This window comes from Megascapheus bottae, chromosome X (genome assembly GCF_031878675.1).
Source record: "Megascapheus bottae isolate mThoBot1 chromosome X, mThoBot2.hap1, whole genome shotgun sequence".
NCBI lineage: Eukaryota > Metazoa > Chordata > Mammalia > Rodentia > Geomyidae > Megascapheus > Megascapheus bottae.
Window position 1 is genome coordinate 34,238,238 of NC_143547.1, and position 72,089 is coordinate 34,310,326.

Sequence of the window (72,089 nt, forward strand, 5' to 3'; positions counted from 1 at the left end):
TCTCCAGTTAGCGACCAGAAAACTCGAAGTGGCTCTATGGCTCAAAGTGGTAGAGTAAAAAAGCTCAGGGACTGTGCCTAAGCCCCACAACTAGCTCAAGGCTAGCACTGTACCGCTTGAACCACAGCCCTACTTTTAGTTTTGGTAGCTAATTGGAGGTAAGAGTTTCAAGGACTTTCCTGACCCTGCTGGCTTTGAACCATGATTCTCAGATATCAGTCTCCTGAGCAGCTTAAGATCTGTTGTTGGTGTTGCTCCTAGGGCTTGAATTCTGGGGCCTGGTTTCTATCCCAGAGGTGTTTTCTGTATCTGCTCAAGGCTGGTGATCTACCACCTGAGCCATGGCTCCACTTCCTACTGTTTTGCGGTTAACTGGAGATAAGATTCTCACAGATTTTCCTACTTGGGCTGGCTTTGACCCATGATCTCTAGATTACAGCCTACTAAGAAGCTGGGGTTACAGAGGTGAGCCACTGGTGACTGGCTAAGAATATTTACCTTTTTATAACATTGATTTTTACATCATATTTCAAATGACATGTTTAACAAACCAATATTCAAGAAGGGAATCTCTATATATAATCACGGGCGCTTAGTTTTTAAAACAAAATCAAAATTAGGCTAAGGGTTTGTATATCATAGATACATATTAATTTATGAAATAAAACATTATGTCTATAGAGTCATAGATATTTATGTCTATATTGAAGAGAAGTGGAGAGAGTGGGCATCCCTGTCTAGTTCCTGATTTTACGGTGAATGGTTCCAGTCTTTCACCATTTAGTATAATACTGGCTGTAGGTTTTTCATATATGGCTTTAATTATTTTAAGGAACGTACCTCTTATTCCTATTTTTTCTAGTGCTTTCAACATGAATGGATGTTGTATTTTGTCAAATGCCTTCTCCGCGTCCAGGGAAATTATCACATGATTCATATCCTTAGCTCTATTGATGTGATGTTTTACATTGGTTGATTTGCGAATGTTAAACCAGCCTTGCATCTATGGGATGAAGCCTACGTGATCATAGTGTATAATTTTTTAAATTTGTTTCTGGATTCTATTGGCTAATATTTTATTGAGGAGTTTTGCGTCTGTGTTCATTAGAGAGATAGGTCTGTAGTTTTCTTTTTTTGTTGGGTCTTTCCCTGGTTCGGGGATGAGAGTAATATTAGCTTCATAAAATGAGTTTGGTATTGCTCCTTCTGCTTCTATTTCTTGGAAGAGTTTCAAGAGTATAGGTGTTACTTCATCTTTAAACGTTTTGTAGAATTCTGCAGTGAAACCATCTGGACCTGGGCTCTTTTGGGTTGGCATTTCCCTGATTGCTTCCACAATTTCATTGTAAGAGATTGGTTTTTTCAGTTTGTTTACCTCTTCATTGTTCAGTGTGGGTAGCCTATATTTATTTAAGAAATCATCCATCTCTACTAGATTTTCTTCTTTCTTTGAATATAGGCCCTGGTAGTACTTATTCATTATGGACTGAATTTCTTGGATATCAGTTGTGATTGTTCCTGTGGGGTCTCTGATCTTGTTTATTTGAGTCTCCTCTCTCCTTTTTTTGATTAATCTTGCCAGAGGTCTATTTTGTTGACTCTTTCAAAGAAACAACTTTTTGATTTATTAATTTTATTTATAGTAGGTTTATTTCAATCTGTGATATTTCCGATTTTATTTTTGTTATTTCTGTCCTTCTAGTTGTTTTACAATTAACTTTTTCTTGCTCTCTAGGTGTTTCAGGTTTTTTTTAGGTTATTTACATGCTCTTCTTCTGTCTTTTTAATATGTGCTCCTAGTGCAATAAATTTGCCCCTTAGAACTGCCTTTGCTGTGTCCCATAAGTTCCTTTGTGATGTCTCTTAATTGTCATTATTTTTGAATTTCTTTTCTGATCTGATCTGTAACCCAGGATTTATTCAGAAGTGTGTTGTTCAGCTTCCAAGTGTTTGAATGTTTTTTTGTTTTTTGTTTTTTGTTTTACTTTTACTGCATTGTTCAGAACTAGTCTGAGTCCACTGTGGTCAGATAGAGTGCATGGGATTATATCAGTCCTCTTGTATCTGCTTAAGTTTTCTGTATGAACTATTATATGATCTGTTTTGGAGTGTGTTCCATGTACTGCTGAGAAAAATGCAAAAAGTTTTGCCGTTGGGTGAAGACTCTATGTATATCTGTTAAGCTCAGCTGGGCTATCGTGTCATTTAAGTCAATGTTGTCTTTGCTTAACTTTTGTTGAGTTGACCTGTAATTTGTTGAGAGTGGTGTATTGAGGTCTCCCACTATGATTGTGTTTGTATTCTGTAATTCTAAGAGAGTTTGTTTGACATATTTGGGTGCTCCCGTGTTGGGGGAGTAAATCTTTATAACTGTAATATTGTGGGTATGGATTGTACCCTTTACTAATATGTAGTGGCCGTCTATATCTTTATGTAATAATTTTACTGAGAACTTAATTTTGTCGGAGATTAAGATTGCTACTCCTGCTTTTTTGCACGGTGCATTGGAGTGGAAAATTCGTTTCCATCGTTTCACTTGGAATTTGTTTGTCTTTGGCAATGAGGTAGGTCTCTTGGAGGCAACATATGGATGGGTCATGTTTCTTAATCCAGTCCACTGCTCTGTGTCTTTTGATTGGATTGTTCAGCCTGTTCACATTTAGGGAAATTATGGAGAAGTGGTCAATGTCCATTGTCATTATTTATTTTTACTTCTAAGTTTCTTTCTCTCTCTTTTTTCCCCTTTTGTGTTTAGTGAATTATAGGTAATTGCTTCTTGATGGGGGTTCTTGATGTTCTGCAATTTGTTATCCATTAATTAATATTTTTGTAATGCTGGTTTATTATGCATGTATTCATATAGCTTCTCTTTGGAGTGAAATATTCTTGTTTCTCCCTCAAATGTAAATGCTAGTTTTGCTGGATATATCAGTCTGGGTTGGCAGTTGTTGGTCTTCAGGACATGAATGATGTTTTTCCAAGCTTTTCTTGTGTTTAGGGTTTGTGTGGAGAGTCTGCTGTTAATCTAATTTTTTCCCTCTTGTAGTATAGCTCTTCCTTTGTTTTTGCAGCATTTAAGATCAATTCCTTGGTATTTGGGTCTAGTGTCTTTAATATGATGTGTCTAGACGAGTTCCTTCTAGGATCTTGCCTGTTTGGAGTCCTGAAACCTTCAATAATTTGAGTATTTTCCCCTTTGAGTTTGAGGAAGTTCTCTGCTATGATTTTGGTAAATAAGGGTTGCATTCCTTTGTTCTGGAACTCGGCCCTTCATAGATCCCTATTATACGAAGATTAGATTTCTTAGCTGTGTCTGCCAGGCCCTGGAGTTCTCTTTGGTGAATTCTGACTGAGTTCTCTAGACTGATGACTCTCTGTTCCAGCTCTTGCGTTCTATCTTCCATTCCTTATGTCCTATTCTCTATCTCAGCCAATCTGTTGCTTAATGCATCCATTTTTGCTTGAATTGTGGACACTGAGCTGATCATGTCTGCTGAGGGGGGTGGGGTATTCATCATTGCTTTCATTTCTCTTTTGAATTTGAGGAGCTCTTTGGTAATTTCCTGCCTATGTTTCTGGAATTGTTTATGTAATTCTGCTTAATTTCTCTAGTCATGTCCACAATCATCTCCTTGAATAGAGTCATGTTTTGTGTCTCTTCAGGTGTCATTTCTTGGGATGGTGATATCTCTCTAGTCCCCTCACTCTTGTTTCCTTTTGGGCTTTGTGTGGGACTTTATTTATATATGTCGGAGTACAGTGTTGTGCTTTTCAAGGCATCAAGGGCTGTTGTTGTAGGTTCCCTCTGTGGTTGGTAGGTGGCGGTCTTTACTTGGCTTGGGACTCGTGGTTCTGGGAATCTGTGTATGCTTGTGGTTCTCAGCCAGATTGGTTCAGCCGCTGACTAGGTCTCAGTTTGTAGCTTTTATAGGTGTTCGGCCTGTTCCCAGATGCTGTGTGCAACTGCACAGCTAGCTCTCAGCCCAACCAGTGGCCCCGCAGTTGTCAGTAGGATAGACATGTGCACTTCAGTCTCAGCTATTCCGGCAAATGGCTATTTTCCTGCCCTGTTCCCAGGGGTGGGGCCAACCCAAAGGCCTGGGGTTTGGGATTTTCTGGTAGCTCTCTGAGTGATTTCTGCCCTGTCCCCAGGGGCGGGACCCAGCCGAGGATGTGGGCTCAGAGGGCGGAGCCACACCCTTCTGGCTCTCAGGGGTCGACCTCGGCCCCTGCTGGTCTGCCCTTCAGTTCCCTCTTGTGTGTCAGCCACTTTGGCAGACAGTCTGTCTGTGACGCTGTGGGGTGGGGGGGTTGGTGCTGTCCCAGCAGGCGGGTGCCTTATTTAGGTTTGGATTGTAGAGATGAAAAATAAGTACCCTTCAATAAGCAGAATAAAAAATACCTCCGATTCGAAAAATCTCCAAGGACCCAGAGGCTGCACAAACAGGAACTTCTGAACCCTAGTCAGCCATTGTTCGCACAGGTGTCCATAAGCTCCAGGAACTAACCTATTTTGTGTCAAAATTAGAATTGCACATATAGCATTTGTTTCCCAAGCCATAAAACTACCCTCAGACAGTTGAATGGGACTCAACCAGCGTGAGAACTTCCCGTCAGTTTCCACCAGCCTGGGAAGCTCCCTAATCTCTATCTTATCTCACTCCACCACTGATGTGTGTAAACTTGTGATCTTTGCCTTTAAAAAGACTGTGTAAACCCTGACCAACGGCTCCTCCCCCCACCTCACTGCCTCACTAGGTTGGGGTGCACGTGGACGGGTTCCCTGCCTGGCTTGTAACCTGCAATAAACCTTGCTTTTACATTTCGGACGCCTCTATCTCGGTGGCTTTCTTTGGAGACCCCCGTCTCAGGGCACAACATTATCAGTTAGACGCTGGCTCCCAGACTCCCGTGCACCCCCACCCGCTATTGGAAGGCAGGGTCTCAGCGCCCTCACTCTCCACTTTCAGTGGCTTGGGGGAGGTGCTGGGTCTTAGCTCCCGCGTGCCTGTCAGTCTCCAGTCAATGGCCTGGGGAAGGGGGCTGTTGGGGGAAGGGACAGGATTCTGAATTCCTTCCCCCCCCCCCCCCCCCCCCCCCCGGCCCTTGCCAGTTTTTCTCAGATGGGGTGGAGGGGTCTGAGTTAAGTTCTGTAGCTCGCCACCACCTCTGCTTTCCCGATGGGTTTTGGGGAACCCACTGGGCTACTTACTGACAGGGTTAGAAGTGAGTTGCTCCGCGGTGTTGGAGGGTCGTTTGCCTCCCCTCTGGTCTCCGACAACTTCTGTGCTGTTCGAGCCCGGTCTGTGCGGATTCTTGCGTCTGGGTTCTGCTGCTTATTGGCATAGCTGGAATTTGGGGCTTCCGGCTCAGCGCCCTCCGCTGTGGCTTTCCCGGAGGCATGGGAGAGGGGTCCTCGCATTTTGAATTCTTTGAGAACGTTGGATATAAGCTTTATCTGGATTTCTTTTTCGGTTTGTGTATTTCTCCATTGGTTCTTGAATTTATAGTAGTGGATTTCTTTTTTTTTAATTTCAAACAACTCTTTATTCTATTACTTTTCTACTAAAATGGATTTTAAGGAACCATATAGAAAAAAAACATAACAAAACACTTAACCATGTTTCTCCAGTGTTACATACTAAAGCAAGTATTAAAATACTAAAATTTAGGAGGGGGTGGGGGAAGGGAAATGAGGACAAAAACGTGAGAAGGGATATCAACGTGTGAGAAGTAATGCACCTTCTATCTGACGAATATAACTGTAACTCCTGAATACATTAAAAAATACTAAAATTTATTACTAGCATTTAATACTCAAGTATAAAATACTTAAGATTTATCTCTTAAATCAGCAGTCCCCAACATCATGGAACCCCTTCCCACAAGGAATATACAAGTATCATGCATATAGTTTATAGGTTCTGGGTTCCCCAAAGTTATATTCATGGACTTTACTACCTCGTATATATACCAAAAATGCCACCTTCTTACAGTCTTTCTTTATAAAACTATAAATGTTACCAAAAACTACCTAGAGTGGTAAGGAACAAAACCATGCAAGTTTAAAACATGTTTAGATGCTATTTCCTACTTTTAAGACCAAAAATTGAGCTGGGTACTGGTGGTTCAGGATTGCAACCTAATCAAAAAGCTGATATCTGAGGATTACAGTTCAAAAGAATCTTGAATAAAAAAAAATCTAGAAAACTCCATCTTCAGCTAAGCAGTGAAAAATTCTGGACTGTAGGCATAGATCACTCTTGAGCAAGAAAGCAGAGTGAGAACAGGTAGTCCGAGTCCTGAGTTCAACCTCTGGTACCAATAAAAAGAAAAGGGTGGGGAAGGATAAAAAATACAGGCGAGAGTTGAAACTCACATGGTAAAGGACCTGCCCAGCAAATGCAAGGCCCTAAGTTCAAACTACAGTACAATAACAGATAACCTCTCATCTCAATAAAACCAAATATACAATGAAATAATTTTTGTGTGAATATGAATAAAATGTAAATATTTAAAACTAAAATATTTCACTGCCAAAACTAAATATTTCAAGAATACAACAAATTCTAAACACACCACAGTCATTTAATACTCTGGGAATGAGTAACTAGCCTGTCTATGACTTAGGTTCTATATCCATGAAAGTTTCTTCACATTCTTCTCCCTCCAACAGCTTCTCTTCACTTTCCAATGTTTGTTGAAGTTCATGGATAGTACTAAGAAGAACATGAAACTGTTTGCGTCTCAATTCCAGCTTATCTTCAACGCTTTCTTTAATATGTGAAAGATGTTCTTTTTCCCAGAGCCTGTAGTTCCTTTAATGTCTGAAGCCTATCTGGATGAAGCTGGATGTTTTCACCAAAGCATCATATTCTTGGCGATTCTTCCGTATCTTTTTGCTTGAAAAATCTCCTTTGTGCACTCAGCAATTTTTTGTGTGCTTCAGCAATGTTACCTTCTATTTCTTTGTAAATCTTTTCATAATTTTCCATTTCTCTGAGATTCATATCATACACCAGCAAAGTTTTGCCCATTGAAAATTCACATTGAGACAAGGTGCTCAGCATACGTTGGTACTGGCCATATCCTTCTTCATGGGATCCAGAGTTGCACCATTTAACAAAACTTTTCACTAACAGATTAATTCTCCCATCATCACCCGCGCCGTCTCCATCAATTAGGAGATGCTTCCATTTCACTTCATCATCTGTTGAAGTTCCCATGGCGTCTTCAATGGTGTCTTCCCAACAAGTAGTGGATTTCTTAAGATAGTTGGCTGTGTCCCCATTTCCTCGGCGCCATCTTCAGACCTCAAATATTTGCTTTTTAAAATAATATCCTTGCCATCATATGTGCTTTAAATGGGCTCCAGTGTCTCATACTTGTAATCCTAACTACTTAGGAAGCTGAGATATTGGAATTGAGTTTCAAAGCCAGTCCCAACAGAAAAGTATGTGAAGACTATCTCCCTTAACCAGTAATGTCAGAAGTGTCTCTTTTTTTGCTCCAGGCTAGTGGTCTGTCACTGGAGTCACAGCTCTACTTCTGGCTTCTGGCTGATTAACTGGAGTTAAGAATATAATCTTTCCTATTGAAAAAGACTTCAAACCAAATCCTCAGATCTCAGCCACCAGAGTGATTATTGACATGAGTAACCAGCACCTAGCTGCTGAGAGTTTTTACTGAAAGCATAATAAAGATATATTTAAAACTTGGAGCTCAGTTTATCAGCTTTCTTACCATTATTTCTTCTTGTTCCACTCTTCAACTGCCTTAAAGATGATAAAAATAAAACCAGGGCTGGGAGCATGGCCTAATGGTAGAGTGCTTACCTAGCATACACGAAGCCCTGGGTTCAATTCCTTGGTACTGCATACACAGAAATGCTGTGGCTCAAGTGGTAGAGTACTAGGCTTGAGAAAGCCCAGGGACAACACCCAGGCCCTGATTTCAAGCCCACGGAATGGCCAAAAAAAAGATTATAAATACTGTCCCAATGGAGAAGGAGCTACAAATGATTGAATAATAAAATTGGCAGTTGTTTGAACTTACCTTCCACCAAACAAACATAAAGCAATTTATTTTGGATACAATAAACTGATTTGGCTTAATAATGATTTGTCTGGTCCTTGTAAAGTTTAAATCATTCCAATAAACAGAGAAATGAGTGTTTGCCTCTTTAAGAGTCATTTGATTGATCAAGATGCATTGTATTCTGAAACTAATAAGTTAAATTGAAAGCCATTCATACAATTGCTTAAAGAAAATTTAAAAAATTAATAAAAAGAATTACCTCATAGAGACTGGAGCTGGATGTCTGAGGAAAAGAAGCACACAAAGGATCTAGACTTGGTAAATGCTAAGGGCTGTTTTATTGATCCCAGTAGGTTGTTTCAAAGCTTCTTCCTTCTCATTTCTAAAATAGAAATAATACTGACTTAAAAGATTTTTGTAGCTGGGTATGGCAGGCTTATGCTTGTAACTCAAGCTACTCAGGAGGCTGATAGCTGAAAGTCATTGATCAAAGCCAGCCCTGCTAAGAAATTCCATGAGACTTTTTTCTCCAGGTAAGCACCCAAAAAGGTGGAAGTGGAACTATGGTTCAAATGGTAGAGTACCAGCCTTGAGCAAAATATCTCAAGGATAGTCCCAGGCCATCCAGGTCCTAATTCCAAGCCCCAGGATTAACGTGTGTGCGCGCGCGCGTGCGCGCACACACATGCACACCTCACACAGATTTCTATAAAAATTAGGGAAGTTATGTAAAAAGTGCCCACTGGGTATTTCACTGGGCACTGATTAGGAATGAACCATAGGACTCATGGGTAGAGATGGGAGGGAGGAACTGGAGAGTGAGGGAACAGAGGACACTACAAAAGGAAATGTACTTATTACCTGACTCATGTAATTGCAATCCTTCTATATATCACCTCTATAATAACAAAAAACTCAATTAAAAATGTAAGTGCTCACTGAGTCAGATGCCTGTGGGTTACCCCTAATCCTAGCTAATCAAGACGCTGAGATCTGTCTGAGGTTTATGACTTGAATCAAACCTGGGCAGAAAAATCCCTGAGACATTTGACTTCTAGAATTGTATCATTTTCACAGTGAATAGATGTAGCATACAAAAATACACATAATCTGAAAAAGTATAATAGTGAAGATTGAGCTCCAAACTTTTTTTTGGTCAGTCACAGGGCTTGAATTCAGGGCCTGGGTGCTGCCCCTGAGCCTTTTTGTTCAGAGCTAGCCCTTTACCACTTAAGGTCACAGAACCACTTCCAGTTTTCTGATGATTACAGATAATAGTCTACAGGGCCAGGCGCTGGTGGCTCACGCCTATAACCCTAGCTACTAGGAGGCTAAGATCTGAGGATTGGGGTTCCAAACCAGCCTAGGCAGGAAATTCTGTGAGACTATTAAGTTCAGTAAATGAATGTGGCTCAAGTTGTAGAGCTCTAGCATTGAGAAAGCCCAAGGACAATGCCCAGGCCCTGCATTCAAGGCCCAGGTCTGGCAAAAAAAAAAGTTCAGGACATATCCTAGGCTTAGAATTGAAGCCATAGTTCCAGGGGAAAAAGTGTCTCATCATGGACTTTACTTCCTGGGCTGTCTTTGAACCACAGTCCTCAGATTTCAACTTCCTGAGTAGCTTGAGTTCTAAACATTTACTTATTTTTTGCCTATCCTGGGGCTGAAACTCTGGATCTAGGCACTGTTCCTGAGCTCACATGCTCAACACTAGTTCTGCCAGTTGAACCATACCTTCACTTTCCACTTTTTGTGGTTAATTGAGATGAGTCTCATGGAATTTTCTGCCCAGGCTAGCTTCAAACCATGATCCTCAGATCATAATCTCTTGAGTAGCTAGGATTACAGGCGTGAGCCTCAGGCAATTGTCCTGGATGGTATATCATTTCTATTAAAAAATGATTTTTTAGCCAGGTGCCAGTGGCTCATGCCTGTAATACTAGCTACTCAGTAAGCTAAGATCTGAGCATCAGAGTTCAACTGGGGCAAGGAAAGTGTGTGAGACTCCAAATAACCACAAGAAAACCAGAAATGGAGCAGTGTATCATAGTGGTATAGGGCTATCCTTGAGAAAGAAGAGCTCAGGGAGAGTGCTCAGGTAACTAAGTTCAAGCCCCATGACTGCCAAAAAAAAAAAGGAAAGAAGAAAAGAAAAACAAAGTAAAAAAGAAAAAAAATTTAGAAAATGTAAAACCAAGGGCCTGGAGTTTGGCCTAGTGGTAGAGTGTTTGCCTAGCACGCACAAACTCCTGGGGTTCGATTCTTCAGTACCACATACATAGAAAAAAAGCAGGAAGTGGTGCTGTGGCTCAAGTGATAGAGCTCTACCCTTGAGGAAACCCCAACGACAGTGCTCAGGCCCTAAAATCAAGCCACAGGACTTGCAAAAAAAAAAGAAGAAAAAAAAGAAAGAAAATGTAAAATCAGTGTCCTGAGAATGCAAAGATAAACAAATGTTAAATTATCTTTGGTTGAATGAAGATTAACACATAATAACCAATTCAAACAAAAAGCCATAACAGCACAGACTTTGTATGCATTAAAGGCATATTAGGAAGAATTGTAAAATTGGTTTTCTAACTGGTGAAGGGAGATCTAAATTGCATTTGAATTCCTCTGTTACCGACAAGTCACCTAGATAATACACCAAAATAAAAGACATTGAGCATCAAACAATGCTAGCTTATGACAACCTCAAAGACCTACTACAATCAATGAATAATTTTTTTCAGTCCTGAGGCCTCAGCTCTGTCCCTGAGCTCTTCAGTTCACGGCTAGTACTCCTCCACTTTGAGCCACAGTGCACTTCCACAATGAATAGCTGTTATTGAAATACAAAATGTGTTTCTATTATAATCATCACTCCCTTTTGATTAGAAGAAACAGTCACAAGGAAATTTTATTCTTGCTCTTGCTCATGAGATAGGACTTGTATCATTAAATTTAGCCTGATTGTTGGCAGAGCAGCTACAAGAACTTAAGTTTGATTTGGGGGCAGTTTCTTTTTTTTTATGGGTCATGGGGCTTGAACTCAGCCTGGATGTTATCCCTGAGCTCTTCAGCTCAAGGCTATGGTTCTACCCTTGAGCCAAGCTCCACTTCCTGTTTTCTAGAAGTTAACTGGAGATAAGAGTCTCAGGTACTTTTGTGCCTGGCTGGCTTTGAACCTTGATCCTCAGATCTCAGCCTCCCTGAGTAGATAGGATTACAGGCGTAAGCCACCACACCCAGCTTTGAGCAGTTTTTATAAGTAATCTCATTTGGAAGATTTAGATCTTTGAAGTTAGAAAATAAAATCAGGACTGGGAGCATAGCCCAGTGATAGAATGTTCACCCAACATGCCTAAGCCCTGGATATTTTTTTGTCAGTCATGGGGCTTGAACTCTGGGCCTGGGAGCTATCACTGAGCTCTTCAGCTCAAGGATACCTTGGCACCCTACCTAGCACCTCTTCTGATTTTCTGGTTGTTAATTGGAGATAAGAGTCTCCTGGTCTTTAGTGCCCAGGCTGGTTTTGAACCACTATCCTCAGATCTCAGCCTCCTGAGTAGCTAGGATTACAGGTGTGAGCCACTGAGCCCGGCTGAAACCCTGGATTTGATTTCTCCATACCACATACTCAGAAATGGCTGGAAGAAGTGCCGTGACTCAGTGGCAGAGCACTAGCCTTGAGCAAGAAGTGTTCAAGGCCCTGAGTTCAAGCCCGAGGTCTGGCAAAAAAAATATCAATAAATCACTACCAGGTTTTACTTGCAGTAGCTATACATTTTGTGGAATTCTTCTCAGAGTCCCCTAAGTATCCTTAGTTTCCTGAGACTACTGGGAAATACCTTCCTTACATACTTAAATGGCTGGCTATCCTGTAAGCCAGGAGGTATATTAGTATTCTCAAAATTTCATAAACAATGATTCCATAAAGACAATCTTCGGTCTCTTAAAATATCTTGTCATATGTGACTAAATGAGCATTATTCTCAAACATGATATTCCCATTGAAATCTTACTATTTCCATGTATCTCCTATTAACACAAGTAGGACAGATGCCTCCTGACTTATTTTTGTTTCGGGAGCGGGGCGGGGGCTTTAATGCAGTACCACTTGAGTCATAGCTCCACTTCTGGCTTTTTAGTGGTTAATTGGAGATACTCATAGACTTTCTTGCCAAAACTGGGTTGTAACCATGTTCCTCAAATTTCAGCTTCCTGAGTTGTTAGATTCCAGGCCTGAGCCACTGCCACTGAGCTTCGAAATGACTTTTAATATGTGAATAGTTACATTACCGTGAAAAGAAGCATAGAAGCATATTTAGGAGAATCAAGAGAAGCATGGCTGAATTCTAGCCACATTATCCATCCTTTAGTACATGTGATAGCTGGAGAGTCAAGGGGAAAATGCCTCCAGGAGCTATCCTGCACCTGCACACACAGGACCAGGCAAAACGGCTGAAGAAGAGGATGAGATCCTGAATATAAGAGCCACTACCAGTGCACATGTGCATATAACACACACACACACACACGCACGCACGCACGCACGCACGCACGCACACACAGACTTATAGCTCAAAACAATAAACCCCTAGCCAACATCATACCAAAGCTGAAGGAACTTTATCTAAGAGGAAGTAATTAGGCAAGAAAGAGAAAAGGTATACAAACAGGAAGTGAGGAATTCAAAAGGTAACTTCTTTCAGAGGATATAATTCTATAGATAGAAAAACTTATACCAAGACATACCAAAAGATATCAGAACTGATAAATGATTAACAAAGTAGTAGGTTACAAAATCAATATGCAAAAACTACCTATTGTATACAGCAATGATGGATTTGCTGAGAAGGAGATTATCAAAGCAATATGGTTCACAAAATCCATTCAAAAATTCCCAGGGGTAAACTTAACAACTAGGAAACTGAAAGAATGAGGCAATGAATATTAGAAAATTCTGGTTGCACTGGCTAATCTTTTTTTTTTTTTGCCAGTTCTGGCGCTTGAATTCAGGGCCTTGCACTTTCTGAAGGCTAGCGCTCTACCACTTGAACCACAGCACCATATGAAGCTTTTTCTGTGTATGTGGTAAAGAGGAATGGATCCCAGGGATTCCTGTATGCTAGGCAAGCACTCTACCACGCTCCCGGCCCAAGGTTAGTTAGAATCAAATTTCATTTTTCTTTTCTTTTTTTTTTTTGGTCTGTCAGGGGACTTGAACTCTGGGCCTGGGTACTGTTCCTGAGCTCTTCAGCTCAAGGCTAGTGCTCTACCACTTTGAACCACAGTGCCACTTGTGCTGCCTAATCTTGATTGTAAACTTGGTTTAAGAGATGCCTCGATTAATAAAGCACACATCTGAATCTATGAAGGCACAGAGCAACAAAAAAGCAATTCTAAGATTCATGTGGAACCACAAAAACCATGAGTAAAAATCATGAGCAAAAATAAAATAAACAGGGCTGAGAGTTTGGCAGAGTGATAGAGTGCTTGCCTAGCATGCAAAGACCTGGAATCGAATCCTCAGTACCACATATATAGAAAAAACTGGAAGTGGTGCTGTGACACAAATGGTAGAGCTCTAGCCATGATGAAAGCCCAAGGACAGTGCCCAGACCCTGAGTTCAAGTCCCAGGACTGGAAAAAAATTTTAAAAAATAAAACAAACAAAAAAACCCAGAGGCATTATAATGTCTGATTTCAAGATATATTACAGAACCACAGTAACCTAAACAGCAAGTATTAACATAAAATCAGAACCATAGACTAGATGAAGAGATTTCAGAAATAAAACTGTGTTTCCGGGGCCGGGAGTTTGGCTTAGAGGTAGAGTGCTTACCTACCTTGTATGAAGACCCGGGTTCGATTCCTCAGTACCACATACATAGAAAAAGCCAGAAGTGGTGCTGAGGCTCAAGTGGTAGAGCTCTAGCCTTGAGAAAAATCCAAGGACAGTGCTCAGGCCCTGAGCTTAAGCCCAGGACTGGCAAAAAAAAAAACCCAAAAAACCAAAAAAACAAAAAAAAACCTGTGTTTCTACAGATTATTTATTCCCAACAAAGTCACCTAAAACATCTATGAGAGAAAAGACAGCCTCTTCAATAGGATCCACTCAAAATATTTCATATTAAGATATAGAAGATTAAATCTTGATCCCTATGTCTCACTCAAAGTCACAAAATTCAAGCCAAAATCTATCAAAGTTCAAAAAATGAGATCATTAGAATAAAACACTTTAAGAGAATACTTTAAGGCCTTAATATAGGCAATGCATTTCAGGATAGAACTCAAATAGCATAGAAAATCAAAACAAAATGACATTATAATCAACTAACAAGTTTTTAAGCAACAAAGAAAATAATCAATAGGAATAACAATACATTAAGAACAACAGCCAAATAAAACTGTAACCCCTCTATATATTACAATAAAAATGCAGAAAAAAATACCTAGGAAGATCTTAGAAGAATGGAGGTTCTAAGCCATCCTTGGCTCTGTAAAACAGACTGTAAGTGCGTGAGACTTACCACCCCCCCAAAAAAAACAACTCCCACAAAACCACCAGAAAGCTAGAAGAGGAGGTAAAGAGGTAGAATGCTAACTTTGAGCCAAAAAAAAAAAAACAAAACCCAAAAACCAAAAAACATTTAGGGGGCCGAGTGGTAGAGTGCTTGCCTAGCATGCACGAAGCCATGGTTTTGATTCCTCAGTACCACATACACAGGAAAAAAACCCTCTGGAACTGGTGCTGTAGCTGAAAGGGGTAGAGCTCTAGCATTGAGTAAGTCCAAGGACAGTGCCCAGGCCTTGAGTTCAAGCTCTAGGACTGGCAAAAAAAAACCCAGGGATACACACACACACACACACACACACACACACACACACACACACGTACTTACAACATAATTATAATCATGTATGTTTTCACACATATGAATATGTGTGCTTACACCTATTCACATACATATTTATTTCATACATGTTATTGATATGAATTCTATTTTATGAAAACTAAAGCTGAAGGTTAGAAAGACACATTATTTATTTGGAAACAAGCCATATATCTTTTGAAATGCTTTGTATTCCATTATATTCCAGATGGCAGTGGTTCATTCATTCATTCATTCATTCAAGTAGCAGTGAGCACCTGTATTTTAGGCATATTATTCCTCGCTTACAGTTGAAAAATGAACTGGGTGCTGGTGGCCAGTCCTGTAATCCAGCTATTCAGGAGGCTGAGATCTGAGGATCACAGTTCAAAGCCAGCCAGGGCACAAAAGTCTGTGCGACTCTTATCTCAAATTCACCACCAGAATATCGAAACAAAAGCCATATAACCAATGATTGTTGTCCTTAATGTACTATGTTATCTCTCATCTCCTTTGCTGTCCCTTGGTTATCTCATATTGTTATAGTATCTCACTTTGTTATCTGATATATTGAATTTATTTGTATTTGGTTATTTGAAATTTGATAGGGAAGGGGGGAAAACCAAGACGGGTGTGGGGTGTGGGGGGGAGGGAAATGGGTACCAAGACATGTGAAAGGGTATCAATGTACGTGAATTAATGCACTTTCTATCTGGCAAATATCATGTAACCCCTTTACTAATTACAATAAAAAAAATTAAAAAAATTCACCACCAGAAAACCAGAAGTGGTGCTGTGGCTCAAGTGGTAGAGCAGTAGCCTTGAGCTGAAGAGCTTAGGGACAACCCCCAAGCCCAGGGTTCAAGTCCCACAACAGACCAAAAAAAAAAAAGGTTGAAAAATGAACAAGGTTATCAGTGTTTACAAGGAGCATATAATTAAGCCAGTAGGACAGACAAGGGTGGACAAATTTTATTTTTCACACAGGGGTTTATATGGTCCTTCAGAGGAGACAGGAGGGGGTAGGGTAGAGGAGTAAATCCTGGAACTGCTTAGATAAGGGCCAGGTGGAAGGATGCCTGCACCAGATAAAGAAAACCGTCTGTGTAAGCACGGCAATTGCTGCTATGTTTGTTTTCCCACAAGTTTCTATCAGACTGTGCTTCCTGGGGTGTGTGGGGCCCATGCAGGCACATTCTTGAGCTAGGAATTCAGGGAGAGGAGAGTATGCTCCCGACAGTTTCCTGCTCCCAGTCCCCTCTCTGGTCTTCAACCCTCTACACTCTATAACTTCTCCCCCTGCCTGACAGCAATTCGCTCTTCTCTATCCCACGGGAGATCAGCCTGTTCACTTTGGACATTATATCTTGCTTTCTTCTACATGACTTGTATCTGTGTGGTTTTCTGGGATGGTACAGATATCTGCCAGGTTATTTTTGTAATTGGGCCTGTTAATAAACAGTGATGCCGGCAAAAAAAAAAAGAGTCAATTTTCTGTGATACAAAGAAGCTACAAACTAATATCACTCACAAATAAAACACAATCATTACAGAGACATGAGAAAATTTAATTAATGTGTCTATTCCAGGGTCAGATAATAATATTTATTCCAGGGATGCAAGGCTGATTCAATACTTGAGAATTGACACTCTAGTTTGTCACATTAATAGGCTAAATAAGAAAAATTGCATTCTCACATAACTGTTACGGAAAAAAAAATTGACAAAATCAAGCAGTTATTCAAGTATGCCTTTCAGAACAAAAAAGAATAAAGAATTTCCACATTAAAGCCAGGCACAGTGGCTCATACCTGTAATCTTAGCTATTTAGGAGGCTGAGATCTGAGGATCGTGGTTGAAAGCCAGCCCGGGCACTAAAGACCATGAGACTCTTATCTCCAGTTATCCACTGGAAAACCAGAAATGGCACTGTGGATCAAGGGTAGCCTTGAGCTGAAGTGATCATGGACAACACCCAAGCCCTGGGGTAAGGAGGAAGCCTTGAACTCAGGGATAGCACCCAGGCCCAAAGTTCAAGCACCATGACAGAAAAAAAATTCCACATTTAATACAGAATATGTATAATAACCCTATAGCTAAATTAACATGCCCTTAAATGTAAATACTGGAGAAGTGGCTCAAGTAGTAGAGCATTTGTCCAGCAAACACAAGCCCCTGAGTTCACATCCCAGTTCTACCATCAAAAAAATAGATAATTTAAAAAAGAGAGAATGGGGAAGCAGTGACACTGTTCAAAAGGAAATGCACTTATTACCTGTCTTATGTAACTGCAACCCCTCTGCAAATTAACTTTACAATAAAATTTTAAAAATTAAAAATGAGTGAATTAAAATACATTTAATTCTTCACCTAAAATATATAGTGATTGATTCAATACAATCAATACTCAAATATATGTTGCCTACCAGAAATGTGTTTAGGGTGGGGAGTTTGGCCTAATGGTAGAGTGCTTGCCTACCATGCATGAAGACCCATGTTCAATTCCTTGATACCACATACATAGAAAAAAGCCGGAAGTGGTGCTGTGGCTCAAGTGGTAGAGCACTGTCCAAGAATGGTACTTAGGCCCTGAATTCAAGCCCCATGACTGGCAAAAAAAAGAAAGAAAAGAAATGTGTTTACTATTTTTATTGTTTTGAATATTTTTATTATATGCATGTAAGGAGCTGCCATTCACTGAAGCAGTTTATCTTGGTCACTGTCACCCCTTCAACATTCTCATTCACCCCTCCCAACTTGCCTCCTTCCCTTATTTATTTTAATTTAGGTTATATATTGATTTTTTTATTTAACAAAGCAGTTTATATGTACAATGCATCTTGATGTGTATTATCACTTCCACTCTGACTCACCACTTCCCTTATATTTTTCAGTTCTGTATTACATCAATGAATTTTTGCCTGCATTTTCTCCCTTCCCTCTTCTGGAATTGTCTTCATACTTTTTGTTTAAGGCAATTCATTATTCATTGATAGAAAGAGAACTGATATTTTTGTTGTTGTTTGTGGGGCCTGAACTCAGGGCTTGGGTATAGTCTCTGAGCTTTTCTGCTTAAGGCTAGGGCTCTATCACTTTGAACCACTTCCAGTTTTTTTTTTTGTGGTAAATCAGAAAAGAGTCTCACTAGGGGCTGGGAGCTTGGCCTAGTAGTAGAGTGCTTGCCTAGCATGCACGAAGACCTGGATTCAATTCTTTGGTACCACATATATAGAAAAAGCCAGAAGTGGTGCTGTGGCTCAAGTGGTAGAGCTCTAGCCTTGAGAAATCCCAAAGACAGGGCTCAGGACTGGCAAAAAAAGAGCTAAGAGACAGCACCCAGGTCCTAAGTTCATAGCCCCAGGACCAATACAAAACAAAAGTCTCACTAACATTTTCCTGGGTAGCTTTGAACCGTAATCCTCAGATCTCAGCCTCCTGAGTAGTTTAGGTATTAGAGGTGTGAACCATCAATTTTCAGTGGGAATTGATTTTTGAAATATTTATTTATTTATTTTTGTGCCCGTCCTGGGGCTTAAACTCAGGGCCTGGGTGCTGTCCTTGAGCATTTTTCATTTTCTTTTGGATGGCCATGGGGCTTGAACTTAGGGTCTGGATGTTGTGCTCTTCAGCTCAAGCCTAGTGCTCTACCACTTGAGCCATAGTACCACTTCCAATTTGCTAGTGAGTAACTGGAGGTAAGAGTCTCAGGCATTTTCTTGTATATGGGCTGGCTTTGCACTCTGATCCTCAGATCTCAGCCTTCTGAGTAGGTAGAATTACAGGTGTCAGCCACTAGGGCCTGTTATTTTTTTTTCTCAAGGCTAGCTCACTACCACTAGAACCACAGCTACATTTCTGGTTCTTTTGGTACTTAGTTGGAGACAAGAGTCTCATAGACTTTATTTTTTGCCCAGGCTGGTTTTGAATTTTAAGTCTCTTGATTGCAAGTGTGAACTACCAGCACCCAGTGATTTAATTTTTAAATGTAATTTTATTGTTGTTATTAATGTGTACAGAGGGATTACCATTTCATAAGTCAGATAATGAGTATGTTTTCCTTTTTGGACAATTTTTTTTACCAGCCCTGGGGCTTAAACTGAGGGCCTGGTACATCCTTTGGGCTTTCTCAAGGCTAATATTCTAGCACTTGAGCCATAGCACCACTTCTGGCCTTTTCTGTATATATGGTACCAAAGAATTGAACTTAGGGCTTCATGCATGCTATGTGAACACTCTACCATGAGGCCATGCTCCTGGCTATTTCGTGTGTGTGTGTGTGTGTGTGTGTGTGTGTGTGTGTGTTTGCATCAAACATGTTCTTCCTAGATATATAGTAATTGTTAAGACATTTAGAGCATTAAGTCTTCTAACATTATATAATCCCATACTCACAGTTCTCATTTTAGTGTGTGTTATTACCCGGGCACACTCCCTTAGTTAGCTGTTTTGCTCAAGGCTGGAACTCTGCCACCCGAACCACACTCCACTTCTGGCTTTTTGCTGGTCAATTGGAGAGAAGAGTCTTAGATCTTGGCTAGATACAGGTTGCTCATACGTGTAATCCTAGCTACTTAGGATTCTGAAATCTGCTCTGCTGAAATTAATATAGATGTTCCCATCTCCTTTTATGTAGCATAATTTGAGGGTCTTCTTCATTCTTTTTTTTTTTTTTTAGTTGGCTGGAACTCTGGGCCTGGGCACTGTCCCTGAGCTCTTCAGGTCAAGGTTGGTGTTCTCCCACTTGAGCCACAGTGCCACTTCTGTTTTCTGGTGGTTAATTCGAGAGAAGAGTCTCACTTTTTTTTTTGTTTTTCTTTTCTTTTCTTTTTTTTTTTGCCGGGGCTGGCTTTGAACCTCAGTCCTCAGATAGCCTCTTGAGTAGCTAGGATTTCAGGTGTGAGCCACCAGCACCTGGCTATTCTTTTCCAACTCTTTTTCTTTTAGTCTATATTTCTGTGTATTTAAAATCATTTTCCGTAAATACTTTTTTGCAGGTCTTGGGACTTGAACTCAGCCTGGCGCTGTCCCTGAGCTTCTTTATAGGTGTGAGAGGAAGAGAGAGAAGACGAGAGGGAAAGAGGTGAATTCAATAATTAAGTGCAAATATTACATGTTGATTAAAAAATCTTAAAAGACATTTTTAAAATGAGATTAGTCTAGTGCTGGTGGCTCATGTCTGCAATTTTAGCTACTCGGAAGCTGAGATCTGAGGGTGGAGGATAGAAGCCAGCCAGGAAAAAATGTCCATGAGACCTTTATGTCCATTTAATCACAGAAAAAGCTAGAAGTGACGCTATGGGTCAAGTAGTAGAGCCCCAGCCTTGAGTAATAAAACTCAGGGACAGCACCCAGGCCCAAATTGGAAGAAGAAGTGGGGGGGAGAGGAAAGGGGAGGGAGGAAAAGGGGGGAAGTGGAGGGGAAAGAGGAAGAGAGGGGGGAGGAGGAAAGAAGGAAAGGTAGATGAATGTGTGCGCTAGAACTCCAGATGACACTTGGGTTCCAACCATGAGGTACTTACAGAACGTTTTGTATGTGAAATATAGTTTTACGCGCCTTAGATGTCTTAATTCATGTAATTATGACCTCAATTCCAGGAACTAGTGGTGAAGAGAAGGAAAATAAACGCTTTTCCCAGCGTTGGGAATGAGCAGCAGTAAAAACAAAACAAAACAAAAACAAAAACACTAGCTTAGAGGCACAGAAATGCTTGGGGACCCTTTAACTCTAGGCGTTCAGGTCCGCCGCAGACCCAGAGAGCACCCGCACCACGTGACACGGATGGGCACCACTCTGCTTTTCCCAGCACAGTCTCTATGGTATTCCTCCCAGCCCACCCTCCCCTTGGGCAGCGGCGGTCACATGACAGGGTCTGGGTTTACTGCGAGCTCCCACGTGATGTTGGGCCTGCAGTCGGGTGACTTGTGAAGAGGTACCTGGGCTCTTGAAGGGCGGGCGGCTAGGTCGTCACGGCCTTGGCCGCTAGTGGACTTTATTAGCAAACGCAACTTCGGAGCTACAGGGCCGGCTGCTTGTAAGGGGTTCACCGCTCCATGCCTACTGCACCGCCCGTTCTTTCTGCCACCATCGCCTGCATGGTCCCGCACTCCTTTGCGGGTGAAGTCACCTTTGGGTTTGCAGACCTTGGGGCGTGAGAGGCCCTAACTAGGAACGACTGCTCCCTCCCCCGACCTTTTTCCCTCTCATCTTCCATCATCTTCCATCACCGAGTCACTCAGCCTTTGCATTTGCCTGCTTAGCCGTGCGTACAGACCAAGTTTGAGCGGTAAAGGTAACGGTTGGGAAAGCGGCCCCCCAGTGGACAAAGGCAGAGGCGACATTAGAGCAGGCCGAGGGGCCGGCAGGCAATGAGAATAGGTAGTCGAGGGGGGTGATCCAGAAAAAAAAAGTAAATAAAAGAGTACTGCGGATTTAGAAGGCACTGGAAAGGACTTGTTGCACAATGGAAGAATCTGACTCTGAGAAAAAGATGGAGAAAGAGAATCTGGGGCCGAGAATGGAACCTCCACTAGGGGAACCGGAAGGATCGCTTGGGTGGGTGTAGGGTATTAATGTCAAACCTGGAAGGGAGGGTGTTTTAATTGAAGAGAGTCTTGTAGATGCACCCCCTCCCCCACACTCCAAGAGATAAATTGCTTCATATTGCTAGCAGGGTCAATTGATAGCATGCTTTTGAAAAAAGGAATGGTGCCAACTGGGCAGAAGCAGCTTTTGGGCTGGGACTGATGATACTCTTGGCGAATTGGGGGTTAATTGATCTTTAAATTGCTTTGAGTTTTTAATAAAGGTGGTTAGAGATCACCATGTTGGGGATAATTGCAGGGACAGGATTTGATATTCCCTGGTCAGATGAGTGGTTTTACAGTGCTTTCTGTGCTGAATTGTAACGGAATTTGAGATTTATGTTAAATGTATTTTCTGTATGTCTGACAAGTGAAATATGACGAAAGACAGTTGAACAACCAAGGATACTTCAAGATTTTTAAAAAAAATGACAAGCTGCATTAAAAAAGTACAAAGCTGGGCTGGGAGTTTGGTCTAGTGCTAGAGTGCTTGCCTGGCATGCACCAAGACCCAGGTTTGATTTCTCGGTACCACGTATTTAGGAAAAAGCCGGAAGTGGTGCTGAGGCTCAAGTGGTAGAGCTCTAGCCTTGAGAAAGTCCAAGGACAGTGCTCAGGCCCTGAGTTCAAGTCCCAGGACTGAAAAAAAAAAGTACAAAGTTGGGCCATGGCATGGCCTAGTGTTAAAATGCTTGCCTAGCATGTATGAAGCCCCAGTTCAATTCCTCAGCACCACATACATAGAAAAAAACCAGAAGTGGTGCTGTGGCTCAAGTGGTACAATTCTAGCCTTGAGAAGACCCAAGTGCTCAGTCCCTGAGTTCAAGCTCCAGGACTGGCAAAAAAAAGTACAAAGCTGCATTAAAAAAAGAATACTAAAGCTTGGAATGTGGTATAAGTGGTAGAGTGCCTTGCCTAGCAAATGTGAAGTTCTGAGTTCAAACCTCAGTAATGCCTCAAAATAGAGAATATTCAAATGTGAAAACATTCTTTGATTTATGAAAACACATATATGTGGCTTTTATTCATATTTTTTAAATATCAAGAAATGAATCTTGAATTTGAATGGCTTATTTGTATTCCTAAATGTGCTTCCTAGGAGATATCTCGTGAGCTTGTATTTAGGGGATGGGGAACATACATCCAGTTTATAATTTAAGAAAATGAGGGCCTCTGCTCAGCTGAGATCCCACACAGCTATACTCAGTTGTTAGACATACTCTTGCCACATCCACATTTATTTGTAATTCATTAATTTCAGTTTCTAAGCAACTGGATCATGGAAATTGTCTTTTGATTTGTATCTGCAGGTGGGTGCTACCAAATACAGCCATGAAGAAAAAGGTAAGATGTGTTAGGTACATCAGAAACATGAAAGTAAAGGTAAGAAGTTGCTAATCAGGAATTTGTAGTATGTGTGCACATGTTATGTGTGTATGTGTACACACATGTATAACATTTTTCCTAGACTGTTGTAGGAATCTTCTATATAGTCTTTCTAACTCTTCCCTGTATTTGCTGTTTGCTCTAGTTGTGTGTTGAGTGCATGGGCTGGTACTGGCGCTGGCTACTGTTCCTTACATTTTTCACTCAAGGATGCTTTACCATTTGAACCACAGCTCCATTTCTGATTTATGTTTTGGTGGTTTAATTGGAGATAAGAATCTTACAACCTTTCCTGTCTGGGCTGGCTTCAAACCATAGTTCTTTCATCTTAACCTCTTGAGTAACTAGGATTAGCCACCAGTGCCTGGCTTGTTTGTTTGTTTTTCTCTCGCATTCCTGGGACTTAAACTCAGGGCCTGAGCACTGGCCTTGTGCTTTCACAAGGCTAGAGCTCTACTACTTGAGCCACAGCACCACTTCTGGCTTTTTTCTGTGAATTGAACCAGTCTTCATGCATACTACGCAAGCACTCTACCACTAGGCCAAACTCCTGGCCCATTTTTTTTATGTTGTTGTTGTTTTGTTGGTCATGGGGCTTGAATTCAGGGACTGGCTGCTGTCCCTGAGCTTTCTTGCTCAACGTTAGTGCTCTACCACTTTGTGTTACAGTGCCACTTCTAGCTTTCTGATGGTTAATTGGAGATACGAGTCTCCCAAACTTTGCTTCTGCCAAGATTCCAGCTATAAGCCACTGACACCTGGCCTTTGTTGTAGGGTTCTTTTTTTTTTGCGAGTCCTGGAGCTTCGACTCAGGGCCTGTGCACTGTCCTTGGACACTGCTCAAGGCTAGCACTCTGTTACTTGCATCACAGTGCTACTTTTGTCTTATTCTGTGTATTGGTAATGAGGAATCCAACCTGGATCTTCCTGCATATTAGGTGAGCACTCTACCACCAGCCCAAACTCCTGGTGCCTTGGCCTTTTACAAGCAACTAAGTTAAATGTTCTCTTTTGTTCCTAGTCTTGGGACTTAAGCTTAAGGCCTGAGCACTGTCCTTGAGCTTTCTCAAGGCTAGTGCTCTAACACTTGAACCACAGCACCACTTGTAGCTTTTACTGTATAGGGATTCACACATGCTAGGCAAGCCTTCTACCACTAGGTCACAATGCCGACACAAGTTCTATCAAAATAAAACAAAACAGATATATTTAGCCTTAACTTCGTCTAACAATTCAGATGGGCTCCAGAAATGTTCTTAATGAATTTGTCTAAAGTTAGTTGCTATTAATAAAGATGTCTTAATACTGTCAGGAATTTCTACATGATTAAGAGCAAAAATTAGCTTGATTTAATCATTTCATAGTGTACAAATATGTATATTGTGTCCTAGAAATTTATGCAGTTTTTTTTCAAATGAACAGATGTGAAAAAAGGACAAAAACAAACTTTTTAAAATGTCTGTACTGGAGCTTGAACAAAAGGCCTGAATGCTGTCATTTAGCTTATTTGTTCACAGCTAATGCTCTAACACTTGAGCCATACCTCCACTTCCAGTTTTTTTGCTGATTAATTGGAAATAAGAAAGTCATGGACTTTCCTGTCCAGGCTAGCTTTGAACTATCATCCTTAAATCTCAGCCTCGTGAGTGGCTAGGCTTGCAAGTGTTAGCCACTGGCACCTGGCTAAAAACAAACTTTTCTATTCCAACTTTAGACTGATTTAGGAACGACTTTTCCTTAGTGGGGTGAAGTTGTATAAGTTTTTAGATTGAATCAAGACTGAGTGAATTAAATTGCACTAGCACTCCATATTTGTAAACAGAATTTGAACAAAATTTCTTGGGATTGAAAATTGAACAAGTGTCCTTTTTATTTGAAAAAATAAGACAAACTATTTCATACATTTTAGATATAAAAGACTCTTGTAGTCATTTCACTCAATTCCTTTCCAGTTCCTGAATACTTGGCATCTTCGGTAGCTATTGTTCCACAAGACAGTTTTCACTTTTTTTTTTACCACTTCTGGGCTTCAACTCAGGGCCTGAGCACTGTTCTTGGACTTTCTCAAGGCTAGCGCTCTGCCACTTGAGCCTCAGCACCACTTCCGGCTTTTTTCTACTTATGTGGTACTGAGGAATCGAACCCAGGTCTTTGTGCATGGTAGGCAAGCACTCTATCACTAGGCCAAACTCCTGACAGTTTCTAAAACATCTTTGGGAGCTGAATTCATGGCTCAAAAGCAAAGCACCTACCTAGCAACTGCAAGGCTTCAAAGCTATGAGTTCAAAATCTAGTGCCACCAAAACAAAACAAAATACCAAAAGAAAACCCCTGAACTCTCTTGGTTTGTATCTTTGTTTGGTTAGGTTTACTGGAGATACAAAGGGCACTCATACTGCCCTTCAAGAACTTACAGTAGTGACAAATATGTAGTACATTATTATTTGCAGTGATATAACAGAACCACCATGTTAAGACACCTACATATGCAGGTGGAGGGCATTGGGGTCAGAGAAGTGTTTTTTTCTCTTTTTTTCATATATTTTGTTGTAATTAATAGAAGGCTTACATTATATTCGCCATATTGAAGGTGCATTATTTCACAAACATTGATACCCTTTCTCATGTTTTGGTCCTCATTTCCCTCCCCCCACCCCCACCCCTCATCTTGTTTTCTCCCTTCCCTATCCTATTTCAAATAACCAAATAAATATATATACAATATATCAGATAACAAGGTAAAAATACTGTAACAATATGAGATAACCAAGGGCAGCAAAAGCTATGAGAGATAACATAGTACATTAAGGACAACAATCTCTTTTTTCTTTTTCTTTTTGTTAGTCCTAGGGCTTGAACTCTGGGACTGGACATTGTCCTTGGGCTTTCTCAAGGCTAGCATTCTACCACTTGATCCACAGTACTACTTCCTGCCTTTTCTATGTATGTGGCACCAAGGAATCCAACCCAGTTCTTCATGCATGCTAGGCAAGCACTCTACCACTAGGCTAAACTCCCATCCCCTCAGAGAAGCTTTTTGAGAAGATAATTACTGAACCAAGTCTTGAAGGATAAGTGAAACTTTGAAAATGAAAGAAGAAAAGACAATGAAACCTTATCAATAGCATGGATTCTCAGGAGGCCAGTGAAAAGGAACTATACATATCATTGAGTTGTATGTGGTGCCTGGTTTTATTTATTGATTGATTTTTTTTACCAGTTCTGGGGCTTGAGCTCAGGGCCTGAGCACTGTCCTTAGGCTTTCTCAAGGCTAGAGCTCTACCACTTGAGGCACAGTACCACTTCAAGCTTTTACTATATATGTGGTACCTGGGTCTTTGTGCATGCTAGGCACACACTCTACCACTAGGCCAAATTCCTGGCCCTGGCTCCTGCTTTTAAAAGCCCTTGGCCTGGAAGGGCAGGAAATAAAAGGCAAGTAGATAGACCAGATCTAGGAAGGTCTTATATGTAATTTGAGGACTAAACCTATAGGCCGTGAGAAACTTAAAAACACAAAGGAGGGGCGGGGTATATATATATATATATATATATATATATATATATATATATATATATATGCATTCACCACTGTTTTTTTTTTCTTTTGTTGGTCATGGGGCTTGAACTCAGGGCCTGGGTGCTGTCCCTGAGCTCTTCAGCTCAAGGCTAGTGTCTACCACTTTGAGCGTTACTGAAAGTTTTTGGTGGTTAATTTGAGATAAGAGTCTCATGGACATTCATATCTGGGCTAACTTTAAACCACGACCCTCAGATCTCAGCTTCCTGAGTAGCTAAGATTACAGCGGTGAGCCAGTGGTGCCCAGCTCACCGTAAGTTTTGAAATGTAGTTATTTACTATTATCTGTGCCTAGCTGTGAAAAATCAAATATTGGAGGAAAATTGGTCCTTGCACATTAGATTTGTTCTAGGTTGCTAACTTTTTTTTTCTTTTCCCCACTTTGTCCATAGGTTCTGTTGATGGGTAAAAGTGGGTCTGGTAAGACCAGCATGAGATCTATTATCTTTGCAAATTATATTGCCAGAGACACACGTCGCCTTGGTGCAACAAGTAAGATGTTTTATCTTATTGTGAAATAAGGTGATCTTAACTGTTAATAATCTGCGTAACACACTTGGTGGCCATAGCTTATGCATGCAGAGGCTGAGGGATTTGTTTTGAAGCATGTTTCTCTCTCCTGCATCCCTTTTCCTCAGAGTGATTTGACTTAATTGTGGTTATTACTGCTTACTTTTCTGGGAAGCTTCCCCCCCTTTTTGGGTTGCTTACAAAGTGGAATGCCCTTGTCCAATTTCTTTATGTCCTCCTGTTTCTTAAGAAAGGATAGAAAGATCCTTTTGCTTGTTCATTTTGCGGGGAGGAGGGAGAATGTTTTTAACTGTTATCACACCAAGGGAAATTCGTAGGTATTAACAAGCATATCATAAAATCTCCTAAGATACTTTTTGTTCCTAAGATTTTTTAAAGCAATAGTTCTGATCTCTATGAGAAGGTAAACTATGAAAACAGAAAGAGGGAGACCAACTGCTCTGTACTGTTCTTGTCTTGCCATTTTTTTCCCCAGTCCTTGAGCTTGAACTCAGGGCCTGAGCACTGTCCTTGAGCTTTCTCAAGGCCAGCACTCTACCACTTGAGCCACCACACCACTTCCAGCTTTTTCTGTGTATGTGGTACCAAGGAATCGAACCCAGGATTTTGTGAATGATAGGCAAGCACTCTACCACTAGACCATGTTCCCAACCCTGTTTTCTTTCTAGGTACACATAGGTCTTCTCATTGGAGGTTTTACTCTGACTTGGGAAATACATTACTGTTATTTATGGTTCAAATATTAGTATAGACTTGCTGGACTGCCATAGCTATGAGAACAGTGAATCTAGCATCCTGAGAGAGAACCCCTTGGTCTCTGAGCATCTGGATTTTGCCTTGGTCTTTAGCTTCTAAGTGAGGGAGTCATTGCCCTAAGTGGCATTCAAACATTCCTGTTCTGGGTTTCTACCATCATGCATGCTTTAAGGGACAAGTCACTTTATAAGGTGTGTCACTCTGGCCTCAAGAATAGTAACATTGCCGGGGCTGGTGGCTCACAACTGTAATCCTAACTACTTTGGAGGCTGAGATCTGAGGATCACTGTTTAGAGCCAGCCCAAGCACAAAAGGAAAGCCTGTGAGACTCATCTCCAATTAGCTATCACAAAACCAAAAATGGCACTGTGACTCAAGTGGTAGAGCACTGGCCTTGAACTGAAGAGCTCAGGCACAGCGCCCAGGCCCAGAGTTGAAGCCCCATGACTGACAAAAAAGCAAAAACAAAAAAATCCAAACAAACCCTAGCTATTCAGGAGGCCGAGATCTGAGGATCAAGGTTCAAAGCCAGCCCGGCACAAAAGGACCTGAGACTCTTATCTCCAATTAGCCTCGAGAAAACTAGAAAAGGAAGTGGGGCTTGGCTCTAGGGTGGGGTGGTATCCTTGAGCTGAAGAGCTCAGGGACTATACCCAGGCCCAGGGGTAGGGTGGTAGCCTTGAGCGGAAGAGCTTAGGGATAGCCCCTAGGCCAAGTTCAAGCCCCAAGACCCCCCTAGAAAAAACCCCAAAGAATAGTAACATTATATTCCAGACCCTAGGATACCAAGGAGAAGGAATCCTTACTTCTTTTTTTATGGGATTTGAAAGAATAGACTTTCATGATTGGAGCACTTATTTCTTTTTGCTATCCGGTTCTTTTAAAGCCTCTACAAATATTTGAGGATGTTGTAAGTCTTAGTTTATACTAGGTATTTCCCACCTCCCAAATACTGTCTTCAGTTAAAAATGTCTAGTTCTGGGGGCCGGGAGTTTGGCCTAGTGGTAGAGTGCTTGCCTAGCATGCATGAAGACCCGGGTTTGATTCCTCGGTACCACATACATAGAAAAAAAGCTGGAAATGGTGCTGAGGCTCAAGTGGTAGAGCTCTGGCCTTGAGAAAGTCCAAGGATAGTCTTCAGGACCTGAGCTCAAGCCCAGGACTGGCAAAAAAAATGTTTAGTTCCTCTGTCTAATCTTCCTCTTTTTTTGCCATTCCTGGGGCTTTTCTCAGGGCCTGACCCTGTGCTTGGGCGTTCTGAAGACTAGCACTCTACCACATGAGACACAGCACCATTTCTGGCTTTTTCTGTATATGTGGTACTGAGGAATCTAACCTAGGGCTTTGTGTATGCTAGGCAAGCACTGTAACACTAGGACACACTCAGAAGCCAGGTGCTGGTGGCTCATGTCTGTAATAATAGCTACTCAGGAAGCTGAATTCTGAGGATCACAGTTTGACACCAGCCTGGGCAGGAAAGTCCATAAGGCTCCTTTCTAAAAACTAACTAACAGCAACAACAACAACAACAAAAGCCAGAAGCTGTAGCTCAGATGGTAGAGTGCTAGCCTTGCACAAACGCTCAGAAACCCAGGCCCAGATTTCAAGTCCTAGGACAGGCACAAAAAAAAATTAAACCAAAACAAAATGTAACATAACAAAACAAAAAAGAAACAGAACATTTGAAAGCTTCATGCTTGCTAGGCAGGTATTCTACTACTTAAGGCACCTATGCATCCTTAAGCAACGACAGACATGACTTATTTGTTGAGATGGGATATTGCTTTCTGAGTAGGTGTGATTAGAGCCAATGAGGCACCATGTCTAATGACTATGCCTCATTTCACTCATAATGTTGAAGTATTTTAAAGGACTTATTGAAATGTTTGCGATTTTCTGGTCAGTCGTGGGCCTTGAACTCTGGGCCTGGGCTCTATCCCTGAGCCCTTCATCTCAAGGCTACCACTTTGAGCCACAGCACCACTTCCGATTTTTTGGTTGTTAGTTGGAGATAAGAGTCTCAGAGACTTTAGAGTCCAGGCTGGCTTTGAACTGTGATCCTCAGAGATAAGCCTCCTGAGTAGCTAGGATTACAGGCACGAGTCAGCAGCGCACGGCTTAAATGTTTGCATTTTTGAATTGACACTTGAATGCATATGTTTTTGTATCATGCCAAAGTGAACCTATTACATCTCTTATTCTGGATATTACATTACTGTGTAACCCTTGATTGGGGAAGGCTTCTTTATGTTATACTAGAAAAGCTTCAATTTAATATACATATACATAGATATGTATACATATATATGAAAGTATACACATATATACATATTCTTCTCATTCTTTCTTCATATATTTTTATTGTAATTAATAGAAGGGTTACATTACATTCACCAGATAGAAAGTGCATTTCTTCACATACATTGATACCCTTTCTCATGTCTTGGTCCCCATTTCCCTTCCCCCACCCCCTTCTTCTCATTCTTCTGCAATTAGTATTTAAGCTTATTCATAAGCTCTTATTTATACTAAATGACTCAGGTTTTGTTAGCTCATGAAATATTTCAGTGCCCTGTGTTAATTATGAAAGCCAAGACAAGTCACTGTTTCTTAGGACCTCATCTCTGAATTTTATCCATAGGAAAGGGGTTGAGTCCAACTATCATTTTAACTACTTATTCTCATCTGGTATGTGAGCTTACCTTCCTACCTCTGTACCATTTGTCCATTGGATACATATCTCATCATAGTTTCTATGGTATATCATGCATGTAGAGTTGACATCTGGACCCTGGAAAGGCAGCCTGCCCAAATCTGTCTTTTTTTGTGTGGGGGTCATGGGGCTTGAATTCTGGACCTGGGCACTTTCCCTGAGCTCTTCATCTCAAGGTTACCACCCTATCCCTGGGCCTGGGCATTGTCCCTGAGCACTTCATCTGAAGTCTACCACCCTACTCCTTGAGCCACAGTGCCACTTCCAGTTTTCTAGTGGTAAATTGGAGATAAGAGTCTCAGGAGCCAAGCCCCACTTCCCATTTTCTAGAGGTTCATTGGAGATAAGAGTCTCAGGTCCTTTTGTGCCTGGTGGCTTTGAACCTTGATCCTCAAATCTCAGCCTCCTGTGTAGCAAGTATTACAGGAGTGAGCCACTGCGCCCAGCTCTTTCTCTGTCTTCATAAGATCCATTTTAAATTATTTTCTGCTAAGAAAATAGTTCAATATCTGGGCCTAGTATTTATATTTTTCCAGTAGATTACATGAAGCTAATATTTGTCCAACTGTTGCTAAGTTTTTCCTCAATGTTTTATTTACTTAAGTCTTCATAGTAACTTCCTTCTGAAAGATAACATATGACTTAGAAAGCTATGTTCACTCAGCTAGTACACCTGAGCGCTAGACTCCAACTCTGTGCTTATCTGGTGTTTATCACATCACAGTCTATCTGGTTTATAATACCCTTAACAGTTCCCAACAGACTTCTTTTACTCTGTGTTTTAAATTTTGCACACTTTATTGAAACACTTTTTCCTAGTACCAGTGATGCAAAAACTGGTATTTAGCCGATCAGCAGGGCTGATTAATAATCAAGTCCAATAATCTTGCCAAATTTCTACAAGTAGGTTTTTTGTTGTTGTTGTTTTTTGTTTTTGTCATTCTTGGGGTATGAACTTAGGGCTTGGGGACTGTCCTTGAGCTTTCTCAAGGCAAATACTCTACCATTTGTGCCACAGTACCACTTCTGGCTTTTTCTGTGTATGTGGTACGGAGGAATCAAACCCAGGACTTTGTGCATGCTAAGCAAGCACTCTACAACTAGGCCACATTCAGGCCCTCTAAAAGTAGTTTTGACATAATCTGACAGCAGCTTTATGAACAGAATGTTGCACACAGAAACCCCATTCATTAAATTAGGCCATTTATTTCACAAGTATGTTTCTGTAGCTTCCTGTGTGCCAGACACTGAATGATATAGGACTTTTGCCCTTAAGGATGTCTTATGTGGGAACTTTATTGATAATGCTGTAATTTCTATGTTTCATTAGCGGTAGTACAAAATACTTTTAAATGTTATGTTGGCCCCAAGCCTTTAGTGCATCATTAGCTAGTTAAGGGTCGAGGTTTTATTGCTAAACATATAGACTGGTTCAAAATGCATATAGTGCATTGAGTTTTACTTGATAAATCTTTTGTATTCAGTTGTTGACTTTCTTTAAATGTAGTAAAAGAGTACTTAAAAATACTGTTTGACTGTAATGTGTTAGTGTGTTCCTAGTTTGTCATTGCTGAAAAAGTCGCATTTTATTTTGTGACACTTATAGCCTACTGTGTTTTGAACCTTGAAGGATAGAAGTGTTGATGTTATTAACTTAATAGGTGGATGTTAAAATGTCTTTGTGGGAATAGTAAATTTGTCATTAAAAATATGATTCTGAAGTGTTTCAGTCTCAAACACTGTTGACAGCTCCAAGATTTCCTCCCTTCTCAAAATTCTCTGATCTCTTGGCTTTTATTTAATGTTTTTATTAGCCTGGTTTGCTTCCTTTATCTTTAACCATCCCACTCTGATTAAAAAAAATTAATATTTATGATAGCATTTTCTTCTTTCTGCCCCATAAGTGTGTAGGATTCCCCAAAGATCTGTTCATGGTCCTTTTTGATTAACTCTCATCACAGGTAGAGAGAAGAGGCAAAGCATAGGAAGTGTAGTGATCGTAAGTCTTAGAGAGGAACAAGAAGTGGGGGTAGAGCAAAAGATGCCTTCTAGACCAAATTTGGTAGTTAACTGAAGGCAGGTAGAGAGTTTGAGACTGCAAAATTTAATAATCAGATTTATATTTGATTCTTTCCAGTTTCTAACAATAATTACAAAAGTAATATTTGTAATATTTTCTCCTTTACTGTCAAGGCAACTTCCTTAAGGACAATGACCATTAGCAGTTCAAAAGTAAACAACCTTTATTTATATATACAATTATGCATATACAGAGAGACATATTCTTTTTCTTTTTGAAGAATAATGGAATAAAATTCTGTCTCTTTGCCAGGTACTAGTAACTCATACTTGTCATCCTAGCTTCTCAAGAGGCTGAGATATGAGGATTGCGCTTTGAAGCCAATTCTGACAGGAAAGTCTGTGAGACTTTTATCTCCAGTTTACCACCAAAAAGGCAGAAGTAGAGGTGTGGCTCAAGTGGTAAAGTACTAAATTTAAAAAAAGCTGAAGGACACTGCCTTATGTCCTGAGTTCAAGCCCCAGGATCAGCACACACACTCAAAAAAATCTGCCTCCGGGCTGGGATGTAGCTCAGTGGCAAAGCGCTTGCCTAGCAAGTGCAATGTCCTGGGTTTGATCTCCAGTGCCAAAAATGAAAAGACAAAAAAATATAGTTAAAAAAAACCCCAACAAAAAAAATCTGCCTCTTGGCGAGATCATTATATCTATTATATAGGAGTACAGACTGGACAGAGGCAAGTATAGAAACAGTAGGAAATAATTAAATTATTTTTATAGATCGGGTAAGAAATGACAATGTCTTGATTTAGGTTAGGCTAGTAGTAGCAGAAATGGTGAAAAGTTCATGGATTTGCAGTATACTTGGATGGTTGAGTCAATAGGACTTGCTGTTGGATTTGGGGAGAATAGTGAGAGAAAGAATAGGATTAGGGTTTTCACTTAGGCATCTGGTTAAATTCATTGAAGTGGAGAATACTGAAGGCTGAATAAAGTTTGTGGGAAGAAATAGAAGATAGGTTCCCAGCTGAATAACTGTAACTAAAACAATATGAATAGATGATCTTTTTGGGGGAAGAATACAAAGGTGAGGCAAGGGCTAAGGATCGAGTCCTGAAGAACTCTTACCATTTAAGGGACAGAAAGAAGAATAGGATCCTATGAGGGAAGATTCCAGAAAGTTTGTATGTATAATATCAGAGACCAAGAGAAGAGAAGTTTTTTTTGAGAAGCAAGAGAGTAGTCAACAGTGTCGTACTGCAGAAAGTAAGACAAGGACTATAATGTCCACTGGATTTGGTAATGGGGCCGTTGGTCAGTTGATGAAAGTTATTGCTATAACATGGGAATAGAAACCAGATTTCCATCCCATGTGCCCCATATCTAAAAAGTCACTGAATCCAGCTGATGGCTCACGCCTGTAATCCTTGCTACTCAGGAGGCTGAGATCTGAGGATCAAGGTTCAAAACCAGCCTGGGCACAAAAGGACATGAGACTCTTAACCTCTAGAAAACAGGAAGTGGGGCTTGGCTCAAGGGTAGGGTGGTAGCCTTGAGCTGAAGAGTTCAGGGACAGCGCCCAAGCCAAGTTCAAGCCCCATGACCCACCAAAAACAAAGTCACTGAATCCTGTCACTTCTTTTGTTATTGTCTTTCCCTTTCTCAGTAGCACTTCTTTCCATTTTTTTTTAGTACTAGACCGTATACATAGTCTTCAAATTAATAGCAGTTTGAGCACCTACTCTCTCGTAGACTCTGTTGGAAATACAAAGACATGTAAGATATGATTCCTTTTCCAAGGAGGGGGAAAAGGGGAGAAGGGAAGTAGTTTGAGTACCTACTATGTGCCAGGCACTCATTGAATACCCTCAGTAAGTTTGGGAGGTCAGCATCATGCTCCTAAAAAAAAAAAGAAAGGAGTAGAACCTAATATCTAGATCTTAAATGACTTGGTCAAGTCACACAGAGGTAGAACTGGTATTTAAACTAAGGTCTCTTTTACTGCAAAATGTTAATGTTTTATAATATTTTGTTGGCTGTATTCAGATTATGAGGAAATAAAATCTCACCAAGTTAGGTGGTGGTCAAAGCAACAGCTTGGATGTAGTCATAGAAGAAATGATACTACGTGATTGATCTGACTGTTCCATAAAACTGTGTAGATAATAATTACTAGACTTGGTGACATTTGTGGGATAAAAATTTAGTTATTCCTTGGGAATCTTTAAGTAAGTGCCTGGCAGAGAGTAGATGCTTGTTACTAAATGCTTGGATGGATTCAGAGGGAGACAGGACGGTAAGTGGGAATTTTCAGGCAGAGTTTTCAGAGGAGGTGGGATTTACTGTGGGTCTTAAGAAGTAAATACAACTTTGAAAGGAAAATGGGGAGGGATTTCCAGCAGAACAACAGAATAGGCTAAGTATAGGGGAAGGGAAGTGAGGCAGAGGTCGCAAACAAATAGTCTGTGCTGAGTAAGGCCTATAGATAGGTTTTATTTGGCCTATATATTGTTTAAGAAAAATTGGAATTAGTTGTCACATGTAAAAGTTTCCATAAAAACCTGCATTTCCTCTACTGCTGAAAAAAATTAAAGGTCTGCTAACCTTGAGCCAGTGTTCTGTGGCCAGCTTTGAGGGTGTACCTTTGCTGGTGTGACTCCTTTAAGCAAGTTTGCGACCCCTGATGTGTAAAGTATGTTGAAGGTTGGGGACTTAGGGGGATTTGGAAGGACTGTGAGTAAGCTGATTTGGGCTGAAATGAAAGGCTTCCTTAATGTGAATTATTGGGGAAATATAAGGATACATTGGAAACCAAATTGTGAAGGACCCTGAATGTACTTTTAGGCTTGGAGGAGCCACTGAAAGTGTTTTGAGTGGGGAGTGATATGTTCAAAGTAGTGTTAAGAAGATGAACATGCCAGTAGCCTTTAAGAGGATGGATAAGACTTTCTGGTGAGAATGTCAGTTATGGAGCTCTAGTAGCAGTTGAGACATGATATGATAGGGACCTTTCTTAATGATGGTGTTGGGTTATTAAGTAAAGAATGGAATTAAGAGAGATTACAAAGGGTTAGTGTTGAATGTGAACAGAAGAATCAGAAATGGGAAAAGCAGCATCAGTAGCTGAAAGGGAAATCTGTACAGGAAGTAGTTTTGCAGTGTTTTATGTTTGAGTTTTTGGTTGTTGTTTTATTTTTGTGGGGGAAATTGGTAAGGACAGGTGAAACAGGGACCAGCTGCTAATTGGTTTATGTCATTGTCTTACATGTTAAATTTTAACATTGGTCTTATAATTGGACATTGTTTCTATGCTGAGTACTAACCTACTAAAATGTAAAATGACTTACACAGGAAACAGGTCTATAGCTGAAGTTAGTTTAGGCATGCCCATCTTGCCACTAAACCACATTGCTAAGCTGAAAATCACCTTCTTGTTGTGCCTTTGAGCATTTCACTCCACTTTGGTCCTTCTAAATTCCATGGGCTAGTGCTTTGCTAATCTTAAATTTCACTGTGCTTACTTCAATTACTAGATATATTATATTTGTCTTCCAGTTGATGTAGAACATTCTCATGTCCGATTTCTGGGAAACCTGGTTTTGAACCTATGGGATTGTGGTGGGTAAGTACCATCTTCTTATTTGTTTATGAAATTGATGGTAATAACTGTGACATCTTGTACAGTCAGCATGGCAAATACACTTAGGGGAGCTGTCACTTGTAATAAGTACATCAGATAGAAATTTCGTCATGGATAAAGATCTCTTAAGAATGGGGAAATATCCTTTGTGTGTGCTGTGCTCAAGTAGCTCTAATACAAGATCCATGCTTGATCTAAGTATATGTAGTATGAGTAGATCATTCCTTGTTTTGCAAGAACATAAATCAGATTTGTGTCTCAGATGGTCTAATGCCAGTGCTGAGAAATATCTTTTTTTCCCCAGTCTTGGGCCTTGAACTCAGGGTCTGAGCACTGTCCTTTGGCTTTCTCAAAGCTAGTGCTTTACCACTTGAGCCACAGTAACAGCAACACTTCCAGCTTTTTTCTATGTATGTGGTGGTAGTGGTCCTGAGGAATCAAACCCATGTTTTTGTGCATGCTAGGCAAGCATTTTACCACTAGGCCAAACTCCGGCCTGAGAAAGGTCTTATAGTCATCACACCAAATGAATTTTTTGTGGGTCATGGGGCTTGAACTTGGACTGGGCGCTGTCCCTGAGCTCTTCAGCTCAAGGCTACCACCCGACCCCTGGGCCTGGCCATTGTCCCTGAGCTCTTCTGATCAAGGTTATCACCTTACGCAGGAGCCAAGCCCCACTTCCCATTTTCAAGACGTTAATTGGAGATAAGAGTCTCAGGTCCTTTTGTGCCCGGTGGCTTTGAACCTTGATCCTCAGATCTCAGCCCCCTGAGTAGCTAGGATTACAGTCATGCGCCACCATGCTGACGGCCAGAATTTGTTCTTAGTTATTTGGTAATTACCTAAACGTAGGTTCAGCACTGTGGTTTGACTCTTACTTAGCACATATTACCGGGCCAAGTTTCCCATTGTTGGTTGGACAAGAAGGAAACAATATTTTCTCTAAAGACAAGGCACTTAGCAAATATTCCATCACTAAGGCACACTCACGGTGATTGTATGTAGATACTCTCTGTCCTATGGTTATTTGCATTTTCGTGCTGAGACGGCATTGTTTAGTACCCAGTGATTCAAATACAAGCACTGGAGTTACACTAGGGTTTAATCTCTGTTCTTTTAGTTGTGTTATCTTGAGTAAATCAGAAGCTGAGCTTCTGAACTCCAGCTTTTTCATCTGTACTAGGGGGACAGCAATGGTCCCAATTCATAGGGTAATTTTGATGATGAAGAACCTAATAGATACAAAATGCACATCGCAGATATTATTGTCAACTTAGTATTTCCCAGGCAAATATAGAATCGGTGCTCAGTGAAAGACTAATATAATAATTAGTCTTTGAGAAAATGATTCCAAACCTACTACCTGGTGAATGTAACTGTAACCCTTCTATACATTACTATGATAATAAAATAAAAAATTAAAAATTAAATAGAATATTTGGCTAACATGGTATTTATTCAGCAAAGGTTCACTGAGCATCTAACACTCTTTTTAAGATGAGAAGTTGGCTTATACCTGTTAACCCTAGCTACTTGGGAAACTGAGATATGTATGATCATTGTTCAGTGCCAACCCAGTCAGAAAAGAATGTGAGCCTCCATCTTCAAATAACCAGCAAAAAACTAGGCTGGATACATGGCTCAAGTGGTGGAGTGCCAGCTGAGCAAGAAGTTGAGTGAGTGTGTGAAGCCCTGAGTCTGCACCCCAATACAAAAAAAAATCTGGGAATTGAGGGGGAGGGAACTATTGCATTAATTAAAAATCATGCTCAGTCATGCTGATGGCTTGCATCTGTAATCTCAGAAGGCTGAGATCTGAGGATTGTGGTTACAACCAGCCTGGGTAGGAAAGTCCATGAGACTCCAATAAACTATTAAAAAAAAGCCAAAAGCGAAGCTTGGCTCATGCAGTAGAGTACTAGCCTTGAGGAAAAGAAGCTCAGGAACAGTATCCAGGCCCTGAGCTCAAGCCTCAGGACAATGAGGAAGGGTAGATTGAATTGAAATCTAAGGAGTAAGCAGGAATTCATGAAATGAAGAGGTAGGGGAATACCATCTAAGAAATAGTATGTGGAAAAGCCCCATGGAACCAGGTGTTGGTGGTTCACACCTGTAATCCTAGCTGCACAGGAGGCTGAGATCTGAGGATCAAGGTTCAAAGCTGACTCAGGCAGGAAAGTCTCTGAGTCTCTTTATCTCCAATAAACTACTCAGGAAAAGCTGAAAGTGGCACTGTGGCTCTACTGGTAGAGAGCTAGTCTTGAGCAAAAGAAACTCAGGGACAACACCCACGCCCTGAGTTCAAGTCCCAGAACCTCTCTCACCAAAAGCCTCATGGGGTACAAATTGGCCATGAGGGGAACAGAGAATATCAGTGTGCTTAGGACATGAGTATTGGCCAGAGAGTGCGCAAGTTTGTAAATTATGGTTTATGAGGTAAGATCCTTCAACCTGTTTGCTATTATTTACTCTCTAAATTGCAATTGTAGGTTGTTCTGCACTTAACAAAAGTAGATCATAAGCAGGAGTGATTGAATTGAAGGTGTGCTAACAATCTATATTTTTTCCCCAACAGACAAGACACTTTCATGGAAAATTATTTCACTAGCCAACGTGACAACATCTTCCGAAATGTAGAGGTTCTGATTTATGTTTTTGATGTGGAGAGCCGGGAACTTGAGAAGGACATGCACTATTACCAGTCATGCCTGGAAGCCATTCTACAGAACTCTCCAGATGCCAAAATCTTTTGCTTGGTTCACAAAATGGATTTGGTACAGGAGGACCAACGAGACCTGGTAAGATATAGCAAAGGTGCTACATCAAATGATTGACATGCTTTGCAGAAGAAACATAGGTATTTGTAACATTTATGTTCTGGGGAAAAAAACTGTCAAACTGAAATCCTATCATTTAATTTATTTTATGGTGGTCCTGGGGCTTGAACTCTGTCCCTGAGCTCCTCAGCTCACGATCCTCAGATCTCAGCCTCCTGAGTAGCTAGGATTCTAGTCGTGAGCCACCACGCCATCTCGTCATTTGTTTTTAACACTCTTTTTTTTGGGGGGGGTCATGGGGCTTGAGCTCGGCTTGAGCCCTGTCCTTGAGCTCTTCAGCTCAAGGCTACCAGCCTACCCCTGAGCCTAGCCATTATCCCTGAGCTCTTCAGCTCAAGGCTATCACCCTATGCTTGAGCCAAGACCCACTTCTCATTTTCTAGAGGTTAATTGGAGATAAGTGTCTCAGGTCTTTTTGTGTCTGGGCTGGCTTTGAACCCTGATCCTCAGATCTCAGCCTCCTGAGTAGCTAGGATTATAGGCATGAGCCACTTAACAAACACTCTTAAATGGGTATGATAGTAGATGCCTATAGTCCCAGATGCTTGGGAGGCTGAGATGGAAGGATCAAATGAGTTCAAGACCGACTATATTTTCCATGGTAATAGAAAGACAGTATTCACTGAAATAATGTCAAAATTGGCATCATTAAGCAATATCTGTCTAATCTAATCTAATCTAATCTAATCTGTTGATGATACTAAGCCTTCTTAACAGGTCTCTTTAGCTTTACTTATTTTTCAGAAAGGGTCTTTTGCTTTTGCCTGGAAATGGCCTCAAAATAAAATCCTCTTGCATTTGTCTCTCATATTGCTAAATTTATAGTCATGATCTACCATATCTGGTTTGATGTTGAGGTAAGGCCACCCTAACTTTTGCCCAGGCTGGCATCAAACCAAACTCCTCCTGTCTATTTTCTAAGTAGCTGGAATTACACCCATGAGCTATCACACCTGGCTTAATCTATAAATAATTTTGTTCCCCTTGTTTTACTGTGAGAGATAGAAAGACCCACCAGGAATGAGGTGAGGAAAGATTAGCATCACCAGATTAATTTAGAAAATATATATGCATCAGTTTATGTAACAACAACCATGCTGTGTCAGGCACTATGCAAAGTCCCTGAAATAATATGTTTTCTTTGGCATGAATGAATTAGTACATATAATTTTATTTTTTCTGTCAGTCCTGGGGCTTGAACTCATGGCCTAGGTTCTGTCCCTGAGCCTCTCTGTGCTCAAGGGTATCATTCTACCACTTGAGCCATGGCACCACTTCCACCTTTTTCTGTCTATACAGTACTGGAGAATCAAACCCAGCGCTTCATGAACGCTGCGAAAGTACTGTACCACTAAGCCACATTACCAGCCCTAGTAATATAATTTTAAATCAATGAAAACATAATAATCCTACAAAAACCAATTAGATAATTCTTCACAAACCAGAATAGCCCAGCTAGGTGCTGGTGGCTCACACATGTAATTCTAGCTAGTCAGGAGGCTGAGAGTTGAGGATCTTGTTTTGAAGTCCATGAGATTTTTTTTTTAATCTCCAATTTTAACCATTTAAAAGCTGAAAGTGGAGCTGTAGCTCAAATGGTAAAGTGCTAACCTAGAGCTATCTCTTAAAACAGCAACAACAAAATCAAAAACTCTAGGGCTGGGAGTTTAGCCTAGTGGTAGAGTGCTTGCATAGCCTGCACGAAGACCCGGGTTCGATTCCTCGGTACCACATACATAGAAAAAAGCTCGAAGTGGTGCTGAGGCTCAAGTGGTAGAGCTCTAGCCTTGAGGAAGTCCAAGGACAGTGTTCAGGTCCTGAGCTCAAGCCCAGGACTGGCAAAAAAAAAAAGAAAAACAAAAACAAAACACCTCTAGCCTAGAGAGTACTCAAGGACCCATTATAGAAAAGATACAGTAGAAACAGCAAATTCCTAGGTATGAGGCAGACAAGTGAATTTATTCAGTACAGGAGGATGGGATTTTAAAGTCTAATATGCTCTACCATACATCAGGGAAAGTAGTTTTAGGATATATTTGTCTTGTAAAAGATTACAGTTCCTTCTTGAGTTGGAAAGTAAAAGGGTAAGAATATCTTTAGACGAAATACTTTGGCAATATCTGTGGTATTGTTGTAGGATTGCTTCCAGTATTTTGCTGTTTCTGTTAGTGTTGGAAGGCTTCTTTATTTCAGTCAGAATACTTCTTTTGTCAGGGGCTTGAACATAGGACCTGGGTGCTGTCCCTGAACTTTTTTTCTTGTCAAGGCTAGTGCTCTACCACTTGAGCTACAGATCCACTTCTTGCTTTTTTTGGTGGGTAATAAAAGATAAGAATCTCATAAACTTTCCTGCCTGGGCTGGCTTTGAACCATGATCCTCAGATCTGAGTCTTCTCATTAGTTAGGATTACAGGAGTTGATTGGAAAACTATTTTTTTTCTGTGCTGGTCTTGAGGTTTGAACTCAGGGTCTGGGCGCTGTCCCTGAGCTTTTTGGCTCAAGCCGAGTGCTCTTACACTTGGGTCGTAGCTCCACTTCTGGCCAGGATTTTTTGTGGTTAATGAGACATGAAAGTCTTGGGGACTTTCCTTGCTAGGCTGCAGCACCTGACTCAGAAAACTACTTTAGAATGTCCAATGTTTCCAGGGGTCTTTTTAGCTTTTGCCCCTTCTCCCTGTCTTAGGAAATTATGTTTGTACTATGAGTCTTGGGATTTTGAGAGTTTTGTTATTGTTGATGCTTTTTATATTTCTTTTAAAAAGCATTTCAACAGCTGGGCCCCAGTGGTTCATACTTGTAATCTTTGTTACTCAGGTGGCTTACATCTTAGGATTGAGGATTGGAGCCAACTCTTTAAATTAACTATTGAAAAGCAAGAAATGGTCCGGGTGAGGTAGCTCACACCTGTAATCCTAGCTATTCAGGAAGCTGAGATTTGAGGATGGAGATTCAAAGTCAGCCCGGGCACTAAAGACTGAGAAACTCTTATCTACATTAATCACTAGAAACTGGGAAGTATAGCTGTGGCTCAGGCGTAGGGCGGTAGCCTTGAACAGAAGAACTCAGGGAAAATGCCCTGGCCCAGGGGTAGGGCAGTAGCCTTGAGCTAAAGAGCTCAGGGACAGCACCCAGGCCTAGAGTTCAAGCCCCATCACACACACACACACACACACACACACACACACACACACACACACACACACACACACACACACACACACGCACCCACGCACCCACGCACGCACGCACGCCCGCGCGCACACAGCATTTCAAGGATTGAGAATATAGCTCAGTGGTAGGTAGAGTGCTTGTGCTGTGTGCATGAAGTCCTATAATCAATTCCCAACATTGGAAAAAAATGTAATTCCTTAGGCAGAATTGCAATAGAAAATCCTAGAACAGCTCAACAAATTGAGCTCATTTTGTATATTTTAGTCATTTTGGGTTTTGAATGATTGTTATTGTTTTCTATATGCCAATATAAATACATTTTTTTGGTCAGTCATGGGGCTTGAACTCTGGGCTTACGTACTGCCCCTGAGTTCTTTAGTTCAAAGCTAGTGTTTTACCACTGGAGCCACAGTGCCTCTTCTGGTTTTCTGGTGGTTAACTGGAGATAAGTGTCTCACAGACTTTAGTGCCTGGCCTGGCTTTCAACCGGAAGTGGTCCAGTGGCTCTAATCTTAAAAAAGCCCAAGGACAGTGCTCAGGCCCTGAGATCAAGGAAAGAAACCAAAGAAGGAAGAAAGAAAAGAAAAGAAAACTATAACTACGTATTAATGGCCAGACCACAAGGAATACTAAGGTCTTTGGTTCAGCCCACATGTAAAGAAACAATTCAGCTGAGGTGCTTGCTGTAGGAAAAGGGAATCTGAACAGTAGTTATAAACACCAGCTATGACTAGAGCTTCTACCACTGTAGTCACAGCACCACTTTCAGCTTTTTTCTATGTATGTGGCACTGAGGAATTGAACCAGGGTCTTCGTGCATGCTAAGCAAGCACTCTACCACTAGGCCAAACCCTCAATCCCAGAAGTTAAGAGTTTTCTAATACTTTAAGGTATGATATTACTAGGAGATGTCCTAAGCGATTTCTTGTATTTCAGAGATACCTTTCCTTACCTATTTTGTGAGGCAACACTCCAACTTCTACCTTGATATTCAGGATTGGAAACAGTGGCTAGCATAGTAACTCCTTTCTTTGCCAGTTGATCCAGAGGCATGATCCAGACCCCTTTGTGGCTGAGTAAAAGTCTTAATCCATTTCATTGGAAGTATTCTTGTGTGTTTCCTGCCTTTAGAACTGTGACCTGACATGTTGAATTGAAAGACCTTTACACAACTACTTGAAGATAATAACCAGGGCCTGGAGTGGTGCTGAGGCTCAAGTGGTAGAGCTCTATCCTTGAGAAAGTCCAAGGACAGTGCTCAGGCCCTGAGCTCAAGCCCAGGAGTGAAAAAAAGATACCTCCCCACCACAATAATAAAAGAAATAACAACTACCACAACAATAGAACTGAGATCTATAGGCAGGGAGGATATAAGAACGAAACAACTTTATCTCTTACCCTACGTGATGGCCAGCAGATAGCAAATGGTGCCATATTTTGAGTCCTCGACATACGAATCCTTATGGTAGAAGAAAAAGTGCCATATATTGGACTGAGTCACAGCATTAACAACCTTCTAAAGAACCTTTCCCTATCCCTGGAAGGTATCGCCACCTAGTGGACATTGTGACACTCTTTCAAAAATATTCCCTACATTTTTAGGCACCATCAATTAGATGTACAAGAGGATTTCATTTTGACCTGTCCACATATGCATGCAATATACCTTGATCAGACTCGAACCCATCACTGGTCATTCATTCCCTCCTCCTTTTTGGGGGGAGTGTTCCTGGGGCCTGAACTTAAGGCCTGGGCTCTGTGTCTGAGCTTTTTGTTCAAGGGTATTACTTTACCACCTGAGCCACATCTTTACTTCCAGCTTTTTTGGTAGTTTACTGGATTCAAGAGTAAGAGACTCATGGACTTTCCTTTCCTGCCCTGTCTGGATTTGAACCCTTGAACCCTGCATGAGCTACCAGGCATGAGCTACCAGCACCTTGTTCCTCCTTCCCTTTTTGTGACTAAACCTTCAAAAAGCTGTTAAGGCAGCTGCTTTAGGATGCACAGGAACATGGAAAGACCAGGAAATTCCATTCAGGATGGGCCCTTTCTTCTACTTTATTTGTTGTCAAATGGTTTCCTTGATGAGAAGCAATGCTGTAGTGACATGTCATAGACTCAGTGTTTGTCTTGGCCACTGACAAACTGGTCACTTGGCAATGGCTATTAGGATAGCTTTGTTGAGGGCTAAGAGTTTGGCCTAGTGGTAGAGTGCTTGCCTAACATGCATGAAGTCCAAGGTTCAATTCCTCAGTACAACATACATAGGGAAAATGCCGGAAGTGGTGCTGAGGCTCAAGTGGGAGAGCTCTAGCCTTGAGAAAGCCCAAGGCCAGGTGCTCAGGCCCTGAGCTTAAGCCCAGGACTGGCAAAACAAAGAGTCTCAGGATAGCTTTGTTGAATAAAAATCTTACATATGGGGCTGGGAGTGTGACCTAGTGGTAGAGTGCTCACCTAGCTTGCACGAAGTCCTGGGTTCGATTTCTCAGTACCACATATACGGAAAAATCCAGGAGTGGTGCTGTGGCTCAAGTGTCAGAGTGCTAGCCCTGAACAAAAAGTGTCCAAGGAGAATGCCCAGGTCCTGAGTTCAAGCCCCAGGACTGGTAAAAAAAAGCTATCCCACGTATGACTTCCAACCTAGCCACCATGTCCACTTAGCTGTGAACCCACTAGGCAGTGACAGGAGTGGCTGAGGATACAGGCTGACTATAACAATAGAACAGGTCATCCTCTTCACTTGATTATTAAAACACTCCTTTACTGAGACCATCATTCATCTCTATCTATATACCCCTTCTGCAGGCATTCTTGTCACCAATTTTCTGATTAAGTTTCTTCAAAGTCCCTGAACATCCAGAAAACTGATGAGTTGGTACAGTTATATGCCTGGCAATAGACACTCTTTCTAAGGAAATGGAACAACCAAAGTGCTCGAAGTTCTGTTCACTGGAAGGATTTTACCTTCATTATGTTTCTTGAAGGATGACCCAACAGTGGAATGTAGAGCTTCCCTGTCCACTTCTAGGTGGTACCTATGCATTATGCAGGTCCATCTATAAACCAAGCCTTGGGGCTGGGAATTTGATGTAGTGGTAGAGTGCTTGCCTAGCATGCATGAAGACCTGGATTTGATTCCTCGGTATTACATACATAGAAAAAGACCAGAAGTAGTGCTGAGGCTCAAGTGGTAGAGGTCTAGCCTTGAGAAAGTCCAAGGACAGTTCTCAGGCTCTGACCTCAAACCCAGGACTGGAAAAAAACAACAAACCTTGAATGGGGCATTCTGTAAGTTCATGGATGGTGGTTTTGATAGAAGCATTGTGTCAGGGAAGGCAAATCCCTACCTAGAATAAGTTTCCTTGTCCTTAGCCTTCTCATTCTTTAGCTGATTAGAGGGAAATCCCCATAAAGTTACAGGAGCAGTCTGGAAGACAAGACCATTGAAGCAGAAGTGGGGACTTGAACATTTTGTCTAATTCTTGTACCTTATTTGTTGTGGCCTAAAGGGGTGTGTGTGTGTGTGTGTGTGTGTGTGTGTGTGCGCGCGTGTGTGTGCATGCTAGCCAGTGCTGAGGCTTGAACTCAGGACCTTAGTTCTTTTTCTCAAATATGGTGCTCTACCATGTGATCTGTACCTTCACTTCCAGCTTTTTGCTAATTAATTGAAGTAAGAATCTTCTGGGCTTTTGTGCCCAGACTGGCTTCCCAAGATCCTCATATCTCAGCCTCCTTAGTAGCTAGGATTATAGACATGAGCTGCCAACACCTGGAGGCCTTCTTGACCCTAGTCTCATATATTGCTTTCGTCTGGCAATGGAGTGCTTGCTACTGACTGTACGTAAATTTATGGCTTGGTAGATTAAATAGCACTCAAGTTATGATGGGCAGCTCAGATCCCATGATAAATTTGTGGGGATGATTAATTGTTCAGTCTGCATGTACTATAGTCTAGTAGTAGGCCAAGAGCTATTATTACTATTATTATTGTGTAGTTGGACAAAGGGGTTATAATTCCATAAGCAAAGAACTGTTTATCATATGGAAAGTATGTGTGGAAGATGGCATTGATCAATAAAGGTACGGCTTTCATCCTTAAAGGTATATATTACACTTAACCTGTTGGTCCTGCCAAAAACGCCTGATAGAATCCCCATCTGTCACAGTCACTTCATACAACCTTGGATTTGCTGGTATGATATGACCCCGGAGGCAGAGAAGCTCGCAGAGCAGCCTGGACCCATTAGAGGAAGTCTTCTATCCTAGACCATACTCAAAGTCAACATCTTATTAAATCACTCACTTGGAAAATAGGCTTGAGGAACATACCCCACTGAGGAATGTGTTGCTTCCAGAATCCAAATGGGCTCACTAGATACTGTGCCTCTTTCTTGGATGTAGAACATGCCAGTCACAACAATTTATTCTTTTATTTTTATGGGTTGTGGGGCTTGAACTCAGCCTGGGAGCTGTCCCTGAGCTCTTCATCTCAAGACTAGCACTCTACCACTTAAGCCACAGTGCCACTTTCGTTTTTCTGGTGGTTAATTGGAGACAAGAATCTCAAGGACTTTCTTGCCTGGACTGATTAAACCATGATCCTTAGATCTCAGCCTCCTGAGTAGCTTGGATTATAGGCCGCAACAACTTATTAGGAGTGTCTCAGCATGTCCCACACCACTGGACTCTTAGGAATTTCAGTTGAATACTCCTGAGTTTTTATCAGATTTAGTTCCTACCCTCTGATATGCAAGTATTTTTCTAGAGGAGCTTCTTGTTTGGTGGGTCCATTTGGTATAGTTTCATCAGTGTAATGGACCAGTGTGAAAGGGAAAGTTAATGAGAATCCCTGCAAGTCACTCAGAGTGGGCCATTATAGTTTCTTTTTCTTTCTTTCTTTTATTTTGGGGGTCATGGGGCTTGAAATCTGGGCCTGGGTGCTGTCCCTGAGCTCTTCAGCTTGGAATACCACCCTACCCCTTGAGCCACAGCCCCACTTTTTAGTGATTAATTGGATCTAAGAGTCTCACGGTCTTTAGTGCCTGGGCTGGCTTTAAACTGTGATCCTCAGATCTCAGCATCCTTGGTAGCTAGGAGTACAGGTGTGAGCCATCACTCCATTATAGTTTCTTTAGGCAAAGTAGGATCAGTTTCAAGTAGAAATGGAGTAGTTGCTTCTACTTGTGAGAATTTATAACTTCAACGTCCCCAGGCTCATCACCAGTCAAATGTCTCAGATCCCATGTCTTTATAGTCAGCCCTTGCTTTAACAGCAGATACCCTGTGAAACTGGAAATTCAATATGCATTGTTGTTTGTCTACTCACATGATGAATTCCAAGTTTAATTTTCAACAATCTTACTTAAGGCTATGACTAGGAATTAAGCGTTTCTTTCAGGGCAGATACAGGGACCTTGAGGTGGTTGATACAGTGGTTGAAGCAGGGATTCGAATCTGAGCTCATCATTTTCTTTCCCCACTTTGTCTAGCACAGGTAAGATTAGTCTGAAAATTTTGTCAATATTAAATTTGGACAAAAGTAATTCATTTACAAGGCTGGGAGTTTGGCCTAGTGGTAGAGTGCTTACCTAGCATACATGAAGACCTGGGTTCAATTCTTCAGTACCACATACATAAAAAAGCCGAAGTGGTGCTGTAGCTCAAGTGATAGAGTGCTAAGCCTGAGGATAGTGCTCAAGCCCTGGCCCTGAGTTCAGTCTTCAGGACTGTGGAAAAAAAGGAAATCATTTACATATAAATCTTGTACACAGACTCATGTATCTTTCAAGTATTTGGCTAGGAATCTTCAGTATCTCTGTGGCCAAATCACACCATTATCAATACTTTCTTTGCTACTGGAAATAAGGTCATTAGCACCTTTAAATGCAAATAAAGTGGGAAGAGAGTTTCAGAAACTTCAAAATGAATTCAGAAAACATGCTTAGGATTCTCTTCTAGAACTCTCAGTTCTAAAATATGCATTAGGGTTCTCCAGAGTAACAAAATCAATAGAATGTGAAAATACACATGCATGTATGTGTACGTGTGTGTGTATGTGTGCGTGCATATACAAACACATGAATATATCCATGCATCTTCAGGCATATATTAATAGAAACATGCACAAAATTGTTGGATAATTTTGTGGATTTGGTGGTTCTTATCTATAGATGGCAAATGAAAGATATTACATATGTAAATAATGTATATATGCAGAAGAAATAAACATTAAAAGATTAAAGTACAAAATACTGATATAGGCATAACTATGTTAAAATGTCCCATATTTGGTGAATGGAGCATTATGCATGTTTTATTGAGACCCCTCTCTGTATGATAAATTTTATTTTTTGACATAATTTTTTTTGTCAGTCATGGGGCTTGAACTCTGGGCCTGAGGCAGCTGTTCCTTAGCTGTTCAGCTCAAGACTAGTGCTCTACCACTTGAGCCAGAGCGCCACAGCACCATTCCAACATAATGTTTTTGTTTGTGTGTGAGCATTCAGCTCTGGCTAAGCCTAAAGAATTCTAGCAGCCATTAATACTTAGAGAGCAAACCTAAAAAGATTACTATCCTAGTTTGTGAAATAATGTCCATATTCCAAATTCCTCTTAAGAAGGAACAGAAGCTCCTAATTAAAATATGCTGAAACTATTATGTCTTAGATTTTTGTAATGAAGGAGGCAAGCAGTTATATGTTGACCAGTACATTGAACTTTTTAATTCAGATTTTTAAAGAGCGAGAAGAGGATCTAAGGCGTTTGTCTCGCCCGTTGGACTGTTCTTGTTTCCGAACGTCTATCTGGGATGAAACTCTGTATAAGGTGTGTATATTTCTGAGTTCCCTCATGTTAAGAGCATGAAAAAGCTAGAAGGGTATTTTAACAAGACTAAAAGATTTTTAAAACGATTTCACGGCCGTCTAGATTCGTACTAAAAAGAAACAATCTACAACAGATTGTTTGAAGATTATCAAACATCATTAATCGCCATTCAGAGAGCTTTGGTTTCAACATAGATTGAGTTGACATTGTTACCAGGTCACACTGAATTAACCAGTTTGATTATGGTTATTTCGATCCTGGCCTTTGTGTAACAGAACTACTAGCTATCATCCATTTTGACCTGTGGTTATCTCAGTGCTGATTGGAGGTGTATCTAGTATTCGGTAATTACTTCCATGAAAATGATAGAAGCTAGTCTGCCTAAATTTGGAAGAAAACTATTTCATGGATTAAATTGGAGGATGGAATATTAAAATGAGACACATTATACCTAGAGTGTATAATAGCTTCAACTTTTATGCCAGAACTGGAGAGCAGCATTCTTTCAACCAGAAGGATTGTTCCCATTGCTGGGATGGCTGTCACCGTCCTTGGAGTAATTATAGAGGGTATAACGTTAGTTTGTGTGGATGAAGCCAAAATTACCTTATTAGCAAATGGGCTCATGCTTTTTCCTACTGATCTAGTGGTGTAAGGACTGGCTCCTTTTGTGTCCCCCTGTGGTCATACCTATCCTTCAGACTGCTTCTGGTATCCACGGACAAGTCTGACTCTGGGAGGCAAAGGATCCTTCTCTGTCACTGGTAGCTAGAGCCTCAGTCTCACCTGAATCTGCCAAGTATCTACAACCAGAAACACAGAAACCTGACTTACCAAGGCGAACAGACATTGGACTTAAAAACAGCCATTGCTCTTTTAAAAACTAATATACTTCCCCCCCACTATTACGTTGACCCAGCTTCACTCTAATAACATCATTTGAGATACCTGTCTAGGAAGTACTGTTCTAGATTGCTATGGGCCGAATTTCTCTCAAAGCCTTATTCCCATAGAACAGGTAACCGTGAATAAGGATGGACATGACGCACTGATAAGAACCAACTGCGGTGTGAAGGATGGCAATACATAACACGACCAAAGACAATTGGCTAATCACAACACTGCTGTGAGTGACAATGTCTCTGCTGTGGTTAGCTTTGGTGCCTTCTCCAAGGTAAATTCAGCAGTGACATTAACACCGACTTGGGAACTTGGAACCTGAACCCTTATGCCTAAGTGATAAAACTAATTGGAACAGAGACATGGCACTACTATCATACATCAATGTTGCCTAGAGCTGACTTAAATTTTTATGTTACGTTTTTCTCAACAAGCACTCATTGCCTGTCTGCTTGATGCTGCTACATACCCAAATGAATAAGATCAGGTTCCTACCCTCTAGTAGGGAAGAGAAGAACAAAGTGCACCTAACCAGACAAATTGGAGTGAGAGTGAGAAAGTATGAGAATGGAAGTACAAAGAAAAGAGAATAGAGGGGGGTGTGGTTAACTTCAACTGCTTATATAATACTCCTCTGGATGAAGTCAGTTTTAGGCAAACACACAGTGGACCTTTGTAAATGCAATTGGATTGATAATTTTTACAGAAGACAACAAAGCTTTGGAAATGATATTTATCTATAGTTTCTCTTATAATGGTCTATTATCCTCTCTTGACAGGGCGACCCATTTGTCCATGTGGCTCTACTATTTTCACAAAATTGTTCTTAGGTATATGTTAAATATTGTGTTATTAGGTTCTGATTTTTAAGGCAATCTACACTGTTGGACTCACGTATTTGTTGACTATATGGATAAGAAGCTTTTTAGCACAGTAGATCGTATTCTGCAACGTTTTTCCTAAGGCAATCTGATGACATTAAATTACTTGTTTACTTTTCATTATCCATGGAAAGAAGTTTCTCCAGCATTTCTCAGGTATTTGAAGTTAAAAACTCAACTCAAGGGTAAAAGACAACTATTAGCTTCATATTCTCATTTCATTTGTGTTATATTTAATGTCAATATTTATTTGGACTCAATTATCATTATATTTTGCTGTCTGTATGTTATAGTGTACTTACTCACATCAAAGCTCTGAGACTGGCTACCTGATAGTGATATTACACTGTGCTTCTATTCTGTTAGGCTTGGTCCAGCATTGTTTATCAGCTGATTCCCAATGTTCAGCAGCTGGAAATGAACTTAAGGAATTTTGCCGAGATTATTGAGGCTGATGAAGTACTTCTGTTTGAACGAGCTACTTTTCTGGTAAGAATTCTGTTCTACAGATAGTGGAGAACAACATGTTCCTGCTCTCAAAAAGAACCTTATTCCCTTTTGTCGTTACTTCAGTATGCACAGTCTTATGTTAAACTATTGTTAATAAGTGATTGGAGAAAAGACCTTTAGTGGTACTGGGGTTTGAATATAGGGCTTTATGTTTGTTAGCCTAGCACTCTAACACTTGAACCTCATCTCCAGTACTGCTTTTTGCTGTATCAAAATTTGGCTTTGAACCATATTTCTTTAGATCTCAGCCTCTTTAGGAGGTAGGATTATAATCGTGAGCCACTGTTACGTAGCTGGTTTGTAGCTCTTCTCTCTGTCTCTGTCTTTGTCTCTGTCTCTGTCTCTTTCTTTCCTTTTTTTTGCCAGTCCTGGGGTTTGAATCAGGGCCTGGGCACTGTCCTTGAGCTTTCTCAAGGCTGGCATTCTACCACTTGAGCCACAGCACCACTTCTGGCTTTTTCTGTGTATGTAGTACTGAGGAATTGAATCCAGGGCTTTGTGAAATCCAGGCAAGCACTCTACCACTTGGCCACACTCCGAGCCTTCTTTCTTGTTTTTAATTGGTACTTGTTTAGCTTCCTCGCTTGGCTGGTACTGTAGCACTCGCTTTTTTCATGTTTATCTTCCAGACCTCCGCCTCCTGAGTAGCTAGGATTGGAGCCATGTGTTATCAACACTCAGCTCCTGTGTAGCAATTTTTTTTGTGCCAATCCTCTGGGCTGTTTGCTGTCCTTGAGCTTTGATGCTCAAGGCTAGCAGCACTCTACCACTCAAGTGACAGCTCCATTTCTGGCTCTTTGTGGTTAACTAGAGATAAGAATCTCATGAACTTTTCTGTTCCAGATGGCTTTGAACTGCAATCGTCAGATCTCAAGTTTCCTGAGTAGCTAAGATTATAGGTGTGAGCCACTAGCACCCGGCTATATGTCATTTTTTAGTAGTCAAACATTGATACTTGCAGGTATGCCTTGAGTTTGGATTTTTTTTGTTAATAACATAATTTATGATAAAGGATTCCTTTTTCTTATTGACTTATGATATGTGGGATATTTGTCATTTAACAAACTCTCTTCCCATCCTTTTTTAAAAGTCATGAGTATAAACAACATGGAAAGACATATTTGTTAACTAGAGTTGATATAGAGACATTCGAGTCGGGAGTGTGGCTTGGTGGTAGTGTTCTCACCTAGCATGCATGAAGCCCTGTGTTCGATTCCTCCGTACCACATAAACAGAAAAACCTGGAAGTCACTCTATGGCTCAAGGATAAAGTGCTAGTTTTGAGAAAGTCCAAGGACAGTGCCCAGGCCCCGAGTTCAAGCCCAGGACTGGCAGAAAGAAAAACAAATGAGATGTTCAGGAAGAAAAAGGCATATTGATACTTTTCTTTAAAAATTGAGCCTAGCAACTGTGTTAGAACCTACTATTTGTATTGGCCCAAATAGGAAATACAAATTAACCGTATTACTTTTTCTTTTCTTTCTTTTCTTTGCCAGTCCTGGGTCTTGAACTTAGGACTTGGGCACTGTCCTTGGGCTTGCTCAAGGCTAGGGCTCTACCACTTGAGCCACAGCACCATTTCTGGCTTTTGTTCTATATATGTGGTACTGAGGAGTTGAATCTGGGTCTTCATGCATACTAGGGAAGCACTCTACCACTAGGCCAAACTCCCGGCCCTACTTTTTCTTTTTCTTTCTGATGGTCTTGAACTCCGAGGCTCTGTCCCTGATCCTCTTATTGCTCAAGGCTAGAGCTCTACCACTCGACCCACAGTGCCACATCCAGCTTTTTCAGAGTACTTTCTTGGGGATAAGTGCCCTACAGACTTTCTTTCTTTTCATATATATATTTTTTATTAAAGAATTTATTAATGTTGATTTTTACATCTTATTTTAAATGACAAGTTTAACAAACAAGTGTTCAAGGAGGGAATCTCTATTTACAATCAAAATTAGGCTAAGGGTTTGTATGTCATAGAAACATTTTTCATATATTTTTATTGTAATTAATAGGATTACATTATATTCACCAGATAGAAGGTGCATTAATTCACATATATTGATACCCTTTCTCTTGTCTTGGTCCCCATTTCCCTCCCCCCCACCCTTCTTACAGACTTTCTTGCCTGGGCTGTCTTGAAATCATTATCTTCAGATCTCAGCTTCCTGAGTAGCATGAACCCTTGATGCCTGGCCATCCATATTACTTTACAAATAAAAATGCTTATTAAAAGATTTATCATGTGGATTAAAATGGGTCAAAGTAACTTTAAGCATCTAGCATAATTGTGTGTGTGTGTGTGTGTGTGTGTGTGTGTGTGTGTGTGTGTGTGTGTATGAATGCCAACTAAAATATCAATTTCTTTTGTTGTCACACCAAAAGTGCTATTCTCCGTATCCTTCCTTTGTGGAAGCACTCTTTGCAACTATGGCAGTATTTGGTACAGCAGAGTATCCAAAGAATGTCTTTGTATATCCATTATATATCCATCTAGTGGCAACAGGTTTGGGGCTACTATTCAAAGCCATTTTTTTTCTAACTAGTAAGAGTAACAATAAGAAAGTAAGCTATTTGGTCCGTGTTGATGCATGTCGGACAACAGAATCCTGCCTCAATAGTATTCCATTGCCATATCTACATCATAAGGCTATAGAGTATAATCTATTGCTCACTATCCTCCATAACAGGAAGTTTTTGCTTGTGTGTTTCATCATTTTTTTTCTTTTTTTTTGCCAGTCCTGGGCTTGAGCTCAGGGCCTGAGCACTGTCCTTGGACTTTCTCAAGGCTAGAGCTCTACCACTTGAGCCTCAGCACCACTTCCGGATATTTGTATGATTTTATTAAAATTCCTCAGAAAGCCAAAATAGCAGTTCAGCAAAAGAAAACACCAAGAAGCAGGTACTTGAAAGGGATGTGGTGGGGTTAAGGAGAAAAGGATAGATGAATGAAGAAAAGAAGAGGGAGATAATGCAGATAATAATCTAATGTATAGCCTACAAAATTAAGAATGTGGGAAGGAGTGGCTGGAGGAGGGATAGGTAAGAATGTTGAAAGTGTTGACATTAATCAAGACATATTGTATTTATAAACTGATTTGTTAAATGGCAACTCCTTTATACAACTACTTAAAATCATAAAAGAAAATGTTAGTGGGAAAATATTTTCAGCTGGCTTGAGTCTATTCTGAATAGATTCATTTTATCTTATTTTATTTTACTGGGTCATGGGGCTTGAACTCAGCCTAGGCGCTGTCCCTGAGCTCTTCAGCTCAAGGCTACCACCCTACCTTTGAGCCAAGCCCCACTTTCTGTTTTCTAGAGGTTAATTGGTGATAAGAGTCTCAGGTCCTTTTGTGCCTGGGCTGGCTTTGAACCTTGATCCTCAAATCTCTGCCTCCTGAGTAGCTAGGATTACAGGCGTGAGCCACTGTACCTGGATGAAAAGATTCATTTTAGATTCTACTTCTTAGGCGCTGGAATTGTCTAGTTAAGTTTATAAAATAGAATTCCCTAAGCTCCTTGGTAGTAGACTTCATTAAAATTAAATATCTTAAGAATGCCTGTCTCAAAGATACCTAGAGGTTATAATTTATTTCCCTCCGATTTGTACTTTGTAAAATCAAAAGCTAGTGAAATTGAAGTTAGGTAAACATTTCATGATAAATGCAATCAAGAAAATACTTCAGTGTAAAAATACAGATGCTCCTTGATTTAGGATGAGGTTTATGTCTTTTTTTAAAAAAAATAATTCATTTTAAGTTGAAAATACATTTAATCCACCTAGCTTCCCAAGCACAATAGCTTAGCAACATAAGTACAGTAAGATCCCTTGTCTGTCCTTGTAATTTTGTGGCTCACTGGAGTCATTGCTCATTTGCTGCTGCTCAGTATCACAAAGGCATATCATTGGGCAGGGAAAATTCCAACTGTTTTCTACCTAATGTATATAACTTTCACAGCATTATAAAGTCAGAAGTCAAATCATCAAAAGTCAAAGATCACCTTTGAGAATACTTGAATGATCTACTAAAGTGCTAACCAAGTGTTGAAATCACACACAATGTTGACGAGAATATGAGACAGAAGGGAGGAGATAGTAGTCAGATAATGTCTATTCTAAAAACTAGGATGACCAAAAAACTGATAGTTAGCTCCCTTTTGGTATTAGCAGAATTTGATATGAGTCTTTGATGTGTATTCAAAGGACAATCTTTGCTGGGCACCAGTAGATCACATCTGTAATTCTAGTTACTGTGGAGGCTGAAGTCTGAAGATTATGATTTGAAGCCAGCCAAGACAGGAAGACTGTGAGGCTCATATCCAGTTAACCATCAAAAAGCTGAAAGTAGAGCTATGGCTCAAGTGGTAGAGTGCCAGTGTTGAATGAAAAAACTAAGGGTCAGTGCCCAGGCCCAGAGTTCAAACCCCAGTACTGGCACCAAAAAAGAAGACAATGTTTTTCTTTCACAGGTGATTTCTCATTATCAATGTAAAGAGCAGCGTGATGCCCATAGATTTGAGAAAATCAGCAACATTATTAAGCAGTTCAAGCTGAGCTGTAGGTAAGAGATCTTACACATGTGATCTATTAATTGCTGGAAAAAAGTTATTGTGATTTTTGAGCAATTAGAATGATTATGTTGGTCATACTAATATGTTCACAATAATTCTTTTAGTTAAAAAAATAAGAGCCTAGTGGTAGAGTGCTTGCCTAGCATGTACGAAGTCCTGGGTTCAATTCCTCCATACCACATACATAGAAAAAAGCTGGAAGTGGTGCTAGGCTCAACTGGCAAAATAAAAAAATAAAAATTAAAAAAAATAAACATGGGCCAAGAATCTGGCCTAGTTGTAGAGTACTTGCATAAAGATCCAGGTTCGATTCCTTGGTACCACATATATAGAAAAATGCTGGAAGTGGTACTGTGGCTCAAGTGGTAGAGCACTAGCCCTGAGGAAAGCCCAAGGACAGTGCTCAGGCCCTGAGTTCAGTTCCCAGGACTGGCAAAAATGAATGAATGAATAAATAAATAAATAAATAAATAAATAAATAAACAAATTCGGGGCTAGTAATGTGGCTTAGTGGTAGAGTGCTTGCCTAGCATGCATGAAGTCCTGGGTTCGATTCCTTGTCAACACAAACAGAAAAAGCCAGAAGTGGTGCTGTGACTCAAGTGGTAGAATGCTAGCCTTGAGCAAAAATAAGCTCAGGGACAACACCTAGTCCCTGAGTTCAAGCCCAAGGACTGGGGGGAAAAACCTCTAAGGGAGTCTACATTTGACTGAAGTGTCAGTAGACATATTTTGAATCTAAAAACTAATTTAGCCTCTAGGGTATTATGCTTTTCTCATGAGTGCTTCATAAGGCAAGTTACTAAATCCAGGAATTTAAAAGCAAAGGTAAATCCAAATCTGTGATTTATAAAACTCAAAGAGTACAGAAGTATTTGAAAATTATTCAAGCTGAGTACCCTTCTGAAATATTTAATGCTGTTTAGGAAGAAATAATTGGAATGTCCTAAAGAATATATTTTTAAAAGGAGAAAGGAGAATTTGTCCTATTAAAGACTAAAATTTGCTATAAAATTATGGCAATGAAAATAGTGGCATGCTGATTCAGAAATGATCCAACAGAGAGTCTTAAATATATAATCATGTGTCAGCTTTGAATAAGATTTGAATATTAACTCTATGAAGAATATAGGAAAAATTTATTTTAGGAAAGATTTTTTTTTTTGATTGGTCGCAGGGCTTGAACTCTGGGCCTGGGTGCTGTCCCTGAGCCCTTCATCTCAAGGCCAGCACTTTGAGCCATACCACCACTTCTGGTTTTCTGGTGGTTCATTAGAGATAAGAGTCTCATGGAGTTTTGTTAATGGGGTGACTTTGAAGCACAATCCTAAGATCTCAGCCTCCTGAGTAGCTAGGATTACAGGCGTGAGCCACCAGCACCTGGCTCAGTATTCTTTGAGATTTTATAGAATGTTAATTTTTACAAGAAATAGTCAATGGCAAGCAAATATAATCACCCTACTTTCAAAGAAATAGTTATTTCTTGGATTTAAGTGTAACATTGAAGTCATATAAATATTAACCTCAGTGATATGGATAATGCAAACTGAAAAGCTTTCTAAACATTAGAAAGGTCTTTTGTGACTTGGTTTGGATGTAGATGTAAGCCCATTTTTATTTCTTAGACAACATTAAGCCCCAACTTAATGTCTTCTTTTTCTTGCCCATCATGGGGATTGAACTCAGGGCCTGAGGACTGTCATTGGGCTTTCTCAAGGCTAGAGCCCTACCACCTGAGCCACAGCACCACTTCCAGCTTTCTATGTATGTGGTACTGAGGAATTGAACCCAGGTCTTCGTGCATGCTAGACAAGCACTCTTAACCATTAGGCCAAATTCCCCCGTCCCCCCCCCCAACTTAATTTCTGTTGCAGTCAATTTCTCAAACAGGTTGGATTCAATATTTGAATTTCATTGGAAACTACCTTAAGGAACTTCTGAAATGAAGTGTAATACCATAAAATATTTAACAAAAAAAGAGCTTTTATACTATTACTGTTTCATTTTATTTCATGTAGCTATTTTTTCTTTCTCCTATAGCAAGCTGGCTGCCTCTTTCCAGAGTATGGAAGTCAGAAACTCTAACTTTGCTGCTTTCATTGACATCTTTACATCTAACACTTACGTGATGGTCGTGATGTCTGATCCATCCATTCGTAAGTTTAAACTTAGCAGGCATAATTTCAAAGCCACATAATTTAGAAATAATTGCTCTAGAGCTAGATACTTAAAAATATTTTGTAGTTGAGGTAGAGATAATCGCACAGTAATGTAAAATTTTTTAATCTCACTAGAAACAAAATGGTAAGCATGCTAAATTTTGTTATATATAATATATATGTTTTATATCTTACTAATGTTAAAGAATAGCTTTTAGTTAATAAATATTTTATTTAATTAATATTAAATCAGTTTAGTCTCTAGGTCATTATGCTTTTCTTCAAGGGAGCTTCAGAAACCAGGATACCAATCCAGGAATTTTAAAGACAGTAGAATCTAGATTCACAGTTTGTGCTGTATATGGTATTCGATTGCTAAGGCAGGCTAGTCATATAAACATTAAAATACTAAAATGCTAAAACATTTTCTGTGCAACTTCCTATCTGCCATAGCCCCGTGTTTCCGTTAAGGATGGGAGTATTTGATGTTTTTATATTGTAATACCCATGTGTGTCATAGCCATTAGAATAAAGGTTCTAGCAGAATTTTCAGGATGTTCCCAGATGTTTCAATATCTCTCATCTACTGGCTTTTCCTACTTCAGGTTAATATTAACAGTGTTACATATGATAATGGGTTTTATTCAAAAAATTGAAAGGTTTTCTTTAAAAGAAATTTTGTGTTTAGAATATGAGCATATCTTCTGCTTCTTCAGAAATGTTAAACCTTGATAACTTGGGACCTTCTACTCTGGTATGTTCTCAGTGACATACATTGAAAGATTTGGTTTTTTTTAATTTATTTGTTTTTACTTATCAGAACATCCTTTGAATGCCCTTCTTACTTTGTTGGGTGTCTCCCCACCCCTACCCTTAGCTTCCGCAGCTACTCTGATCAACATCCGAAATGCCAGGAAACACTTTGAAAAGCTGGAGAGAGTGGATGGATCAAAGCAGTGTGTTCTCATGCGCTAGACATTGCCGAATGTTGTTTCACACACGCAAAAAATGGAAGCAATGTTGTGATCACATGTGTAGGCTACAAATGTTGTGATGCTTACTACTTCTGTATTTCTTCTCTGTTCTCCAGTCTTAACGTTAAACCTTGAATGCTGTTTACTCAAATAGCCAGGGAGGAGTTAGAAGATGAGGTGTCCATGAAGTTGGTGTAATATAAAAGTAGGTGATTTATGTAAGTGTTCTGATAACATGTCTCTAATATTGTTTAAGTGTTCTGATAACATGGTTCCAATAGTTGTATATGCCAAAGTTTGCCCAGCATCTTCTTGCATCCGTTACCAGAGTAACCAATAAGTTTAGAGTACTACTGTTTTCTCAGCATGCATTAAACATTTTCCTTAACTTCAATTATAAATAAAATTTTACTGTTAGAGATTTCAGCGTCTTGTTTTTATTTTTCTTGTTTCTTCAACGTTGCCTTAAGAAAGAACAAAGGAATTTGAATTATCTTTGTGAAGGTAATCTGCTTGTTGGAAAGACTGCTTGTTGGAAAGACTACAAACTAAAATTGAATAGAAGAATGAACCTGCATTATTGCTTTCAATTAAGCTAAGCAGATGAGTTGAGATGTATAATATCTAAATGTGATAGGAAACAGGAAAAGATTGTGTGCTTTTGAGAAGAAAATAATAGGCAAGAAATTTTGAAAAAAAATAACCTAGACTATATGGATTGGTAGTAATTGGGAAAACTCTATTATTAGTCTAGGCCTGAGGTCTCTGGATTAAAAGTCAGTTTGAGGATACAATTACAGAAAGAACAAAAATGTGAAAGGAGGGGCCGTGAGTTTAGCCTAGTGGTAGAGTGATTGCCTAGCATGCACGAAGACCCAGGTTCCATTCCTCGGTACCACATACATACAAAAAAGCCAGATATGGTGCTGTGGCTCAAGTGGTAGAGCTCTAGCCTTGAGAAAGCCCAAGGATAGAGCCCAAGCCCTGAGTCAAGGCCCAGGACTGGTAAAAAAATGTGAAAGGAAAGAAGGATTCATGAGAAGAAAGTCTTTGAGGTCCAACAAGGTTAATTTGATGTATTCTCTAACATAATTTGATTTTTCTGGATAGGCAGTATGGAAACCTTTTGCCATCTATAAAGTGTATTTAACTTTAATCTTCTAAGGAATCAAATGAAATACTACAGTAAACTGCAAGAAAGGGAGTTGAAGAATTACTTTATTCCCCAACCTTCTCAGTTTCCATTGATAGGATAATAGAACACAGAAACACATAGATCGTCAACAGTAAAATTCATCTTGTTGCTCTCATCTACATGAGAAAGAAATGTCTTCAAGGAAGTGTAGCTCAAGTGGTAGAGCTCCAGCCTCTTGGAGTGGCAAAGCACCAAGAGAAAAGAGAGAAGTCTGGGGGGGGGGACTTCCTTTCAATCTTGGCTAGTGCTCTACCACTTGAACAGCTCCAATTCCAGCTTTTCTAGTGGTTAATAGAAGATGAGAATCTCATGGACTTTCCTGTCCAGGCTGGCTTGAAACCTCTTATCCTCAAATCTCAGCCTCCTGGGTAGCTAGAATTATAGCCATGAACTATAATTCTAGCTAAGAACTGGTGGCTAGCTAAGAACATTTTTTTCCAGGCCTGGGGCTTTAACTCAGGGCCTTGGACACATTTTGCTCAAGGCTAGTGCTCTGACACTTGAGCCATAGGGTCAGTTCTGACTTTTTCTGTGCATATGGTACCAAGGAATCCAACCCAGGGCTTCATGCATACTAGGGAAGCACTCTAACACTAGGCTAAGCTCCAAGGCCCAAGAACATTATCTCATGTATCCTACATTATATAGACAAATGACTTGATGAAACTAATTTTATCAATAGCTTTATTAATTAATAGAAGAATTTTAGATAGTTCCAATTTCTTTATCCTATTAATATTTAGGAAAATGAAAATATAACTGAAGTGGGGTCTGTTCTATAATTAATATGAGTCATGATTTGCCACATTCTCATTATCTCCAGTATTCTGGGTAAGATTTGAGATACCCAAAACATTTCTGAAGCTAGATGGAGACATGAAATTATATGACTAAGTGAAAATAATGATGTTATTTGTATCTATTCTATACTTATTCTTGCCCTTGATCTAGTTATAACTTGGATTTAGGCGATGTACTGAAATGATGAAATGTTGAGAAATATTAAGATTGTACTTTGACTTCTATGGTACTCGGGAGGCAAACATCTGAGGATTGCAGTTCTGAAGCTAGCCCAGACAGACAAATCCATGAAACATATCTTCAACTAACCAGCAAAAATCCAGAAATGGAAGTGTGACTCAAGTGTAGAGTTATTCTAGCCTTAAGCAAAAAAAAATCTCAGGGACAAGGCTCAGGGCTTGAGTGCAAGTTCCAGGACTGGCACCAAAAAAAGAAAAAAAGAAGGAAAACAATAAACCTCCTAGAAACTGAAGTAAATTTAGTTTGACAGTGAAGGCATATAAGTAGAAACATGGAGAAAGGAAATCAAAGTTAGTCAGGAGCTGTGGCTCACGCCTGTAATCCTATCTACTCAGGAGGCTGAGATGTGAGGATTGAAGTTCAAAGCCAGCCCGTGCACAAAAGGATCTGAGACTCCAATTAATCTATAGAAAATGGGAAGTGGGGCTTGGCTGAAGGGTAGGGAGGTAGCCTTGCGTTGTAGAGCTCAGAGACACCACCCAGGCCCAGGGGTAGGGTGGTAGCCTTGAGCTGAAGAGCTAAGGGACAGCGCCCAGGATGAGTTCAAGCCCCATGACCCACACACACATAAAAAGAAAGAAATCAAAGTTAGAAATGTGAAAATTATAGGATTAGTGACACAGTGGATCAATGCTTTATTTTTTTGATGGGGAGGGGCTTGAACTCAGGGCGTGGGCACTGTCCTTGAGCTTTTGCAAGGCTATTGCTCTGCCATGTGATCCACAACACCCCTTCTAGCTTTTTCTGTGTATGTGGTACCGAGGAATTGAACCCAGGGCTTCGTGCATGCTAGGCAAGCACTCTTCCACTAGGCCACACTTTCATCCATGGAGTGATGCTTTTTATTGGACATGTTATGTGAGTTGTATAGAGCAATGGTTCTCAAGCTTCAGCATGCATCAGAATCACTAGGCAAGGACATTAATTACACAGATTGCTAGTTGAGTATCTCATTGTCACACCTAGTTACTCAGCAGTCTGGGGTCCAAAGGATCTTGGCACTGAGTAGATATAGTTTGAGTTCAAGTCTCAGTACCTGGGGGAGGGGGGTGAGGGGGAACAATTTACAATCCTAGCTCCACCATGCGAATCTGAATCAGGAGGTCTCAAGTCATCCTATGAATCTTCATTTCTTCACAGATTTTTCCCGTGATATTAATGCTTCTGGTCCAAGGATTATAGTTTGGCCTATATTTTGGTTTAGTGAAAAGAAGAGGAATTCTGGATATAGGAGCAGATATGGGAAAATGTGTTTCCCAGATAAGCTTGAAAGCATTTTGTCAAGAAAAGAAATGTGTGCTGGTATAAGCATTTGAACATAGGGCCTTAGGTCTTGCTTGGCTTCCTTGCTCATGGCTGGTGCTCTACCACTTGTATCATGCCTTCAGTCAGGCTCCCTGATAGTTATGTTGAAGATGAGTCTCCTGGACCTTTCTGCCCCAGGCTGGGTTTGAATCACGGTCCCTCTGGTCTTAGCCTTCTGAGTTGCTAGGATTACAAGCATGAGTCACCACCAGCCATCCTAAGAAAAAGTTCTTACATGTCAAATGGTCTTAACACAATGACTGAAATCCTTGCATTGCATGAGTAGTATGTTGTACATGGAAACAGTTGCTAGCATGAAGACATTATTGGTACTGATTTTTGTAAGGACTTGAGTTTGTCCCGTTTCTTAGCTTTATTTACTGACAATAGAATATCATGAAACGTTAGATGGATTGCCAAATGGAAATGGTCCTGCTGTTAGTTGAATATTTATTAGGTCTCAAATTGTAAATATGAATATCACCTCATTTCATTCTTGGGAGAACCCCCCCATGGAGATAAATACAAGCTTTACCCCCATTTTGCAGAAGAGATAACTGGGCTCAGAAAGGAGAAGAAACTTGCCTACTGTCATGGAATATTTGGAGGCTTCCATTTCCAGTACAGATAGTCTAATCCTAGTGCCCTCCTTAAATTTACATGGCTATCCTGAATGTCAGAACTTATTCGGGGTCAAGAGTGCCAAGGTGTCCTCAAATATAGAACCTGCTTATGAGACTACTTCTGTGGTGGCCAGTATAGAAATCGTAAAGCAAGCACTTGCAAACCTGTCTCACTTTTTTTTTCTCTGTGGCTTTGCTACATACAGTAGGAATTTCTTTAATTGGCAATGGAAAAAAAATTGGCAGGAAAACAAGGCAAGTACTCCTCCAGATTGAAGAATTTAGTCATACCTGAACAATTTGTTCAGTATTTGGTCTTTCCTTTTAATTGTGTTACTGTGAGCAAGTACTGCAACCTTTTTATTTTTTTAAAGGGGGAGGAAGAAAGCATGTAGTTCGTTTAGGCTTCCTATAGCAATGCTTGCAAAGTCTAGCAGCTGATTTCCCACTCAGCTTTCTGACTCTTCTTTAGAAAGCAGGTAGGCAACCAGGAATCCCCTACTCCCCTCACTAACCAAATCACTGTCTTCATTAATTTAGTTAAACGTGCTTATGTCCATACCCACTGTGGTTCAGATATTCATTTCAGAACCTGGGATACAGAAGCAAGTCCTTCTGCTCATGTAGCCTGTATTCTAGCAGGGAAAGAGAGGCAATAATCACTACATAAATGTATTAGGAAAGATAATTGCTATGAAGAAGATGAAAACGTTGATGAGATGCTGGGTGTTGGTGACTCACGCCTGTAATCCTAGCCATTCGACTTAGGAGGACTAGATCTGATGACCATGGTTTGAAACCAGCCTGGGCAGGAGAGCCCATGAAACTTTGATTTTCAATTAACTACTAAAAAAAAGCCAGAAGTAGAGCTGTGGTTCATGGTAGAGTGCTAGACTTGAGCACAAAAGCTCAGAACAGTGCCTGGGCACTACCCCAGAACCAGCAGAAAGATGGAAGATGTTGGGACAGACAGAATAATGGCCCTCACAGATACCCACATTCTAACTCCTAGAATTTGTGAATGTTACATGGCAGGTAGGTTTAAGATGGAATTAATGCTTCTGTTTAGCTGTTCGTAAGATAAAGAAATTATCCATGAATATTTCAGTAGACTAGGATAACCACTGTGGTTCTTTACTATGGAAGAGGGAGGCAGGAGAGACGTTGGTGTGACTTTGAGAGAAAGGCTTTAACTCACTCTTCCTGGATTTGATGTTGGAAGCAGGGAGCCCCAAACCAAGAAATGTAACTAGCCTCTAGTACCTGAAAGAGGCAAGGAATGGGTTATCGCCTACAGCTTCAAGAAGGAAATATCCCAGTTGATTTTAGCTCAGTGAAGCCATGCCAGTTTTTGGCTTCTACAACTATCAAATAATAAATTTGTTTTGTTTGAAGCCACTAAATCTATGGTAATATATTAGAGAAGCAAGAAGAATCTATTTGGGTTCTCTAAGGAAACACAATTATGTGAGTGTTTGAAGAATTATTGTAAGAAACTCCTTATATGATTATGGTGTCTGAAAAGTACTGAAATCTAGTTGGCAAGCTGCAGACCCAGGAGAATCCATGATATTCCATTTGGAGTCCAAACAACAGAAAAGCAAGAGAACTAGTGAAATTTCCAAAACATAGCAGTTCTTCTTGTGACCCAAGAAGAAGCAGTGTTTTAAAACTGAAGTTACCTGGACACTGGTGGCTCATGCTGGTAATCCTAGCTACTCAGGAGGCTGAGATCTGAGGATTGTGATTCAAAGCCAGGCTGGGCAGGAAAGTCCATGAGACTTTTATCTCCAATGAACCATCAAAAAGCCGGACAAGGATTTTTTTTTAATTTTTTATTGGAATTAATAAAATGGTTACATGATATTTGCCAGATAGAAGGTGCATTAATTCACATACATTGATACCCTTTCACATGTCTTGGTACCCATTACCCTCCCCCCCTCCCCCCTACCCCCCCCCACAAGGATTTTGGCTCAAGTAGTAGAGCACTAGCCTTGAGCACTAAAGCTCAGGGACAGCCCTCAGTCCTGAGTTCAAACCCCATGACTGAAAAAACAATGACTGAAGTTACAAAATCAGAGAGAGACTATTCTTTGCGTGAGTACTGGCCCTAACAGTTGAAATCAGGGCCTAGACACTGGCCCTGAGCTGTTTTGCTAAAGGCTAGTGCTCTACCACTTGAGTCACAGCTCTATTTCTGGATTTTTGGTAGTTCATTGGTGATAAAAGTCTCATGGAAGTTTGGCCTAGTGGTAGAGTGCTTGCCTAACATGCACGAAGATTACTTGGTACCACATACATAGAAAAAGGCCGGAAGTGGTTCCAAGGATAGTGCTCAGGCCCTGAGCTCAAGCACAGGACTGGCCAAAAAAAAAGTCTCATGGACTCTCCTGCCAAAGTTGGCTTTGAACCTTGATCCTCAGATCTCAGCCTCCTGAGTAGTTAGGATTACAGGTATGAGCCACCAATACCTGGCCACAGATTCATCTTATAAAGGAAAATATATTCTCCTTTCTCTGAAAATGTGAAGAGTTAAATTTTCTTAACTCCTTTTGCTTACTTTCAGGCAGATATATGTTCTTAGAGCTGAATGCTCACAATAATAGTAGGTAATATTTACTGATCTTTTAATGTGTGCCAGGCATGGAATCTAAATGATTATATATATATGTGTATATATATACATATATATATGTACCAACTCATCCATCCCAGCAACCTGATGGAGTGTGCATTGTTATTATTAATATTTTGTATAGTGATTTGCATTATAATAACATACATTCAGATTTACAAGTTTTGAAAATTGACAGTAAATGCATTTTGCACATTTTCAAAGCTATTTCTCATGTATTATCTTTTTTGTTCTCAACAGTTATGTGAAATGGGCAGATAAAGTAGTAGAATAGTTTTGGAATAGATGAAAAAAGTAGGAAGCAAAGAGGTTGTGATTTATTCAAGGACATAAAAGTAGGGAAGAGGAGACCGGAAGTGTGGCCTAGTGGTCGAGTGTTTGCCTAGCATGCACGAAGAGCCGGGTTCAATTCCTTGGTACCACATAGAAAAATCCAGAAATGGTGCTGTGGCCCAGGTGGTAGAGCTCTAGCCTTGAGAAAGTCCAAGGACAGTCCTCGGGCCCTGAGTTTAAAGCCCAGGACTGGAAAAAAAAATGTAGGGAAGGGCATGGTTGGAATTCTTCTAAGTTAGCCTCACCTAAGTTGGGGTCAAAACAGCACAATTCTATAAAGCTTGCTGTGATGATGGAAAGCTGCTGCTTGTCTGCTGTTCTGTGGGGTAGCCACTCATCCTGTGATTGCTGAACACTTGAGCTGTGACCAGTGACAAGTGCTTTGTAAATTTCTTTTATAAATTAAATAATTTATAAATGATAAATTATTTATCAATTCATGAATTTACAAGGCGGAGGTATGGCTCAGGTGGTAGTGTAACAACCAAAGAGCAAAAGGTTAGATATCGAATTTGAATCATAAAATAATTCTTAATTTAGCTGGGTGCCCGTGGTTCATGCCTGTAATACTAACTATTCAGGAGGCTGAGATCTGAGGATCACAGTTCAAAGCCAGTCCAGGCACGGAAGGCCATGGGACCCTTTTTTAATGAAAAGACATTTTTTATTTCTTTACTATATACCCTATTAGTGAGTGCACGAGATTGGATTTCCTCAAGTGGTAAATGAAGCACAGGATAATATTTTTGTGATTCTTCTTAGAAGCTTGATATCATCTGTCTTTTGGAGGATTCATATTCTTACGATGTCTGGGATACCAGCGATGCTTAGCAGTAAAGAACGTTTTGCTAAGTTGTTCTATCATGGATCCTTGTTTAAGAGGTTCATTTTTTTCTTCCAATCTGGTTTTCAGCACTTGATCATGTGTTTCTTCATTATGCACAGGATTTGGTGGAGGGATGGGTTTAGTGTGTTCATATGGAATGTCCACAGAAGGGTTGTTGCGTAGTATTGTCCTCCCATCAGATGTCAAAGCAAGCTCCACTTTGCAATTATAGTCATCTGGAAGATGAGAATATGTAGCTTTATGACAAAGACAAGATAAAGCTCCATATAGAAAAAGCTGGAAGTGGCTCTGTGGCTCAAATGGTAGAGTGCTACCCTTGAGCAAAAAGAAGCTCAGGGGTAGTGCCCAGGCCCTGAGTTCAAGCCCCAGGACTGGCAAAAAGAAAATTTATAACTTTAATTTGTGTAATCAGTAGGTACTATACTGTGCAGTACAGCATGAAAATTCTCTAGGAACAAAGGAAAAATTTAAAGCACAACAGAAGGGGCTGAGAGTTTAGCCTACTGGTAAGAGTGCTTGCCTAGCATTCATGCAGGCTCAGGTTTGATTCCTTGGTAACGCATACACAGACAAAGTTGGAAGTGGTGCTGTGACTCAAGTGGTGGAGCTCTAGCCTTGAGAAAACCCAAGGTCCTGCCCAGGCCCTAAGTTCAAGCCCCAGGACTGGCAAAAACAAACAAACAAAATCCAGAACATAACAGGTAACATTACTGAGGTATTCCTCATCTTTTTCTTGTCACAAGTAGATTGATGGTTTTTCCAGCTTTTCAAGAACAGCTAATATAGTATTGTACTATTTCAAAATATAGAAAAAGATGATACACTATTTAGCTGAAGGAATCTAAAGATCCTTAACCTGAAACCTAAAATAACTTACCACAAATTAAAATTTCATACCAATCCTAATTTATAGCAAAATACATGTTTAAGGTATTTTACATAATGTACTAAAAATCAGCTTGAAATTGTTACAACAGGGTGCTTATATGAATATACAAAATCTCTTCTGTATGAAAAAATTGGATATCAGAAGGATAGTCCATGACACACAAAACAATGAATGAACAGTCTATGTGTCTCAATTTATTATCAAAATTTGACTTGATGTTGAAAATGAATTATACAGCTTAGGGATGAGGACAGGAGGGAAAAACTTGGAGAAAGAGAAGGAAAGGGTCATATTATTCAGACAGAAATATATTCATTACCTGACTTATGAAATAGTAACTACTCTGTACATCTCCTTTATAATATAAAAAATAGTTATAAATTTCATTGGCAATTTACACGTTCATCAAATGGTATAATAAGATTATATCAGGCTCTGAAATAGTTATGATAGGTAGCCTCCAAGCAAATTCATAATCTCTTCCACTTATGTAACTTACTCCTAACAAAAAGAATTTGGCAAAAATGAACTATCACATCCAGGTTCCATGTTTACCCTGAAGAACAATGTGGCTCCTGGTCAGTAGCCAGGAAGAAATAGATGTCATTCCAGTAGCATACCATGTTGTTGAATCCTTCCAGTGATGACATGAATGATCATAATAGCAAGTCATCTTTTAGCATACCCTCTAGAGGAAACTATACCCCCAGCCAATACCATGATGATCAACTTGAAAGAGACCCAGAAGCAGAGACATTCAACTAACCTGCATCAACTTTGTTTACCTGCAGAAACTGAGATAAATGCTTAAGATTTAGTTCAGTTGTTATCCAACAGTATGTTACAGATACACTAGGGAAATTAAAGACATATTGGACTTATCCCTATCTCATTAGAAAACTATTTTGTTTTTGTTTTTTTGTTTTTGCCAGTCCTGGGGCTTGAACTCAGGGCCTAAGCATTGTCCTTGGGCTTTCTCAACCCTAGAGCTCTACCACTTGATCCACAGAACTACTTTAGGCTTTTTCTATGTATGTGGTAGCGAGGAATCAAACCTAAGTCTTTGTGCATGCTAGTCAGGTGCTCTACACTAGGCCAAACCGTGGCCCCTACTTTCTCATTTCTTAGTAGCAAAAATAGTACTGCATACCTAATCATCACAACGTATTTTCGAGTACCACTATGCCCCTTTCAAAATACAAAAAAGACAATTGTAAACTTGCATATTCCTGAAAGTCTCAGTTGTCCATTCTGACAATTTGGGGTGTGTGTGTGTGTGTGTGTGTGTGTGTGTGTGTGTGTGTGTGTGTGTATGCGCACACATGTGTTGGTCCTGGGACTTGAACTCAGGGCCCAGATGCTTCCTGAACGTCTTTTGGTTGAGCTTAGTGCCCTAACATTTAAACCATAGCCCCACTTATGGCTTGTTAGTCTAGTGGAGATAACGGTCTTCTAGACTTTCTTGCCCAGATTGGCTTTGAATTGCAATCTTCAGATCTCAGCCTCCTGAGTAGCTTGGCTTACTGATTTTTTTCCAGTCTTGTGGCTTGAACTCAGGGCCTGAGCACTGTCCTTGGACACTTTTTGCCAAGATTAACGCCCTGCCACCTGAGCCACAGCACCACTTCTAGCATTTTTTGTGTATGTGGTATCGAAGAATCAAACACAGGCTTTGTGCATGCTAGGCGACCACTCTACTGCAGGGCTATGCCCCTGGCCCCTCTGATATTTTTTGCACAGTCTTCCCAACACTTTAATTTTATTATTCTTTTTTTTGTGGGGGGGACAAAACATATGATAAAAATGTAGCCAAAGTACTTATAGACCTTTAGGGATAACTTTAAAAAATGTTTAATGTCAGCTGGGAGTGTGGCCTAGTGGTAGAGTGCTTGCCTGGTATGCACGAAGCCCTGGGTTTGATTCCTCAGTACCACACATGCAGAAAAAGCTTCAAGTGGTGCTGTGGCTCAAGTGACAAGAGTACTTGCTTTGAGCAAAAAATGTCCAAGGACAGTGCCCAGGCCCTGAGTTCAAGTCCCAGGTTTGGCAAAAGAAAAAAAATGCGTACTATCACATTACAGATATTAATAATGGGAGCATTACAAATACCCAAGCGTTGTTTAAAGGTGCAGAAACAAAGGAATACACTAGGTTTAGGTGTGGCGATAGGTAACAAAAACTCCAAATAAGTTTAGCTTAAATATCTGGTACCTGTAGTCTTAGATACCTAGAAGGCTGAAGATCAAGATTTGAAGACATTTTTTTTATTAAAGAATTTATTAACATTGATTTTTACATCATATTTTAAACGACAACTTTAACAAACAAGTGTTCAAGGAGGGAATCTCTATTTACAATCACTGGGACTTAGTATTTAGAACTAAATCAAAATTAGGCTAAGGGTTTGTGTGTCATAGAAACATATTAATTTATGAAATAAAAGATTGTCCATAGAATCATAGGTTTTTATGTCTATAGTTATGTTTATATTTCCATTACCATGTCCATAGCTTTGGGTCTGCAGTTATTGAGTCCTCGCTCTTGTACTCTTTGGATTTAATAGCCACATATTAAGGATACCATGTGCCTTTTGTTCCTTAGGTCTTGACTTGTCTCACTCAACATGATTCGCTCTAGATTCATCCACTTCCCTGTGAATGCCATTATTTTATCTTGTCTGTTGGCTATGTAGAATTCCATTGTGTATATATACCACATTTTCTGTATCCATTCATCTGTAGTAGGGCACCTGGATTGTTTCCATCGCCTGGCTATTGTGAATAGTGCAGAGATTAACATAGCTGAGCAGGTGTCCTTATCATATCTTGGGTCATGATGTTCAGGATAGATGCCCAGAAGTGGTATGGCGGGATCATAGGGAAGGTCTGTTTTCAGGTCTTTGAAAAACCTCCACACTGCTTTCCAGAGTGGCTGAACTAGTTTACATTCCCACCATCAGTGTAGTAGGGTTCCTTTTTCTCCACAACCCCGCTAGCAACTGTCATTGTCTGAGTTCAAAATCTTGGCCATTCTTGTTGGGGTAAGGTGGTATCTTAGGGTTGTTTTTATTTGCATTTCCATTATGACCATAGATGTTGAACATTTTCTCATATGCTTTTCTGCCATTTTAACCTCTTCTTCTGATAAGTCTCTCTTTAGTACCCTTGCCCATTTAATGAATGGTTTAGTGGGTTTGGGGGGGATTAGTTTCTTGAGTTCCGTGTAGATACTGGATATTAAGCACTTGTCAGATGTATTGTTGGTGAATATCTTTTCCCAGTTGATTGGCTGTCTCTCTACTTCTGTTTTTATCTGTACAGAAACTTTTTATTTTTACGTAGTCCCATTTATCGAGTCTCTCTCCAATCTGTTGTGACCCTGGGATTCTGTTCAGGAATCTTTTGCCTGTGCCTATGAGTTCCAGTGTCTCTCCTACTTTATCATGTAGCAGTTTCACGGTTTCCGGTCTGACATTGAGGCCTTTGATCCACTTTGAGTTAATGCTTGTGCATGGTGAAAGGCTAGGGTCAATTTTTAGTTTTCTGCATGTGGCTGCCCAGTTTTGCCAGCACCAATAATTGAATAGACTATGTTTGTTCCACTGTATATCTTTGGCTCCTTTGTCAAATACAAGTTGCCTATAGGTATGTGGTTCTGTTTCTGGGTCTTCTAATCTGTTCCACTGATCTTCTGGTCTGTTTTTGTGCCAGTACCAAGCAGTTTTTGTTATTATGGCTCTATAGTAGAGTTTGAAGTCTGGTATTTTAATACCACCAGCATTGCTCTTTTTGCCTAGAATTGTTTTGGCTATTCTAGGTCTTTTCTTGTTCCATATGAATCTTTGGATTATATCTCACTTTTCAAAAATTTTTTTGGTTGTGGGGCTGTCCCTGAGCTCTTTAGCTTAAGGCTACCATTGTACCCATTGAGCCACAGCGCCACTTCCAGATTTCTAATGGTTAGAGATAAGAGTCTCACGGACTTCAGTGCCCAGGCTGGCTTAGAATCGCAATCCTCAGATCTCAGGCTCTGGAGTAGCTAGCATTACTGGCTTGAGCCGGCTAGTCAAACAGACTGTTATGTCCAGCTAATCAGCAAAAGGCCAGAAGTAAAGAGGTGACATAGTGGTAGTACAACAGCCATAAGCAGAATAGTTTGAGCATGAGTTTGAGACCCTGAATTCAAGTCCTCGTACCAGCACACATGTGGACACCAGTGGCTCACACTTGTCATCCTAGCTCATCAGGAGTCTGAGATCAAGGTTCAAGCTAGCCTGGACAGAAAAGTC

General features: G+C 40.3%; 1 protein-coding gene and 1 pseudogene across 3 annotated transcripts; one reads left to right on the forward strand and one right to left on the reverse strand.

Moving 5' to 3' along the window:
* Positions 1–6,619: 6,619 nt before the first annotated feature.
* Positions 6,620–7,226, reverse strand: LOC150040812 (THO complex subunit 7 homolog pseudogene; annotated as a pseudogene).
* Positions 7,227–20,812: 13,586 nt separating this feature from the next.
* Rragb (Ras related GTP binding B) lies at positions 20,813–59,356 on the forward strand. Of its 3 annotated transcripts, none has more exons than XM_090327253.1 (11): positions 20,813–21,447; positions 22,787–22,820; positions 26,835–26,934; positions 34,154–34,237; positions 36,017–36,083; positions 38,677–38,899; positions 48,839–48,934; positions 51,082–51,204; positions 55,696–55,787; positions 57,838–57,953; positions 58,834–59,356. In XM_090327253.1, the coding sequence occupies exons 1-11, from the start codon at positions 21,356–21,358 to the stop codon at positions 58,929–58,931; spliced, it is 1,125 nt and encodes a 374-aa protein (XP_090183379.1). In that variant the 5' UTR covers positions 20,813–21,355; the 3' UTR covers positions 58,932–59,356. The 3 variants fall into 3 exon arrangements, with proteins under 3 accessions (XP_090183379.1, XP_090183381.1, XP_090183380.1); XM_090327255.1 differs by having other exon boundaries at positions 20,813–21,184; XM_090327254.1 differs by lacking the exon at positions 34,154–34,237.
* The last annotated feature ends 12,733 nt before the right edge of the window (positions 59,357–72,089 follow it).

Coding starts and splice junctions, on each gene's coding strand:
- Rragb (XM_090327253.1), top strand. CDS start 21,356: ATGGAAGAATCTGACTCTGAGAAAAAGATGGAGAAAGAGAATCTGGGG. Junction 26,935..34,153: donor ACGTCGCCTTGGTGCAACAA/GTAAGATGTTTT, acceptor ATTTTTTTTTAG/TACTAGACCGTATACATAGT. Junction 48,935..51,081: donor GGGATGAAACTCTGTATAAG/GTGTGTATATTT, acceptor CTATTCTGTTAG/GCTTGGTCCAGCATTGTTTA.